This window comes from Ceratotherium simum, chromosome 29 (genome assembly GCF_057802395.1).
Source record: "Ceratotherium simum simum isolate JZ-2026a chromosome 29, ASM5780239v1, whole genome shotgun sequence".
NCBI lineage: Eukaryota > Metazoa > Chordata > Mammalia > Perissodactyla > Rhinocerotidae > Ceratotherium > Ceratotherium simum.
In genome coordinates, this window is record NC_141928.1 from 27,643,402 (window position 1) to 27,715,490 (window position 72,089).

The window sequence follows — 72,089 nt, forward strand, 5'->3', positions numbered from 1 at the left end:
CTGGGGCACAGAAAGCACAAGAGCCTGGAATATATTATTGTGCCAGAAAGTAAGAAAGTAGTTTCAAGAGTGAAACACAGAAGCGAGCTTTAAGAACGCAACCTAATGGGAAAACCTGGGACAACTCAAGCATCAAAATACCCATGGTAATGATCATACACCATTGGGCAAAACAGGAATCTGAGTTCACACAGATGCACACACTAGAATACAGGAGAATGCGAACTAATAAATGTACAAGAGGTTACGTCATTTGAAAATCACCAATTGGCAACCATTATAGTAATAATTAATCCAGGCAAGAAACATCAATAAACTAAAACTAATGGGCAAAATTTTGATGAGAAATTTACAGTCTCAAAATATCTTCCTATAGGGCTGGCCCCGTGGCTTAGCGGTTAAGTGTGCGTGCTCCGCTGCTGGCGGCCCGAGTTCAGATCCCGGGCGCGCACCGACGCACCGCTTCTCCGGCCATGCTGAGGCCACATCCCACATACAGCAACTAGAAGGATGTGCAGCTATGACATACAACTATCTACTGGGGCTTTGGGGGAAAAAAATAAATAAAATTACAAAATAGCTTCCTATAAAATACTTAATTAAATACAAAGGGACAAACAGTAACTGTCCAGTGGAGAAGCCTGCCAGACACGCCTTTCCTTGAATGATCAAAGTGAACGTGACCAGTGACGGGACAAACGGACACCCTGTGCCGCCCACGGGATGCACTGGCAAGAGTACAGCAGCACTTCTACGCTATTTCTTCCAAAAACGCCTAATTTGAGTCATCACGAGGAAACAGCAAACATAAATTGAGGGACATTCTATAAGACTGTCTCGTAATCTTAAAAAAAAAACGTTCAAGTCATAAAGCTCAAGGCAGGATGAGAAAGAGTATGGATTGAAGGAGACCGACTAAATGCAGTGTTATCCTGGACTGGATCCTTTTGCTATGGAGGACATTACTGCCACAACTGCAAAACTTGGGAGCTGGGTGGGGGTGGGGGTGGCAAATGGGAGCTGGGTGGGGGTGGGGGTGGCAAATGGGAGCTGGGTGGGGGTGGGGTGGCAAATGGGAGCTGGGTGGGGGTGGCAAATGGGAGCTGGGTGGGGGTGGGGGTGGCAAATGGGAGCTGGGTGGGGTGGGGGTGGCAAATGGGAGCTGGGTGGGGTGGGGTGGCAAATGGGAGCTGGGTGGGGGTGGGGGTGGTAAATGGGAGCTGGGTGGGGGTGGTAAATGGGAGCTGGGTGGGGTGGGGTGGCAAATGGGAGCTGGGTGGGGGTGGGGTGGCAAATGGGAGCTGGGTGGGGGTGGTAAATGGGAGCTGGGTGGGGGTGGCAAATGGGAGCTGGGTGGGGGTGGGGTGGCAAATGGGAGCTGGGTGGGGTGGGGGTGGCAAATGGGAGCTGGGTGGGGGTGGGGGTGGCAAATGGGAGCTGGGTGGGGTGGGGGTGGCAAATGGGAGCTGGGTGGGGGTGGGGGTGGCAAATGGGAGCTGGGTGGGGGTGGGGTGGCAAATGGGAGCTGGGTGGGGTGGGGGTGGCAAACGGGAGCTGGGTGGGGTGGGGTGGCAAATGGGAGCTGGGTGGGGGTGGGGGTGGCAAACGGGAGCTGGGTGGGGGTGGGGTGGCAAATGGGAGCTGGGTGGGGGGTGGGGTGGCAAATGGGAGCTGGGTGGGGGTGGGGGTGGCAAATGGGAGCTGGGTGGGGGTGGGGTGGTAAACGGGAGCTGGGTGGGGTGGGGGTGGTAAACGGGAGCTGGGTGGGGGTGGGGGTGGTAAATGGGAGCTGGGTGGGGGTGGGGGTGGTAAATGGGAGCTGGGTGGGGGTGGGGTGGCAAATGGGAGCTGGGTGGGGGTGGGGGTGGTAAATGGGAGCTGGGTGGGGTGGGGGTGGCAAATGGGAGCTGGGTGGGGGTGGGGGTGGTAAATGGGAGCTGGGTGGGGGTGGGGGTGGTAAATGGGAGCTGGGTGGGGGTGGGGGTGGCAAATGGGAGCTGGGTGGGGTGGGGGTGGCAAATGGGAGCTGGGTGGGGGTGGGGGTGGCAAATGGGAGCTGGGTGGGGGTGGGGTGGCAAATGGGAGCTGGGTGGGGTGGGGTGGCAAATGGGAGCTGGGTGGGGTGGGGGTGGCAAATGGGAGCTGGGTGGGGGTGGGGTGGCAAATGGGAGCTGGGTGGGGGTGGGGGTGGCAAATGGGAGCTGGGTGGGGGTGGGGTGGCAAATGGGAGCTGGGTGGGGGTGGGGGTGGCAAATGGGAGCTGGGTGGGGTGGGGGTGGTAAATGGGAGCTGGGTGGGGGTGGGGGTGGTAAATGGGAGCTGGGTGGGGTGGGGTGGTAAATGGGAGCTGGGTGGGGTGGGGGTGGTAAATGGGAGCTGGGTGGGGGTGGGGTGGTAAATGGGAGCTGGGTGGGGTGGGGTGGTAAATGGGAGCTGGGTGGGGTGGGGGTGGCAAATGGGAGCTGGGTGGGGGTGGGGGTGGTAAATGGGAGCTGGGTGGGGGTGGGGTGGCAAATGGGAGCTGGGTGGGGGTGGGGGTGGTAAATGGGAGCTGGGTGGGGGTGGGGGTGGTAAATGGGAGCTGGGTGGGGGTGGGGGTGGCAAATGGGAGCTGGGTGGGGTGGGGGTGGCAAATGGGAGCTGGGTGGGGGTGGGGGTGGTAAATGGGAGCTGGGTGGGGGTGGGGGTGGTAAATGGGAGCTGGGTGGGGGTGGGGGGTGGTAAATGGGAGCTGGGTGGGGGTGGGGTGGCAAACAGGAGCTGGGTGGGGTGGGGTGGCAAACAGGGAGCTGGGTGGGGGTGGGGGGTGGTAAACAGGAGCTGGGTGGGGTGGGGGTGGCAAACAGGAGCTGGGTGGGGTGGGGGTGGCAAATGGGAGCTGGGTGGGGGTGGGGGTGGTAAATGGGAGCTGGGTGGGGGTGGGGGTGGTAAATGGGAGCTGGGTGGGGGTGGGGTGGTAAATGGGAGCTGGGTGGGGTGGGGGTGGCAAATGGGAGCTGGGTGGGGGTGGCAAATGGGAGCTGGGTGGGGGTGGGGGTGGTAAACGGGAGCTGGGTGGGGGTGGGGGTGGCAAACAGGGAGCTGGGTGGGGGTGGGGGTGGCAAACGGGAGCTGGGTGGGGTGGGGGTGGCAAACAGGAGCTGGGTGGGGGTGGGGGTGGCAAACAGGGAGCTGGGTGGGGGTGGGGTGGCAAACAGGAGCTGGGTGGGGGTGGGGGTGGCAAACAGGAGCTGGGTGGGGGTGGGGGTGGCAAATGGGAGCTGGGTGGGGGTGGGGGTGGCAAATGGGAGCTCTTTGTGCCGCTCTTGCAACTTTTCTGTAAGTTAGAAACTGTATAAGGATGAAACATTGTTAATGCCCTTTGCAGAAATGCAAACATGGTGTAAAAATTATAACTCCAAAGTTAAAGATATAGAAATATTTTACAATTAAAGTAACAAGTAATAAATTAAATATTTAACTCTTCTTCAGATAATTTCCTTAGAACTGGAGACGATGTGAAAATTAGTCAAAATGCGGTCAGACAGGCAGAAGCAGGCCTAACTGACCAAAAAGAAATGTGAAACCCTAAAACAGACTAAAATGCTAAAGTTGTAAAAATCACTCCAGGGTTCATAAAATCATTCAAAAATAAGAACCCTAACCCCAAGCTATTCTAAAGCATAGCCCCATCAGGCCTTCATTCTCATCCAATTTTTAACCAATCAATTTTGAGGTAATTTACCAAGTGTTCTTCTAATCTGCTATTGCAGGCAAATGAAACCCAGCTTGGCCTCTGTAATTTACAGCTGTACACTTTAACAGCAGTTTTGAGACAATTTTGGACCTTGTTATACAGATGGAAGCTGTCAATAACCAAACCCAGGATCCATATCAAACATCCTTTGGGCCTTAGGTGGCAATCCAACAGGCAGTAACCAGTTCTGGCAGACACACGCTTAAGCACGGAAGCCATTCACGGTAGGAAGCCCATCTAGAGAGCTAGCGTGAGGGTAGGACGGAGCTTCCCAACATTCTCATCACAGCAAATACAACACTTGTACAAAACAATGGGGAGAAAAGATGAGGCTGCTGGGGGCTAGGTTTGAGGCCAGCTTCCCCAGTGCCCTGAAGACCACCTCATGGGCTGGGGAGGATTACTATCTATAATTCATTCTGAGACAGGTGGGAAAGGAGGATAAGGAGGGCCTAGATCAACAAGAATGGAAAATTAAGTTTGAGTGAAACACGAGGCAGAAGTCTGGGATGACTATTTTCTAATTTTTGCTCCTGGAAGACAAGTTATGCCATTATCTGTTAGAGGATCCACTGCTCCTCAAATGGTCTCTTAGTGTTTTAAGCTCAATGGCAGAGAACATGTCTCCATTAATTTTGGAATCCACAGCACCACATGAAGCACATTTGTCACTACTGGTGTTTCTTTGGTCCTCCCAGCCTCCTGTCCACAGTGAAGACCCTACTCGAGGGACCACTGCTTCCTAAATCTAACCATACCATGACAGGGAAGGCCTTTTACAACCAACTTGTCACCATCACTGTCTTGAGGTTCCCTAAACATTATTGCAGTGCCGTGTCTTTTCCCTAGCAAATCCAAACCTTCGCTCCCTGCCTCTTTGCCACCTCCCCTCCCACCCCCAAACTACCCACACAGTTCTGGAAACTAGCTGGCAACCCAAACAGGTCCAACCGCTCTACTCCTACGTCTAGTGTTGCTCCCATGCTCTTCTTCCAGCAGTGGCTAAGATGCTGACGACTCTAATCCCAGGGCCCTAGGAGTCCCAGATCAGTCCCAGATCTGTTTTGTTTTGGTTGATTAATCACTATGTCAGGTGCATTTGACAATGTACTTAGTGCTGAAATTTCATTATCTTACCCTAAGAGCAAGAAACAGTGTAGCAACAGCAAAGAATAATTTCAAAGTGGCACCTTGGACACCACACACGCGCTAAGCCAGCACATCATGCACACAATGCTCCTTCCATGACAGTGGAGATGTGGGGGTGATGCTACTCATCTGAAAAGAGCCCGTGATGGTCACACGCAAACCAAACTGAAGCTAAGACCTGAAGAGGCCAAGAATGCCAAAAAAGGAATAAAAAGCACCATATAATTTAACATATGATGGGCTAGTTGCAGTTGAGAACAAGGGGCACAAACTTTTCCTATAAAGGGCCAGACAGTAATTACTTAGACTTCGCAGGCCAGTCTCTGCTGCAACTATTCAACAGCAAATCTCTGTGGCACAAAAGGAGCCATCAGACAATACGTAAACAGATAAGTATGGTTGTGTTTCAATAAAACTATTTATGGACATTGAAATTTGAATCATAATTTTCACATCATAAAATTCTTCTTAACCATTTAAAAATGTAAAGACCATTCTAGCTCATGGACCATACAATAGGCAGCGAGCCAGATTTGGCTCCTGGAGCTAACGTTTGCCAGCCGCTGGCTTAGAAGAACAAAGTGGAACAAAACGGACACGGGAGGTCAGCTGAGAGGACCTGTTGTACCTGAGCCTCATGGTGAAGGAACTCACCAAACTACAGACTCCGTCAGGAAGTAACTTACTCCCTGAAAGTGCTTCTTTGGGTTGAATATTTTATAGCAGTCTTATGCTGGCTGCTCTAAGACAAGAAGTACAAGAAAAATGGAATTTACTAAAATCTCTAAAAGCCCCCATGAACCCTGATTTACATTCCATGAAGTACCCCACCCCTGTGTTGACGTTTTGGTTGAGAAAACAAACAGGTCCCAATAAAATCCACCTACTGCCTGGCCTCGTATATGCTACATTCACCAATTACTAACGAAACAGAAGCACTGGTGATGGGGTGTTATCAACTTTCAATCTAAGATTCCATACAGCAAAATCACTTAAAAAATGAGAAATGCAATGTTGGATGTATTGAAAATATTTTATAATTAATTCTCTAGAATCCTAGCCATCTAGTACAGGAAAAAATTATATGGTGGAACACTTCAGCATTTTTAAACAATGTAAAGACATATTTGACTAGAGGATGGCAATAAGAATTTAACAAATATAAACTTGAGCCTCCTCACATTTTCCATACAGCAACTTAACAATAAAAATATTTCAAGAAATAGAATACCTCAAATGCAAAATTCCAAAGTCAAATAGCCACTTACATTAAGAAATTTACCAAAACGGTTTGTAAATTATAAGATAACAGCAAAAGGTCACAAAAAGCCTACTTCTTTCATAGTGTCTTGCTGATTCTTTAAGCAGATAAACAAGGTACTGTAAAGAATGGTCAAAACTTGGCCTCAACTGTCTTCCAGTAGTTATTAATCCCACTATTTGTAGTTTTGTTGTCCAAGGACAAAAGCTCCATGCCACCAACTTCTGCTGTCACTTTCCAGAGAAAAGAAGAGGCTGCTGCTGTTTTATTTTTTTCCTTTTTCCAGTTTTCACTATGCTCTGGGCAATCAGGGAGCAGATACAATGTCATAAAATGAATGCGAGTATTCCATGATCCAACCAGAAACGCCACCCCTCTTCCCAACTCATTGCTCTGCCTTGAAAGATAAACGTTATTTACAAATCCTCATTTTATTCTCCTGAGACATTGTGCATGATCCATTATAAAATATACAGGTGATACAAAGTCCAAAGGCCTGCCGTGTTTATGGAATAAACACATGAAGATTAAACTACATGATAACATTGCAGGGAGAAATCATGGTTTCATTTATTTTCATAAGAGACAGGTTATGACTGCATGACATAAAAGCTTAAAAGTCGTCACCAAACTGTGCTGAGGATTATTGCAAGATAATATGCAGGAGAAATCTGTGCAAATTCATCTTTTTAATTCAGTATCAGATGACAGAAAAAAAACAATATTACTTCTTGAAATAGTTTTTGTTTATATTCAGGAAAATAGCTTTGAAAAACTGAACAAGCAGACATCTGCCCCTCTTTATGATCAAATAACTATGCCAGTAAAGGAGATTTCAAAGAAAAAACTGAGATGAAAAAAATCCAAATAAAAGTCAACACTGCTATTACGATTTTTCTTTTAATATGCCATGAGATATCTTGATTGTATATTTTCCAAAGTACTTTTCCAGCCGCATCTCCCAACCCTTCCACAAGATTCTGTCAGTCTTTCCAATGCAATAAAAGATGCTGGATTATACAGTTCTGTCCACTTCTCTTTTTGAAAGCAATATAATCCTAATGACCTTAATGGTCATACACTCTTAACTAATAAGGAAAAACATTTACAAATATCAGAAACCCAGTTTTGAAACATTTGCATTAATTTTGAACTGAATCAGCATTTTGTGGGTTTTTTTTAAAAAAGGCAGCAGTTTGAACTCACGACTTGCTGACAAACACATTTCTGCTGAGGGAAGGAGAAGAGAGGGAGAGTGAATGCTGCGTTTCTCCATTGGCCCCAAAGTGCTAATTTCACAAAGGGATACATCAAAAGCAAACATGCAATGGTGGTTTTAAAACTTTTACTGCAATATAACAATGAAGTAAACAGTAATTAGACACCTACCAATTTTTCCCCAAAACAAACCAAAAAAATGTAAACAGGAAAATAACTGCCTATACTTGTACAGCTTCTCAAATCATGTTCGAAGGGTCTTACCATTCAATGATCAAGAAATTTTAAAATAGCAGTAATTTATTTTCATTTTAAGAAAAGGTTCCCCTTCACCCCTCCCCCACCAAAGTATTTAACATGAAAGAATGGGCTTCCTTACACATTAATTTTATACTTATTTGAAGCAGCAACAAAAACCATCAATAATTTGGCATTTCTGTTTACAGCTGTTCCAAAATTTTTTTCAATTTCACAAAGCCATTTATCCAGTGTTGCCATGAAACAGAGCCTGTAGATTCTAGGTAGCAAAGATTCTTTCTGAAACCAATGTTAAGTCAAAGAAATATAAAGCAGGGCATTACACTAAATTTCTGGATCTAGTACACTATAAAGAGTGAAACCTAGGAAAAGTTACCTACTGTTTTATAGAAGAAATAAAAGACCTGCAAAAGCTGATTTTTGGTTGTATAATATTTTACACACTGTGTGGATTTGCGGCATCTGCTAATTGAAGCAGACATGCACTGTATTTATCCCTGCCCTATAGCCTACGTCCCTCCCTCCCCACCCCCAACAATCTACTACCTTATACCAAGTATTGTGGATATGAGCCCAAATCATCCCAGACAATCCAGTGAACAAAGTTAGTGTAATGCACTGGTGTGAAGTGTGAGATTAAAAAAAAGTCCCTTTCAATCTTCATCAAAGTTTTGCTGTAGAAGAAAATTGGCAGCCAAGTTCTCATTCTTCTCACAAGCAAAATATGCTTGTATCACAAGTCCTTCAGGAAATCCTAAAGCCTTTAACTGGAAGAAAAGAAAGAAAACATGTTATGGATTCCAGCATAGCAATATTGACAGATCATCACTTGAAAACATATAAAAGACATGAAAAAGGTCTTGAGAATTTTATAGGAATTCATCCCTATCTGAATATGGCTTCCCTGTCCAACCCAACGGGCTAGATGGAACCTAGATCCTTTCCTTTAACCACTACCTACAAAAAACTCTTTGCTCCTAGATAAAACTATTAGACTAACAGATACATTATTAACACTCATTGGCATTAACACTAAAAATAAGTTGCTAACTGTGGTGATTTAAAAATAAATGACTCTGGGCTGGCCCCGTGGCTTAGTGGTTAAGTGCACGCGCTCCGCTACTGGCGGCCCGGGTTTGGATCCCGGGCGTGCACCGACGCACCGCTTCTCCGGCCATGCTGAGACCACGTTCCACATACAGCAACTAGAAGGATGTGCAACTATGACATACAACAATCTACTGTGGCTTTGGGGAAAAAAAAAAGGAGGAGGATTGGCAATAGATGTTAGCTCAGAGCCAGTCTTCCTCATTAAAAAGAGGAGGATTAGCATGGATGTTAGCTCAGGGCTGATCTTCCTCACAAAAATAAATAAATAAATAAATAAATGAGCCTAGAGATTTGTAAATCAAATGTCTTTTAGTATATAGGAATGAAGAGATGGAGGAGAGCAACTGGAGATGAGTCTAACTACCTCATCTAATTACTTGTAAAGTCATGTCTTTCGTTAGGGTCAAACATCACTCTCAATCTCCTTGCCGTATTCATACTAGAAAAATAGGTTATCAATTATTAGTTATATTGCATGATCTATTTTGAGATCAAGACATATGTGTTCTATTTTTATCTGCTTAATTTTTATAGGTTTTTTTTTTTGGTGGGGAAGATTAGCCTTGAGCTAACATCTGTTTCCAATCCTCCTCTTTTTGCTGAGGAAGATTGGCCCTGGGCTATAACATCCATGCCCATCTTCCTCTACTTTATATGTAGGATGCCTGCCACAGCATGGCTTGAGAAGCAGTGCGCAGGTCCACACCCGGGATCCAAACCTGCAAACCCCAGACTGCTGAAGCAGAGCGTGCAAACCTAACCACTATGCCACCAGGCCAGCCCCTATGGTATTATAAATGTTGATACCAGCCACTTCATTTCATTTTCCTAGTCTATTAAAAATGATGTCTGACCCAATAATTGCTGCTTTTAAAGACTTTAAACATTCAGGTCAATTATTTAATTCACTAGGTACTAAATATGTGTCAGCCAAATGTTATCTATGAACCTCCTCCTCAACTGTTTCAATTGCCTTGTGTTAGACTCTAGCAAGAAATGACCTAAAAAACTGGGCAAAAGTCCCAATTCAGCATGATTAACTATTCATCCACGAAAGAAGAAACTCAAAAATGATTTTGTTACCTAGGTCTGTCCAGATTATAGCTAGGCTAGCTGAAGTAAAAGGTAGAGAGGGCACGATCCAACTATACGCTTCTACAAGACACATACTTTAGATTCAAAGACACAAATGTGCTGAAAGTAAAAGGATGAAAAAACATATACACCATGCAAACAGTGACAACAAGACAGCTGGAATGGCTTTACTGATATCTGACAAAACAGACTACGATAAAAATTGTTGCTAAAAACAAAGGACATTTTATGATGATAAAACATCATGAAGACTTCATTATAAACACATATAACAACAAACGTGAGCCCCCAAATACATGAAACAAACCCTGACAGAATCGAAGGAAGAAACAGACAATTCAACAATAACAGTTGGAGACCTCAATATCCCCATGTTTACGAAAGGATACAACTAGGCAGAAGACTGACAAGAAAACAGAAGACTCGAGCAACACTATAAACCAACTAGACCTAACAGACATTTGCAGAACACTTAGCAGCAGCACATTACACATCCTTCTCAAGCACACATGGAACATTCTCCATAAAGACCATGTTAGGCCATAAAACAAGCTTCAATAAATTTAAAAGGATTAAAATTATACTAAGTATGTTCTCTGATCACAATGGAATGAACTTAGAAATCAGTAACAGAAGAAAATTTGGGAAATTCATAAATATGTGGCAATTAACACAATTCTAAATAGCCAATAGATCAAAGAAATCACAAAGGAAATCAGAACAATGCAATTTCTATGAATTTTGAGATGAATGAAAACAAAACCACAGCATACTAAAAACTTATGGGATGCTGCTGTAGCAGTGCTCAGAAGGAAGGTTATAGCTGTAAATATCTGTATTAAGAAAGAAAGATCTTAAATCAATAATCTAAGCTTCTATCTTAAGAAACTAAAAAAAGGAGGAGGAAACTAAATCCAAAGCATGCAGAAAAGGGAAATAAAGATGAAAGAGAAAATAAATGAGAGACTAGGAAAACAATAGAGAGAATCAACAAAACCCAAAAATTGGTTCTTTTTTTCTTTACATCAACAACATTGACAAATCTTTAGCTAAACAGACAGGGGAAAAAAAGAAGTCTGAGGATTTAAATTACTTAAAGCAGGAATAAATGTGCAAACATTACTACTTTTTTTAGAAATAAAAACTATTCTAAGAGAACACTATGAACAATTGTACGCCAACAAATTAGATAATTTAGATGACACGGACAAATTCCTAAAAAGACAAAAACCACCAAAACTGACACAAGAAGAAAGAGAAAATCAACTAGTAATCACAAAACTTCCAAAAAGAAAAGCCGGGCCCAGATAACGTCACTGGTGAATTCTACCAACTGTGTAATGAAAAATTAACACTAATTTTTCATAAACTCTTCCAAACAACAGACGAGGAGGGAATACTTCCCAACTTACTCTATAAGGCCAGTATTACTCTGATACCAAAACCAGACAAAGACAAAGACAGCACAAGATATCTACAGACAAATATTCCTTATGCATATAGATGTAGAAATCCTCAACAAAATATTGGCAAACCAAATCCAGCAACACATAAGATTATACAGCATAACCAAGTGGGATGTATCCTAGGATTGTTAGTTGATTCAACATACAAAAATCAATCAACGTAGTAAAGCATGTGAACAGAAAAGGGGACAAAACCAGCTGATCATCTCAATAAACACAGAAAAGGCATGTGGCAAAATTCAAAACCCTTTTGTGATAAAAACAAACAAAAAACAAACTAGGAATAGAAGGGAATTTCATCCACCCGATAAAAGCAATCTAATAAAATCCACAGCTAACATCATACTTAATGGTGAAAAACAATGTTTTTCCCTAAGATCTGGAACAAGACAAGGATGTTGGCTTGCACCACTTCTATTCTATTCAACAATACACAGGAGACTCTAGATAAGGCAATTAGGTCCCCCACCCCCACCACATAAAAAAAAGAAAAAAAGTTCATCCATGTTGGAAAAGTAGTAAAAGTATGTCTACTTGCAAATGCTATCTTGCATATAGAAGATCCTAAGGAACACACACACACAAATTACCAGAATTAATAAATGAATTCAGGAAGGTTGCAAGATATAAGATCAATACACAAAATTAACTTGTATTCCTAGATAACTAGCAATGAACAATCCAAAAATGAAATTAAGAAAACAATTCCATTTATAATAGCATCAAAAAGAAGAAAAATACTTAGGAATAAATTTAACAAAAGAAGTACAAATTGAAAACTATAGAACTTTTCTGAACGAACTTATACAAAATCTAATGAATGGAAAGATATCCCATGTTCATGTCTTGGTAAGACAGTATTGATAACAAGGCAATACTCCCCAAATTGATCTACAGAAAAAACACAGTATCTATCAAAATCCCAGCCAGCTATTTTTGCAGAAATTGGACAAGCTGATCCTAAAATTGACACGAAAATGCAAGGGATCCAGAAAAGCCAAAACAATCTTGAGAAAGAACAAAATTGAAGGGCTCACGCCTCTCGATTTCAAAACATACTACAAAGCCACAGTAATCAAGACAGTGAAGTATAAACACATAGATCAATGGAACAGAACTGAGAGCCCAGCAATAAACCCTCATATTTACAGCCAATTGATTTTCAACAAGGATGCCAAAACAATTTAATGGGGAAAGAGTAGTCTTTTTAATAAATGGTACTCGGGCAACTGCACATCCACGTGTAAAGGAACGAAGCTGGACTCCTACACCTCACACCATAAACAAAAAGTAACTCAAAATGGATCACAGACCTAAATGTACTAAGAGCTATAAACTCTTTGACCTTGGATTAGGCAATGTTCTCTTAGTATGAAACCAAAAGCCAGAGCAACAAAAGAAAAAAATTTCTCCCAACACATAAATCAAGAACTGATAACTCTAACCTCAAAAGAAAAACAGCTGCTCTAGAACAATTGAGGCAAGTGTCATTTACTCACTTTACAATTTAAGGGTGAAAAATATCAGCATGATATATAAAGTATCTTTTAAGAAATGTATAATTATAAATCTTAAACACTTGATGTGTTTCTATCATAAACAAGGACATATTACTGTCCAGATGATTGTCTAAGTATTATGTTAAAATGCGCTTTATCTGATTTCCATCTCCAAACATTCTGTAAGCTAACACAAGGCAAGTACTGATTCCCTATTTACAAATGTTAACAATGGGGCCCAGAGAGAAATGAACGACTAGTCACAGTACCATAAAAACTAAGTTACTGCAATGCCACAACCTGCACTGGTCGACCTGGCAAGGGCGGACAAAGAATCAGGATACCGGGTTCTGATGTTCACTGCACGTATTTTTTATATAATTCATACACATATCTATTTCACATTTTAGTGACTAAGTAGTGAAGTAAAATTTAAAATATAAATTAAAAAATGGATAATCTTCAATGGGGCATACACTTTAGGATCATTTTTTTCTCCTTGAATTTTAAAACATCAATGAAATTTTCAGTTTCTTAATATATTTAACAACTATTTCAGGCTAGACTGGTATTCACTGCTAGTCCCTTGGCTTCACAAAGGTCAAGACGAGAGAGCAGGGCTGAGAAGAGACTGTCTTCACTGCAATCCTTAGGGCAATGGTCCATTTGGCTCTGTCCAACAGAACTATCTCCCGTGATGGAAATACTCTGCATCTGTGCTATCCAGTGCAGCAGCCACATGCCCCATGTGACCACTGAGCATCTGAAACGTGGTCAGTGTGACTAACTGAATTTTTACTCTCCTTTAAACTCACCCTTTCTATAGCTTCTTTTTCCTGAGGCGTTACTTGAATGTAGTTCATATGACCGCTTCCAGCTTCTGCAATTCCTCCACTGCCACCTCCACCCCCTCCTCCTTGACCACCAGCTTCTTGAACTGGTTCATTTAACATCTGAATAAAATGCTCCTGGTGTTGGCTAATTTGCTGCAGAGATTTGAAGGACAGAGAAAAAAATACATTGATATAAAGTTAGCTTCAGAAAATAAGAATTCTAAATACAAAGAAGAGAGAAAAAGCTGTAACTTTGCAACTGCAATATTTCAGAATGATTCTGGATTATATAGTCTTTGGAAGGATGTGATTTCTTGTAAATTATTAAAGAAACTTCAGTACTTTTGAGCTAGGTAGACAGTGGAGAATTAAGAGAATTCAAATTCTCTTTCATAAACGTTCCACTCCAAAAAAAAATCAATGTTAAAAAACTACTTGGGGACTATAAGAAGACACAGAAGTTATATATTATCTTCCACACTAGTAGGCAGTAGAACGCTGTACAAAACTCCAATATTTTGTGACCTGAGCATTAAATAAGCCCATGGGTATGTTTTCTAAGAGGCAGTGCTCCATTAGTAATAAGCTTGGGAAAACAGATTTAAAAAGTTAAACAGTTTCTCTGCTAAAGAGTTTCTCAGATTCTTTAGTGTTTCCCAAACTTATTATTTGACCAACTTAACCCAACCTCCAACCCCAACTCTTTTTTAGTACATCTATCTAAAGCATGTTGTACTGAATGTAGTTTAGAAGAACACTTTCATAGAGTTGGTGGAGCGGAAGGAGGTGCTCATGGACTTGTTCAAAATGTGATACACTCTAAACCCGCTTTTGAGGTTAACACTGATTAAAGAGTCACCTGAAGTAACTGAGGATTTTCCCGACCTATCTGTTGTAGCAACGCTGGAAGCAGGGAAGGATTCTGCTGAATAATTTGTCTCATCTGTTGAAACTGAGGCTGATTCCGTAAAAATTCAAGGGGATGTCCTAAAATACACACAAACATTTTTAAACAAAAGTAGCAATTAAATTTACAAATAGGGGGTTCAATCATAATTTAGACAGCAAATACTGGCAAGTAAAACATATGATTTGAGTTCTTAGATGTATCTAAAATGAAGTAAAGTGACAAAATCTTCAAACCGCACCAACTAGACAGTCTTACACCGCAGAAAGTATTCCTATTAGCAAAGGTAGAGAGTGCAGAAGACTAAGAATGTTTCCCTACAATTGCTCTGTGTACTCAATATTGTCAAATAATACTAAGAACTTGTGTCCTAATGCACTCCATCAAAATAAAAGGTTTTAGAAGTTGCTCCTGTTGCTCCAAAGTTTCTAAGCAAAATACAGACCAGGACTAACAAAAATAAAAACCCACTTACTTTATAATACAACCACAACCCTCAGAGAAAACAATCTGAGCTTGAATTCCTAGGAAATTCTAAACCAAGTAAGTGAAAGATATTTAATACTTAAAAGGTAAGAGTTCAGGTTTGTAAATCAGACGGAGTTTTATTAGTACAAATTGAATTACAATTAGAAGACTTCTGGTTATTACCATTAAGTTTCAAAAATTTGTAATCTATAAACTTGAGATAAACAAGCTGCAAGACAGTGTAGCACTAATATACTTACAGCTCTTTACTCCACGATCTCTTTACAATATTAAATATTAATAACGGCAAACAAGGTGTAAGACAGAGAACTTGGGTCTTTTTAGGGTGGTGGTACTTGTCTGGTTATGCTACAGAAAACCAAAAATTGCATATAAAAGAATTGTTTTTGAGGTTACTAATGAGTAATGAGAATTTTTTAGATGTATGTTGTCACTTCCTAAATTATTCAAGACAATCATTCAAATTAAAATGACCATATAACACAGGTATTTATCCTTCTTTGTGTAACACCAGTTTTACAGACAAAGAAAATAAGACTTATAAAACTTCTACCCAGTAAGTGCTGCTGCAGGAGACAGCACCCCAAATCTGAAACAAAGCTGTGGCCTCCTCTTTCCATTCCCATGATCAATCTCAAGAAATGAAAAGCCTGTCCTCTGGGAGACTGTCCACAAAGCACTTAGGGATTGTTACCAACCAGAGCTGGCTGCTATAATTAGAGCTAGGAAATGCATCAAAGAATGGCCTCTTCAAAATTAACAGTTCGAATTACTTTATCAATATACAGAAGAATGAAGGAGAACACTAAATAATTCCTGGGCCTACCACAGGCTCCAGGCTTTGCTCTGTAGTCAAACCTTAGGCAATGGAAATGTGGGCTCTGGCCAGTAAAGACACCTGAATTCAAGCTTTGATTTCATCTCTAGACACAAGATTTTAAACCTCTCCGCGTTTTATTTCCTCAGTTGTATAATAACCACCAAGATCCTACAGGCTTTGAAATTATAGACAGTTTATGACATTTAGAGAGAGAGAAAGAGACAAGGTGAGCTAACCATTCTGAATGGCTTCAGAAGGTAACACTAAATGCAAACTGGGAAGCATCTCTTTCTTAGAATAAGCTGAACTGAATACATCCTTGGCCAAAACTGCAGCAATGACGTTTAATATAGGCAAGGATATCTTTTATATCTACTTAGAATTTCTTTTGGGCCCTTCTCTAACATTAATAAACAGATAACTTGTTTTAAGAGTTATCCAAATGCTTAGGGAATAAATCTTACCTCAAAAGTATTTCAGAATAAATTATTTTACACTAAAAGTTCAAGGCGACTTCCTCCCCATCCCAAGATTCCACTTTACCTCCAGAACTTGTTGTTGTGGTCGTTGCTGTCGTGGTTGCTGCAGCTGCAGCCACTGAAGACTGAGGAGCCCCAGTACTAGCTGCTGGAGGGGGGTCAACCACAGCCTGACTTTCTCTATCTCCGGGGATTCCCTATAACACAATTTCCAAGCTTTAAAATATCCTATATTTTAAAATATAATAAGTATTATACACAGCAAAAGATGTATTCATCTACTTAATACCCTTGTCTAATTTCCAAAAGCATCAAACATATGTCTGCTTCAATTAAAAGTAAAGGAACAGGACACATCTAAAAGCTGCATATATTCAAATTAGACTAGAAATGGCCTGAGCGTGGTGTAGAAGAACCCGTACTGCTATAAGGCAGTACTGTCCAACAGAACTTCCCATGATGATGGAAATGTTCTATATCTACACTGTCCAATAAATGACCCATTAGAGCCACAGGTAGCTACTGAGAACTTGAAATGTGGCTAACATTACTAAGAAACTAAAATTTTAATTCACTTTTAATTTTATTACATTTAAATAGCTAGAGCAGGTGAAGACAGCAGCCAAGAAAAGGAGCATCTCCTCTACTGCTCCATGGTCCTGAGAAGGTGTCATCCAGAAAGGATCACATAAAAAAAATTAAAACTGATTATTCAAAATCTACTAAAGTAAATAGGTATAAAAGAACCTTAAATAATTAAATATTTAGGTGATGCTTTTTCTAAGTTTGTAGTGTTTTATCTTCTGAAGTTACTATAACTTAAAACTGCACTAAGACTTTCAACACTCTACTTTGATGCAAATGATTTATAAGACTTCTATACAACTTTTACTAAAGTCTTATGAAATCCTCATAGGTTTGGAAGGAGGAGAATGAAAAAGGAAATATTACATTTGAATAAGAGATGGTATATGCTTCCATTTCCCAATAAATCAGAAGCCAAAGTCATAAACATATAAAAAATGAAGGGTAAGGAATAGCAGGTAATGGCTGCCTACAGGAACTGTCACTACAGGCACTGGAAACAAATGTTTTTGAGTGAGTCCACCAATTCAAACCCTTAGATGAGGCTCTGTTAAGTGCTGACAAATTATATACAAATTGAGGGTCCAAAGCCTCCATCAAATTCTCAAACAGGTTTGTTAAACTAAAAAGTTCATCATCACTGCTACAGATCTACCTCGAATTCTTACACAATTTAGATTTTTTTTAGATCAATATTTCTCCTTTCCATTCATTCACCCTCACTTACATAGAGGTCTCAAAAACTAGTAACACTTAAAGGTAACCGCCCCCTTTTTCTCAGTCTATGAAACAAACAGTAAATATATTAAAAAACACTTTAAACTGTTTTATGAACTTATCTCTCATCTATTCTTTTGTATTTGAGGCTAAACAAGAGTTAGCAACTTTGAAAACAGTGGTTCATTTTTTTATACCTCAAAATTTCAAATCTATTAGAATATCTGATACCATTAAATTTATGCAGAATTCCAAATCAGGTATAAATTAAAGCCATTCTATACAAGAAAAGGCAGTACTTTTATAGAATATGGGTTGTTTTTTTGGGGAAGGGGGATGAAGAGGTAACCACAAATAGATCCACGACAATTATCAATCCAATGATTCCTCGACTCCAAACAAACTGATAAATAAATGAAAGGCCAGCATTTGAAGACTCTTCTCAAGAGGATAACGGAAAAGAGAATTCACAAGATAAAATGATATGCTAAAAAAAGATTTTGTGAATCTCGCATGCAAATGAGTAGGCGAATAACTGGCAAAGGCAGAACACAGTTATTGAAATTACTATGTGAAAAGGAGTTTCTAACAGAGGTACAAGCTGGAAACAAAGCAACGGGTTAAACTGGACTGTATTCCCCACAGTTAGGATCGTGGATTCCTAAGATGATGTTTAGGGCAATTCAGACTTTGATAATACTCCAAAACACCAAAGACAATTACAGAACAAAACGTTAAGATTAAAAAAAAGTTAATCCAACGTCACTCCAAAATTCTAGGCTATTACTTTAGCCTATGCCATATCTGTAAAATGAACATTCTTTGGCATAAAATATCAAGGGTTTCAGTCCATGCCCACAACATCCTATTTCTGAAAAACCTTTATACTAGTAAAAAACGATAACATTCAAAATTCCCTCGACTGCTAATGACTGACTATAAACAAGCTAACAATTCAAATGCCAATGGAACCAGGCAAGTAACAACGCACATTAAATTAAATGCATGCTACTATGTCAGGTAACAGGAAATGGATGGGAAGATAGTAAATTCAAGAGTCTATGATCTAAAATTTTTCCTAAACTCTTGGGAAAATCTGGTATTCAAGTTGTCCAGATCAACCAGATATTGGAATTTTTAAGTGAAATCTCCCAATTTTTAAAAGTTAGCAACTAATTATAAAAATTTACACAGTACAAGCCAAATTTTATTTGGCTTCCAACTTGAAACTTTTGCTCTAAATAGTACATTCAGGATTATGGTGGCAGTCAAAAAAGCTACTAAAATGTTGGATTAGATTAGATTAAAAATCGATCCCCCCCTCCAACACACGTCTGTCATACCTTGAAGATGACATAACTGGGATAGAAGGTACTACTACAAGTGGGAAGCCAATTTTACAACTCATTTAGCCATGCTGTTTTCTAACTAAAACTCATGTATCAAAAATCTTTTAGAAGAGGTTACATTTTATCAACACAAAATGTTAACATACTAAGAAATATAAATCTAGCATATATTATTTTCCTGTGAATTGTTACTGTTCCTTTAAAAATCTTTGTTTCCTTGAGATTTTGGTCTTAAACAACTAGAATGAAGAAAGTAAAATATGCTTCTCACCATTAAAAGATACTCCACTGCTCTGTCAGGGTTGTTGAAACTGGCTCTCAGGGCTGCAATTACTTGCTCTCGTTCATAGCCCATTGACATGATCTCTGTTACCATATTCTCATAAGACTGACCTGTCACTAAAAAAAGGTGTATGGGGGCAGGAAGAGGGGAAAGAAAGGAAACCTTTAATGAACAAACATTCTCCACACATTTCTTGAGTGTATATATGTAGACAATGCTTCAGGCGCCACAGTTCTAGGAATAAAACGATAAATAGGGCCGGCCCGGTGGCTTAGCGGTTAAGTGCACGCGCTCCGCTACTGGCGGCCCAGGTTCGGATCCCGGGCACGCACCGATGTATCGCTTCTCCGGCCATGCTGAGGCCGCATCCCACATATGGTAACTAGAAGGATGTGCAACTATGACATACAACTATCTACTGGGGCTTTGGGGGGAAAAAAAAAGGAGGAGGATTGGCAATAGATGTTAGCTCAGAACCGGTCTTCCTCATCAAAAAGAGGAGGATTAGCATGGATGTTAGCTCAGGGCTGATCTTCCTCACAAAAAACAAACAAACAAAAAAACCCGATAAATAACAGTATAAACTACAATATATATGTGGTAGGTAGAATAATGCCTGCCTCCAATCCCTGGAACCTATAAATATTTTAGGTTACAAGGCAAAAGGAAATTAAGGTTGCTAATCAGCTGACTACAAGGGTCCTCAAAAGTAGGAGGGAAATAGATGAGGGTCAGAGAAACAGATGTAAGGAAAAGAATACGAAAGCAGGGTCAGAGACTCCATGCTGGTGCCTCTGACCACGGAGGAAGGGGCTATGAGCCAAGGAATGCGAACAGCCTCTATAAGCTGGAAAGGCCAAGGAAACAAATTCTCTCCTAGAGCCTAGAGAAAGGAACACAGCCCTGATGTTAGCCCAATGATTTAGTTCCCTGATTTTAGTTCAGTGAGCCTTATGTCAGACTTCTAACCTACAGTACTTTAAGATAATAAATTTATATTATTTTATACCACTAAGTTTGTGGTAACTTATGACAGTGGCAATAGAAAACTAATAGAGTATGTTTAATTAAGTTCAACAGAAATATCATGTACAAATGTAGCACACAAATACAGGACAGAATTAGCAGGTCAAGGAAGGCAACTTGGAAGAAGAGACAGATGAACTGATTTTTGAAAATAAGTAGGAGCAACATTTCAAGCAATCAACTTTCCTGTAACAAGTTCAATTTTCCTTTGACAACTTCTATTATCAAAACAGTGGGGGAAAGGAGGTTAGAAGCTAGAAAAGTTAGAATTTCACATACCATACAAAGCTGGAACAATGTGCCAAGCACTATTATCCCAGGAAGTTACTTCCCACACACTCTCTCCAACTCTCTCTCTCAGCTGAAGACCTAACTTGCTCTTCATAGAAATAAATGTCAGACAAGAAACATACTAATTGAAAGAAAGCCAAACTCTCTCCCACTAAACTTATCTCTACTCTAGTAAAGCCATTTTTTCTTCCACTTATCTTCTGGGTACCATTCCCTTTCTTGTCTCCTCAAAGAATTGGACTCTTTGGTGCTCCTCTCTGGTGTCCATCTCCCACCCTTCCCTCTCCATTTAATTATCCCGATCAGCAGTTAAGTACGTCCTGGTATGTCATCCTAACAACAAAAACATGCCTCCCTTGACTGCATCACAATTCTTCTTTCACAAACTGGTCCATCTGCTCTCTTTCCTTCACAGCCATAGTTGTAGGCACATGCTGTGTCCACTTCCTCACATTCCACTCACTCTTCAACCAATATCATTATGTGACTTTGGATATCTAAAGATTTTCCCCTCAAATGTGTCCCATCATTATCTGCCTTCTCCATTTCAATAAACCTCTATCCATCCAAGTGCTTGAATCAGAAACCTCAGTGATTTCAATTCCCTCTCCTCTCCTTCCACAACTAATCTACCAGCATATCTAGTAGGCCCTGTCTCCCAAACCTATCTAGTTCCTTCTTTCTCTCCCACCTTCAATCAAGACCAGCCCACAATAATTTCTGATCTGGAGCACATTCTGCTTCCTCTTCTGCCCCCAAGCCTACAATCCATTCTTCAGCCAGTTGCAAAGGCTTTTAAAAAAGAAAACCTCATCTTATTTCAGGATCCCAACCCTCAACAATCCTCTACACACCACACTCCAACCACACTGATATTCTCCAGTTTACTTCACAAGCGATACCGTCTCCTGCCCTGGAACCTTTAGACCCCAGGCTTTTTTGATGGTCAATTTGTTTACATGCTCCAGTTCTCAATTGAAACGTTACAGTCTCAAGAGAGCTACTGCCTAACCATCCTAAGTATAAGAAGGCTTCTGTTTTTCTTTATGGAAGCCATTAGTTTTCTCAACATAATTTATTATGACTTGCAATTTATTTTGTTTCACCCTTTTTTCTTTCCCCCACTTGAATGCAAGGTTCAACCGTGCAAAGAACCATGTCATTCTGCTTCACCATTTCTCTGACACATAGGTGACAATATCACTTGAATGATTTTTTTCTGTAGAATTTTCAATAAAGGTACTTAATAGCTATGAAAGTATAGCTTTAAAAACTAAATACCACTGAGCAAATCTGGCATTTGATCTCATTTAAAGTAATGTCTTTTTCTTACCTGTTAATATAATTTTATTTTCTTAATTACCCACTGATATAATTCTAGCATAAAGCCATTCAAGTAGCAATACACTTTCAGTAATCTAGTTCCCAGATACAGAAATTAGCATCAATATAAACAAAATTAAGAGCTGTGGAGTATCAGAACCACACTATTTTAATGTGGTGTCTCTCATTTAATTCCCACAATAATTCTATGAAAAATGTTTATATTCCTCTCCCTTTAAAATGATGAGGCTGAGGCTTAGAGAGATTAACAATTTGATCACAGTATCAATGTCTGGTGAGTCATGGTGCAGAGACACAAACACAGGCTGTCAGACTCCAGAGCCCCCACACCTAATCATTATGCTATGCCTCCTAAAATCATGCTTCCTAATTAATCCAGTTATAGAAACTCAAAAAGAAATGTCTATAAGTAGCCTGATACTTTTTAGAGCTTAAAAGTACAAGAGCAAATGACTTACAGGAAAACTAGAGACAATGGATAACGTGAGACAGAGCTAATGAGGCTAAAAAAGTAGTGATGAGAAACCTTATATATATCTTAAGAGTGACTTTGGACTTATCTTCCAGGTCACAAGGAGCTATGAAAGGAACTAACAATGACCTCATCAGATTTTCCTTTTAGAAATTCCACTCTGGCAGGGAACAGACCAGTTAGAAGAGAATAATGCAAGAGCACCAGTGAGGTAAGCACATGAACTAAGGCAATTAAGTGGCAGTGGAAAGAAATATTCCACAGACTTCACGAAGGAGGACCAATAGGACTCCTGGGCTCACTGGGTCAAGAATGATGCCAATATTTTGGCAGAAGGTAGATGATGATGCAAACAAGGAAGGGAACAAAGGAGAAGTATCAGATGGGGGAATAAAAGATGAATCAATCTGGAACCTAAGGAGTTCATGGAGGTTGTAGATTTTACAGTTGGCAGTTTTGAAGAAGTTATAATTTTGGGAATCCTTATAGTATATGGGTGGTATCTGCCATTCGTATAGTTTGAACTTTGAACTACAGCCTTGAGAAGAACCACAGAAAACTCATATATTTAAGGGCAAGGTAAAATAGAAAGAATTAACACGAAAGCCTGAGAAGGAATAGTCAGAGGTACAGATCAAGAAAAGAGCAGTGTCACAGAGCCAAGAAAGGAAAGTTTAAAGAAGCAGGGTCTCAACATCAAGGCTGGGGAAATTAAAGAGTAAAGAGTAAATGGATCTTGAGATCATAAGGTTGAGAATGGCTGTTCTAGGAGATACAAGATGTAAAGGTTAAGATAGCAGTATCTGAGGCTTCGGTGTCACCGCAGCAGCTAGAGCTGTGGTCTCCCGGGCTCCTGCGTGGCAGCGGCAATGCACTCCAACTGAATGAAGCAGCACTGGCGACAGCCAGAGCCTTCGGTGGCATCAGGGGCAAGTGTCAGCTGGAACCATATTGGCCCTAAATGCTATAGGCAACCAGTATTCCATTTCCCATGGCAATGAGGGCATCATGGAGTTCAAGTCCAACTAGGGCAGAGGGCTGACCTCAGATCTTAATGAGGTGCTACTGCTGCAGCTGCTAAGCAGGAATCCAGACGCCTGTACTCCACTGAAGCTGCTCTTCCCAGTCTTCTACCTACCTACCTACCATTTCCAATAATATAGAAGAGTACCAAAGGGCAGGAATGGGGTTGCCAGCCAAAAGACCTATTAATTAGCAGGCACAGCAGAAACCATACTACAGGTGTTTTTTTTGGGTGAGGAAGATCGGCCCTGAGCTAACATCTGCAAATCTTCCTCTTTTTTTTTGTTGGCCCTGGGCTAACATCCATGCCCATCTTCCTCCACTTTATATGGGAGCCGCCACAGCATAGCTTGACAAGTGGTGCGTCGGTGCGTGCCCGGGATCCAAACCGGCGAACCCCAGGCCACCGCAGCGGAGCGCGTGCACTTCACCGCCTGCGCCACCGGGCCAGCCCCCATAGGTGTTATAATGGGAAAACGGGGAAAGAAACAAAATGATTTTGACAGATTAGCTGTGAAGGGGAGATGGAAAGACATAATTCAATAGGTAAATTAAAGAGTTGGGATAAAAAGGCATCTTCACTACAAGTACTTTCATAGAAGCGACAAGATGTGAAGATGTAGATGGGAACCTATAGGGCTATAAGTTGGAATAAAAGCTGGAGGTGAATAAAGATCAAGTGTGAGACAGATTTAGTAACATTTTATACTCATTTTAAAGACACTTCGTAATAAATCTGTAAACAGATCAAACTTTGTTAAGACCTTATTTAAAATTCACATTTGGATAATGGAAAATTATTTGCTTTAAGGAAAGGAGTATGCTTAATTCTAACAGCACAATTTAAAGGAGTCAATATATAAACATTAATTTACAAAGTCTTTAGCAACATTATTAATTGAATAATTAATCGAATAATTAAATCATTAGCAGCCTGATTATAAGCAATCATGAAATGAACACATTTTGGTGATCCAGAAAAACGAAGTTTAAACCTCTCCCCTATCATATAAGGTTATTTACAACGTAGATACTTACCAAGTGCACTTGTTGCATCTTCAAAAAGGTTTGACCGAGAAGCATCTCCTGATGTACTGTAAAAGGTTTTTAGAAAATCATATATCAGAAAGTATGTAAAATTTACATTAAAGTTGAGTTAACTGTCCCAATTTGTAAAGAGTCTTTGATTTTAATTAAATGTAAGTTTGGCTACAGTGTTTAAACAGTCTTCTAGACTAAACCCCAAAAGCTTTATCCATAAGCTTGGGAAGTATGGCTTGGGAAGAAATTTCAATCTTAATACTCATTCTATTCTGAAAATCCATCATTTTAAACGTCCAAAGATATAAAATAACATCCTTACAGAGAGCTTACTACTTAAGGAATACAAAAAGGACAATACACAACTATTTCGAGGAAAGAATTCACAGGAGAATTTAAATAATCTCCAAGTCACGTCACAGTAGAAGAAATATCAAAAGCAGACATGATAGATGGTACATGCAGAAACCGCATGAGGCTGGAAAGGCCCAGGAAGTCTTTACATAGTGGAATTTCAATTAGATCTTATAGGTAAGTTTTCAACACAGAAGCTGAAAGAAGGTGGCATTCAAGTCAAGGAACACATAGCATAAGCAAAAAACGCAGAGGTGGTATAAATCCAAGTTGTAACCCAAAGTAAACCAGTTTAAAAGGAGTAAGTTTCTGTTGGGGAATTGCAGAAGATGAGTCTGGAAAACAAAGTAGACAAAAACAAGATTATGAAAGACCATGAAGAGTACGCCAAAGAAAAATAAAACGAAGTTTACAAAAGTGGTAAAGGTAGCAGTTAGTAGTTGAGATTAAAACACACACACAACACGCACTTATACTCCTGCCCCAAATTAAAAACAAAACACAGCAGACCAGTTCTGAGAAAACCCTGTAGCACAGAAAGAGCAAGGGAACTATCTAAGTTTGGATTCATAAATTACTTTCTCAGCCTCAGTTCCTTCATCAGTACAATGAGGTCAACAATAATATCCACATATCCCAAAGAGTTGTGGGTAGGGTTACTGCTGGTGGTGCAGTGCCTGGCATCGTGACACCCACTATGACTATGATTAAAACAATCTGTTGGTATATTTTTTAAAGTAACATCATTAACTTCATAGTGAAACTAACGTGTAGATGACAAAACATACAAAAAAAGCCACTATATATAGGAAAACTAAGTCTCCTGCCCAAAACCCCTAGCCAGAGACATCACTACTGCCGGTTTCTATATAACAACTTGTGTCTTGCTTTAGTGTGTGTTCTATTTAACAATTATTCCACGTCAGCACAGCCACAACCGCCTCAATTTTTTCCCATAGATGCACAGTGTTCCATTTAATTGACCAAATCAAGCTCTTATTAAGGAATATTTAGTTTGGTTTCCAACCTTAAAAAATTCTTTCCACAGTCAAATTTATCAATTGTTTCCTTTTATGACTTTTTTGGTTAAGATTATTTTTATTTTCCCACATTCTCCTCTGGTTTATAGCTTCACTTTTACATTAAATCTTTATCTATTTAGAATTTATTTTCATGAGCCTAAGTAAGTGATCCCTCTTTTTTCCCTCCAGATTGATAGGCATTCATCCCAACAGGATTTTTCCCACAGCGGTCTGAAATTACATCTTTATCTTATATTAAGTCCCTGTATGCATTCTGGTCTGTTTCTAGACTATTGTCTATTTCACTGAGCAATCTTTCTAGTAAGAGTTATATTAAATTGTTGTAATCATTACCATGTATAATATATTTTACTATCCAGTAGGACCAGTCTCCTTCGTTACTGTTCTTTTACAGAACAATTTGTGCTATTTTTGCACATTGTTTTAAAATTTCTTTTTAAACATTACAGATAAGACTGAGGTATCGTTTAACCACCATTCTCCAATCTTGATTCTGCCTCACCACTTCTCCCCTCCCCATCTGCAGAGGAAACCACTTATCAGTGTGTTGTCCTTCTGCTACTGGTTTTCTACACATTAACATATACCGAGAGAAAATATACCATGTTGTTTTGTGGCTTTTGTTTAGTTTATGGTTCTTGCCTATATTGTTTTGTCATTTGCTTTTTTCACTCAATAACAAAGCCTTGAAACCACATTAGTTTAATATGCATATATCTGCATACTTTAACTGGCCTGCATACTTTAACTGGCCTGCAGTATTGGTTATCAGGGCTTCTCAAACTTTAGGAAGCCCAAGAATTCACCAGGAGAGCTTGTTAAAATACAGATTTCTGGGATCCACCCCCAGATAATTCTGATTTAGAGGTCTAGGGTGGAGCCTAAGAATTCATTTCAAACTAACTTCCAGTGATGCTGGTACTGCCTGCTGACTACTACACTCTGAGCAGCATTGTTCTCTTATATGAATAAACCACAGGTCAAGTCATTCCCCCACTAATGGATATTTAGGTTGATTCCAATTCGTCCTCAATTACAAACAATACAGTCCTTGTGCACAAGTGCAGTTTCTCTAAGGTAGATATCAATAAGTAGAATTTGCATTTTAATAAGTGGTTTTTAAAAAACAATAATGTCCTAAAGAAACAAATCCCTAATAATGAAATATCAGGCCAGTGGTGATGGACAAAGTTTCTGCCACTCCTCAAATTCATACCAGCACATCTCCTGATAATTATCTCACTGTTTTATGCTTTACAGGACACTAAATGTTTTAAAGCACAGATGAAGGGACTAAGGCATACTTAAGTAGTTTGTTTTCTGAGATTCTCACATCCTTCCTTTCCTGTGTTACCCTTCTTTGAGGTATATAATTTTGGGAAATAAGAGTATATAGTTGGCATACAAAGCCCAACTAAGTAAGCGACTCTGGCGTCTGCTCTTCTGGATCACTGACCATCAACTCATTTACGCAAACTCTATAGGTCTGAAAAGGTAATCTGGACTCTTGAGAATAGGTAAATAACACTGTACCCCCAGGAAGAAATAAAAACAGATAATAAATAAATCTGAATTGATATTAGCACATTAAAATATATCGATCAATTCTGAAATTCTCACTATGAGCTTTTTAAGAAGCTTAAAGCATTTAAGAAAATAAGATATACTGCACTGACTCAAGATTTATTTAATTAACTTTACAACGTTTAAATGCTTTGGGAAACCAATTTGTTAAATTTGTAAGTTCCCCTCTATACAAAGGATTGACCAACAGCCTTCTGATGTAATAGCTTAACCTGACTCTGGGTTGTCTGCTACTAGGTAACAGTGTTGAAGGCATTTCTAGCTATACATGGGAGAAGGATCAAGTTAGGCAATGGTGTCTCAGAATGCCTAAAGTAAAGTGTAGCAGGCAGGCATGGGGAAAATATTTTATTAACTGAGCCTATGCTCTCTTCTTAGGGCATCAATTCCTTGGGAAGACGCCCCGAGTGAGCCATGAACCAGGTGACTCAAATCCTTCCAAACACGGCTGACTGGGTCAGACACAGAAACCGCACTTAAAGGCAAAATACTAAAATGAAGGATGATCATGACGACATTCTTTCTGATCCATGTTGTATTTATCACAAACATCCTTCCATGTCAGTAAGCAGCATCAATTGCTGCGTAGGTTTCCATGTGTCTGATTCCACTGATTCCAAGGACTCTTAACTACTCCCACTGAGGTCTGGAGTTGCAACTGAAGTCACAAAATACAAACAGCTCCAGTGGCAGTGCCCACTGGACATAATATAACTTGTGCTCTCAGATAAAAGAGAAATTACCTTGTACGATTTCCAGCCAAGAGAATTGAAGCATTTGCTTTGGTTATTTTATTTATCATCGGGGAAAGAAATCTTTGAAGATCTACACAGGCAAAAGCTTAAATTTCTATGCAAGTTCACAAAGATATAGATAAAACAGTGAAAAACTGAAACAATTCACATGTTCAACAAAAGGTGGTAGGTGAAATATCCGTAATAGCTGATACTTACTCTGCACTTATTGTGTGCCACGTGCTATTTCACATCTTTTACACTCATTATTTCATTTAAGCCTTATAACAACTCTATGACATAGGAGGTCCTATTGTCATCCACATTTTACAGATGAGGAAAAAACCCAAAGATGTTAATTACTTTTCTAAGGTTAAGAGCTAACAAATGACAGACCCAAACACAATGCTATGCAGCAAATGAAAATATTTACTGACATGGAAGGATGTTTACGATATATATGACAATGATCAGAAAGAATACAGATCAAATATAAATAATGATTTGGAGCAATGTCACATTATTTATATGTCAAGTTATTTTACAATTCTTTTTATTTTTGGTCATTTGTATTTCATGACTTTTGTACGCAAAATGAATAACAACTTTGACTTTCTTTCCTTTCCCTCTGGGGGAAAAAAAATGCAGAGTCTACAAATCTGGATTATGGAAACTGAAACAGACACAAGCCAGAGTTCAAAGTTTAGAAAAAATTTAACATAGTAGATAAAAAGTTAGTTTGATCAAAACAATAATCAAAATAAATACATGCATGAAGTTCTTGTTATAAACATATTTTGAGATACAATTTCCTAGAATTCAGTTCTTACCTGTCAGTTGATGTTGGGCTAGTAGCCACTGGTGTTTCTGCTGGCTTTTCTGCAGGTTTCTCTTGTTTTGTTGCACTAGGAGGTGCAGGTTCAGAAGATGCTGTCGTGGATACTGGAGTGATGGACGCAGGTGTGGGAGTGGGAGCCAAAGCAGGGGCGGGGGTTGGGGCCTGAGCCACAGCTGGTGCTGTAGAGGAACTAACTGTGGTAGTGGTGGCAGGATTTGATTGCTGAGTTGTAGCTGGTGCTGGTGTTGTCACTGCTTTGGGCTGAACACATTAAAAAGCAAAATAATGAATTATGATAAAATACTACATTATTACCCGATCTCTAATTGGACTGTATTATTACATGATGCTACAAAGAAACATAACATACAAACCTGTAGCTTGAAAACAATTTTGTAAAGTGACAAATGATCAATATTAGCAATCTGAATCACTGTAACTCTTTCAAAGCTGACGAAAGCAGACATATTATCTTAACTATCAACCTCTATTAGCTTTACGCAACAGTTTCAGTCTTCACATCGAGTTAATATGAAAAAAAAACCAAAAGAAGCCAATATTTAAAAATATACAGAATGCGTATCCAGAAAAAGAACCACATAAGCCCCCCCCCATAATTTATAATTTAAACTCTTTGGCTATAATTTTATTCATTGTCATTTAAAAGTATTACCAAAATAACTTTCTTATAATGGAAATATAAATAGAAGTATGATTAATGAGTATGCCAGATATTCTGTAGTATTTTAGAGATGGGAGGAAAATCCCAATATTGAATACAAACTAATAGGTATAAGAACAAAGAGGTTGACTTAACATTTTGAGATGTATATGTAGTTAAACATATAGTTACAAATAAAGGCAAAATAAAGTTATGACTACACGCTTAGCATTTTCTGAACTAGAAGCAGAGCCGAAGAGGTTCCCACAGAGCAAAAAGCAATTACATACCTGTAAAATTCATATTATATGAGTTTTATTCTTCTCATAAGGCTTATCAATACTCACTACCTGTTTAGCTCATAACTTTCCTAAGAACAAAAGGTAACTTTTGATGGAAGATGGGATTAAAATTCAACATAATTTGCCCCGAGTATATATCAACAAACTGTAAAAGCAGTGAGCCAACTTCTGTCTTGTTTGATTTGAGCTAGTACAGAGTGCAGTGGAAAAGAAGTGGCTAGTGCAAGGTAAGGGGAGGGGCTTTAAAAATACTAGCAGCATTCTCTCTCTTCTCTATTTCAAGTCTTATATTTAGCTCTATAACTTTCTTAACTGCCAATATGATACTCCGCAAATTATTAATGTTCTAAAATTCCAATCTGGATAAAAATGTAATTTAGATGCATTGTACACCTTTAATATTTCCCTTAAGATTATCTGTGATCAATATAATATCCCAACAACCATGCCCTCAAGGTCTCTGTTGCCACAAAAAGCTAGTTAAGCCTCATTCTAAATGGTACCAAACCCATCTGCTTCTTGAAGTTTTTCTGCTTACTTGTGATCTTAGCAGCTTTTTCTTGTCTCTTCTTTATAATAAGGTAATTTCTCATTGCTTCCCTAATGCCTAATTGTAGCAGTTTTCTTCCCCTTCTAACAGCTGGCCTCTACTACCCACTTAAAAATAAAACCACGAATATTATTAGGATCCTATGTAAAATAAGAATAGGCTTAGCTCCAAGTAGCTATTCTTCAAATGCATGCACCTATTCTGAGACCTATCCTGCTTAATTCTTAGTTATGTTCTAAACAGTCAAAGTTACTATAATACTAAAGGAAATAAGACCAAAAACAAATGCATATCCAAATGTATGGCTACCATATTTTCCACTGTGTACTATGTATGATAAAATTAGATGAGATAATGGAATATTATTCAGCCCTGAAAAGGACAAAAATTCTGGCACATGCTACAACATGGATGACCCTTGAAGACAGTACGCTAAAGGAAATATGCCAGTCACAAAAGGACAAATACTGTTTGATTCCACTGATATGAGGTACCCTGAGTGGTCAAATTCATAGACAGAAAGTAGAATGGTGGTTGCCAGGGGCTAGGGAGAAGGGAAAATGGGGAGTTACTGTTTAATGGGTACGGAGTTTCAGTCTGAGAAGATTAAAAAAGTTCTGGAGATTAATGGTGGTGATGGTTGCATTACGTGAATGTACTTAATGCCACTCAACAGTATACTTAAAAATGGTTGAACTGGTAAATTTTGTGTTACGTATATTTTATCACAATTTAAAAAAAACTAGATGAAAAAAAAACTAGATGAGACAAAGTTTCCTTATATGATGCTGTTCCTCTGTATTTAAAGCTTAACATTTAATAAGTGCTTAAATATAGCAAAATCAATATGGCTTTTAATGGATTAAAATTTTTTAAGTCCAACACATGTCAACTGTTTAGCTGCTTTTTATTTCTCAGAACAAAAGTACACAGTAGTTAAAATTTATTTGTTTCACTATTTTCTACTGCATATATCAATTATTTTGCAACTTAAAAAAAAACCCCACATTTATTCTACTTTTGGTCTCTGATACACTGGTTTCAATTAACTATTTAAACTTATTTCTAGGGCCGGTCCGGTGGCGCAAGCGGTTAAGTGTGCGCGCTCTACTGCGGCGGCCCGGGGTTCGCTGCTTTGGATCCCAGGTGTGCACTGATGCACTGCTTGGCAAGCCATGCTGTGGTGGTGTCCCATATAAAGTGGAGGAAGATAGGCACGGATGTTAGCCCAGGGCCAGTCTTCCTCAGCAAAAAAAATAAAAAAATAAAAAAAATAAAGGAGGAGGATTGGCAGATGTTAGCACAGGGCTGATCTCCTCACAAAAAAAAAAAACTTATTTCTAGAGCTACAAGTAACACTGTTCTTCTCAGATTATAACAATTCAATCCTAAAAATTTATGTTGAGTACCACCACTTCTCTATTTGTCTTAACTCTTCACTGCTTATATATCTTTAAACAAGTATATAAATAAAACGAAATCTCTGAAAGAACCCATATTCATTCTCTGCTTTAGAGAAAAACTTTGACTTTTATAAATTGTTCCAAATATTACTTCTGTTAAAAACTTCTTCACAATAATCATTCCATCATTTCTTTAGCTGTCTTTTCCTGTTCTTAGTTTCTGAAAAATCTATCACATTAACTAAGGAATAGCACTGAAATTATGAATCTACATGCCTTTTCTGCCTTAAGGAGTTTGTCAGGTCTTGTACATAATTCAGCAAGTCCCTTTAAGGCAGCCTTATTAAAAACTACAAAATAAGAAACATTTATTCAATTTCTAAGAATCACATTTTCTAATAATTCCATAATTAGTGATTTTACTACTCCAGCAAAACCTAACACAATTTTCAACATTTATATAAAATTGTTTTAATTTTTATGTTCAAACTACAAATGTATAAAACTATTAACTTTATGGTTGACCCAAGGAAAACTGTTAAAACCTTTAATAACAGTTAAGTGCATGCCATTATGGATCTGCGAAAACTGTGTTCACTGAAAAGCGTAAAGGCTGCACTTTGGGTCATTATTTTTTAAAAGACTTGCAGACATCAAAATATACAGAACGAGGCTGAAACTTACTTTTGTCACCATAACCACCACAAAGTTTTTCTCATCAATTTTATATTCTTTTAGAGCAGTATCATCATTGAGGATTTTGCCTAATTCATTAAGAGAAAAAACACGTTATTTAAGGCAGAGTAACCTTTGCCTAATACATAACTGAAGTTAAAACAATCACCAATGGCAATTCTATCAATCAATACTTTCCCCAAAGAAAAACATTAACCAATCAGCCAAGATAAAGACAAATGTAAATGGAAACATGATTAGTTAAAAAAGCATAAGCATTTGACTAAGATATCAAACATATATATTGTATATAGATATCACAAGTAATTCTTAAAAATTATTACTACTAATAAAAAGACTTGCTGGGTAAGGAAACATTAACTAGGTCTTGAGAAAGGGGAGATCGTGAAGACAAATTTCAATATTGCAACTGCCCAGGGATCCCCCTGGGGAATAATCCATAATCTTTCTGATGAGAAGAAGGAGAAAATAACAAACTTTCTGCTCCCACAAATACTGAATATCTGGCAAAACAGATATTTCTGGAACAGGATTATTCCAATGCTATGAAAGTGAGACACTCATAATCAAAAGTCCTTCAGAAAACGACTTGGTACACAACAAAAGGCAAGATGGTACAGAACGGAGTAAGTACAAAGGAGTACACAAGGTTTTGATCATGCTGAAGGTCAAGTGTTAGGTCAGGATTCCTTCAGGTTTCCTTTCCCTTGAATTTAGTTTTCCATTTTTAAAAAGTTATTGAATCAAAAGCTGCAAGCATTAAGCCAGGAATAGAGTAGCCACTCTGCATAGAAATGAGTAAACAGGCCAAGACTAGGAACCAGAAATTCTAGTTTTATGTCTGCCTCCTTAGGCTTCTGATTCCTGATCATGGGGCTAGCGTTGCCTCTAAACCATCTCACTTTAGAAAATACTACAAAATCTCTATCTAGGAAGTCACAAGAAACCACGGGCAATCCAAGACCCACCTTACTGTCATCTACAATGACAGCATTGAGTGTTTCTTTTGAAGAACAAAGAAAAGAATTTTCCCCACAAAATTCGCAAATCACGTCTATTTTAACATACATTTTGCTGGTTACTAGCAAAGCTAGCTAAATTCGCAATTTCCTATTCATATCCTTAGTTGGTTTTTTAATTGGGTCATTCTTCCTTACTAATTTCTAAGAGCTTTTTATATAATCTGAATATTAATCTTTTCCTGTCACTTATTTATAGTGTCTTTTGACATATAAGGTTTTCTATATTCTTCAGTCAATTTTGGTATTTTATTTAAAGAGAAGATTGAATATTAATATATTCAAATAACTGCTTATTCACTGCTTTTATCTGTACAACCATGTTTCTGACAGCATCAATTTGTATACACTACAATTTGTAAGATGGTAATTTCTAAAACTAAAAGAATGTCACTGCAAGCAAGAAAATGGCATACTAATTTCAGTATTTAATTCATACCTGCATAAATTAATTTTTGACCTGCTACAGGAAAGGCATCTTTCCCCTTTTCAGACTCAATCTTCTCCTTCAGTGCTTTCACCTATAGGAAAAATACAGATTTTTTTTGAAAAAGTGTAAACAACAAATGACAATCCAGAATCTAAATAAATGATGCAAGATAAAATTTTATATATTTTAATTATTGATGCTTCCAAAAACTTAAAGATCATGTCTTTCCAACATTATTATCAAAAGACTCATTATTTAACCTATATTATTAGGTATGATAGGTATAAACTTTGTTTTACCACCATATGTTAAATATACATAGATTAAAAAAAACTTTACCAACTGACTTGGTAAATCTATTCAAAATAAAGGCTTCACATCAAAAAGTTCTCATTCTCATTATAAAGTTTATGGGCTTCTTTCTTTCTTTCTTTCTTTTTCCCCCAAAGCCCCAGTAGATAGTTGTATGTCATAGCTGCACAACCTTCTAGTTGCTGTATGTGGGACGTGGCCTCAGCATGGCCGGAGAAGCAGTGTGTCGGTGCGCGCCCGGGATCCAAACCCGGGCCGCCAGCAGCAGAGTGCGCGCACTTAACTGCTAAGCCACGGGGCCGGCCCTATGGGCTTATTTCCCACAAAGAAAGTAAACCTCTTTAATCTAAAAGGTCTAAGAAATAAAACGGTCTCATCTACAATAATGAAAGTTAAATGTGAATGTTAAATGTGAATGTTAAAATGATTCACTTTAAAAGTGTGTCTAATGTTTCATTATAATCATCGGGGGGGGGCTTTATAAAGACCAATTAAAACATAATTTCTGAAGGTGGGGCCTGGACACCACTATTTTTTAAAAGCTTTACAGGTGGTTCCAAAGTTCAGCCAAGGCTGAGAGCCACTGTACTACTTAAATGATCTTAAAGAAGTGGCTCGGCTTATCTTTAGCATCAGTCTCATCTGTAAAGTAAGAGGGACTGAAATAGATGATCTCTATGGTCTCTTCAATTACTAAAATTATGTGACAATGGGCTCATCATGAAGTTAGAAACGAAGTCTAATCAATTTCTGAAACTGATCAGAAAGTAGGGTGGCATATGAGTAAAAAAGGCAAGCAGACATAATGGAACTAGTTTCATTACTTTAAAGGTACAAGAATCAAGGGGGAAAATTCCATTTCCCAGGATACTTCTGAAAATTGTCTAAGTAGTTCGGAGTTTTATGAAAAGCTCCGTGAAAATCTGTCTGACAGAAAGGCATACAAAGAGAGGGTTCCTTTGCACAATTAAAAAGTGATGGCATATTCTTCCAAATAAAAAGAGATAGTAACGTTTATACAGCTTCAAGTACATTAACATACACAATTTCACATAGTCCTCAAAACTCGGGGACAAATGAGAGTACCATCTACTCAATTTTGTAGATGAGGCAACAGAAATAAAGAGGTTAAATTTCTTCCCCACATCCCATTGCTACTAAGTAGTAGCTGAAACCTAAAACCAGCTCTTGTGACTCCAAGCTTTAGAACAGGGTATTTTGCAAATACCATCCACATAAATCACCCTTTCTACACTGAACTTCCTGAAATAGGTCAGTAGCATCACTGCTATTTTGATGTTCCTCCAAGTGGAAAGCCATTACAAAAATCTTAACCCACTATTTTCTGCTGCTCTGAATTTCAAAAGTAAGACTAACAAGTGACAACTTTTTAAAAAAGCACTCAGAAAATCTGATCTCAACGTCAGTAAACTGAGGATATGAATTCCATGCCTTTATCCAATTTAGTATACTGCTGCTTCATCAGATGGTAAACTATGTTAGTGTGGTTCAAAACAAAATAGTACAAGAAGTCCACAACTTCTCTAACAACTCTACGGTTCGTCCCTGCTTTAAACAACATTTATGACAGTTCTGATTTTACCTATACATTCAGTTAGTACCTTATAAGAGTGGGAAATAAAAGATACTACCTAAATTTCTGAGCTAAAGTAACCTTTAAAGACCATCTAGTTAAACCCGTATATAGCTATTAGCACAGAGATTCTCAAGGTGTGTGTGGTCCAGGGAGCCCTACCAGGTTGTCTGCAAGATCAAAACACATTATTTGTCTTTTTCCACTCTCATTTTCTCACAACTATACAGTTGAGTTTTCCAAAGGATACAGAGCACGTGAAATCACAAAAGGCTGAATGCAGAAGCAGATGAGAATCCAGGTGTTTTCTATTAAGCCAAATATTAAAGAGATTTGAAAAACAAGTAAAACAATGTCGATCTTCTCACTGCTTTTTGTTGTTGTTGTTTTGGAAAATAATTTTTCACACCAAAATATATTGATTATAACATTTAATGGGTTTATTATTTTAAATGAACATTTAAAAAATTTCTGAGTTTTAATTTCTAGTATGGTAAATATCAATAAATACAAGCACAGAGACAAAAGTTATTTTGGAGTCCTCAATAATTTTTAGCCTTGAGAACAAAGTTTGAGAACTGCTATCTTACATGCTAAATGACTTGCCCGAAGTCGACTGAGTGGTAGCAGAGCGCGGTTAGAGACCTCTGTGGTGAATGACAAATTTCCTTTTGCACTTTTTTGTTTAGAGATGGCGAAGAGATGCAATATTTGCAACTGTGATTACTTGGCGAAAAAATCACAAATGAATTACAGACCGCATGTGTCACTCTGAGTGAATTCAGTTCTCAGAACAGTACATAGTGGTTTAGCACAGAGGGGTACTCAATTATCACTTGCTGAATGAGTAAATTAATATAGCACAGAAATATGTGAAGAGAAAAAGAATTAAACAAAATAAATATATGAACCAAAAGGTAAAAGAAACAAGCAGGAATCTCATTCCTTGACAGGTCAGAATGAGCAAGGCAATTAAGACAGATTTAATTGACATATATATAGTTTCTGTCTAATAGAAACCATATTTTTAATTCCAGCACAAAATATATATATTTAAAAGTTTAGGCCAGTTTATTTCCATTCACACAAACAGGCCCAATTCTCTATCATCTTAAAACAAAAAACTTCACAATCCCTTGTCTCCTGCTAGCTACATTCTCTTCTCCTTAGTCTCAAGCATTTTTCCAAAAATTAACTACACATTGTCTTTACTTACTTGTAACCTCACATCTATTTTCTCAAGAGTGCAATACAGCGCTTATAAATGGAAGCATGGACTTTATTCACATTTTGCTGCTTATTTTCTCCAGTAGTGCCAACTCCCACAATTCCAGTAAGATGGCTCTTACCAGTATCATTGAATTCAGCAATATCATATCAGACACTTCTTAGTCCTTCCCTATCTTATTTGACCTCTCTCTGTCACATTTGACAGTACTGACTGTCTCTCCTTTTCACACTGTCTTCCTTTGGCTTCCATATGGCCACACTTTTCTGGCTTTCCTCCTATTTCTCTGCTCACACCTTTGTGAAATCCTCTTCCTTGGCCAGCCCTTTAAATGTTAGTCAGAGTTATGCCCAAGGCTGCCTTTTCTTCTACATAAACTTCCAGGATAATCCATCTCATCTACTCGTAGTTTTAATAACCATCCAGATGTCATCTGTACCTCTACCCCAGCTCTCTCCTGACCTTCAGTAATGCATACCCAACTCTCTACTGGACACCTTCACTGGATGTCCCATAGGTACTTCAACCATAATGTATTTGCTAAAGGATCCCTTCTAGACTAGTTTGTCTAAATCTTCCCTTCTCCAATCAAATTGAACATACTTTAAAACAGCTTATAAAGAAAGGCCTTCTTTCTGGATACTGCAAAGAAACAAGAGGCAGCAACCCTGCAGATGGTTTCTTTTGGGAAGGTCATGACTGGCAATGGATGTAGTCACGACTCCTCTAACTGTTGAGCCTCGTGCCAGCGTTCCCGTTCCAATAAGTCATCTCAACAGGACGGATCTAAACTGAGCACTACAGTCCTGGTAAATAACCAGGGCTATCATATCCAAGGCTAATAAACAAGAAGCAGGGACTAAACTTTCCTTTTGTTGCTTATTTCCCCCTAGATAAAGAACAGGAGTTCAACATCCAACTCAACTCAAGATAAAGTACAGTAACACTCAAGAAATCAAATTTTTTCCAAGCCTAATACTTCTTTCTTATGAAATTGTGAACTCTAAAAAAAAAAAAATACTCAATATCTAATATTAAACACAGTTGACATGGCTGGTTTATAAGGCCATTGCTTCTGTCTTGCTCTCTTGGATCACTCACATTGGGAGAATCCAGCTGCCATGTCATAGGACATTCAAGCAGCCTGGCAAGAGGAATATATGTGGAGGAACTGAGGCCTCCAGTCAACAACCAGTACCAAGTTGCTAGCCATGCGATGAAGTCACTTTTGTAGAGAATTCTCCAGCCACAGTCAAGCCTTCAGATAACTGGAGCCCTGAATGCAACCTCATGAGAAACCCTGATTAAGAACCACAGAGCTAAGCCATCCATGAATTCCTGACTCACAGAAACTATGAAATAATATATGTTTATCATTGGTTTTTTTTGGTGAGGAAGATTAGCCCTGAGCTAACATCTATTCCAATCCTCCTCGTTTTGCTGAGGAAGACTGGCCCTAAGCTAATACCTGTGCCCATCTTCCTCTATTTTGTATATGTCATGCTGCCACAGCATGGCTTGATAAGCAGTGTGTAGGTCTGCACTCGGGATCCCAACCTGAGACCCCCGGGCAGCCGAAGCACAGTGCGTGACCTTAACCACTACGCCACCAGGCCAGCCCCTGTTTATCACTGTTTTAAGCCACTAAGTTTCAGGCACTTTGTTACGCAGTAATAGGTAACTAGTACATAGGTAGATATTATTATTACCATCATTTTCTGATGGAGACACAAAAGCATAGAAATAGAAAAGTTAAGTACACAGGCTCTGGAGGCCAACTGCCCAAATTTGAATCCAGGTTAGTTACTCATACACAAGTTGATATCTGAGAACAAACACCATTGATATTTGTGAGCACTGATGCAAGTGTTTTTGAGGCAATCTGCCAGCCTTTGATCCAATAATTCCACATCTAGAAATCAATGCTAGAGAGAAACTCTCACAAATACTTCAAAGATATATGTACAAAGTATGTGCACCACACTACTCTTTGTCATACTAAAAACCCTAAACATCCAGCAATGGTGAAATGGTAAAATACATTACTGCACATGCACTCATTTGACTACCATGCAATACAACAAGAATGATGACTATATATGCAAGGTATTCACTAAATGCATGCATATGAATGAATGAATGAAATATTTACAATTCTCTTTAAGGGAGAAAGCTAGCTGCTAAGCAATTGATTTTTTAAAAAACATACATAGTGTAGTTGTGTTTCTGTATTAAACAAAGACTAGGAGCATACACAGAGACCACAGTGGTAACTTACATCAGGGGCCTAACATTTTTTACTTTGCATACTTTATTTAGTATAATAAGCCTGGATTTATTTTAGTAATTTAAGGGAAAACAATAGTTTAAAAGAAAAAAAATCTCATTGCGCACCCCCTCAACTACCGCTTACTAATATTACACAAGAATACACCACAATTTTGAGAGCAGATTTTATTTAAAAAAAAAAAAAAAAAGTCTAAGGCAGCAGTTCTAATACTACATAGCCTAGCAAATTAAAAAATAAGAGCAACTAAATTTTGGCAATTAACTATTAGCAAAAGGAAAGAGAGTCTCAAAGCCAAATATGTTGACAGAAGGATTTCATAGACTTTCACTATGGGCAAAGCTTTTCCCTCTTTGGTTCCTTGGGTGAGATCCCTCCATCTGAGAAACTGGCACAGGTATTAAGGAGTATTTCCTGGGCCAGCCCCGTGGCTTAGCGGTTAAGTGCGTGCGCTCCGATGCAGGCGGCCAGGGTTCGGATCCCGGACGTGCACAGACGCACTGCTTCTCCAGCCACGCTGAGGCCGCGTCCCACATACAGCAACTAGAAGAATGTGCAACTATGACATACCACTATCTACTGGGGCTTTGGGGGAAAAATAAATAAATAAATAAAATTAAAAAAAAAAAAAGAGTATTTCCTGAATTTCTCCCCCAAAGTAGGTTCCTGCTAATTCTAAAAATAGAATTGACTATAAAGATGCCAGCTGACTTCAGTACAAACAGAAAAAATACTGTCACTGCACCCAAGGAATGAAAAAATGTAGCACAAGAAATGAGATATTTTTTGCTGAAAAACAAATGAGTACAGTATTAATAATGTGTGAATACAGTAAACAAAGGCAATCAATCCTCAAATTAAGGTTCCGATCCAAAAGGCTACTACCTTCAATATAACTTGAAATCCAGAATCCATTTTTCCCACATAAATTGTCATCTTTAGGCTCCTAAGCCAACCTATGCATGCCAATTTAATCTATTCCATTCTAAAATATATTCCTAACAGTATGATTTCAACAAGACCAAAAAACACATAGGACTTTGAAGATTGAGTAAGTAGAAAAGTAGAAACTCCCAAGATACCTGTAACTTTTAAAGTTTCTATATTGAGAAAATGGATCTTTCTAATGCACTACAAAAAAAAAAAAAAAAAAAGTCACCTACCTAATTCAATCAGAAGTGTGTGGAGGAGAGGGGAAAGGGAGTGACAAATAATTTTTATCCATCTGTTTGAAGCATCTAGGACCTGTTCATATATATTAGTCATCTGTAGCCGGTCTACTTCCTCTGCTGGAATAGGTTTACATAATGTTTCAAGAGTTTATAAAGTTCATTCAGTTATAAAATTAGTTCTTTGAGACACTACACAAGGAATTTATTTATCCAGACTTATAGGGAACAGATGCTGTGGTGTCCTTCAGCAGGAGTCACAGTGCTACAGCAAGCTTAAATTTAACACATTTCTTTCAAAAAGTAACAAATTTTATACATTATCTATCAAATAATCTCACAATTTCCAAGCTAAAAAAAGGCAGGACATTGCTCTTACAAACTGTTTGAAACTGCTGATTACGTCCAGTTGAGAGAAGAATGATATCTCATTCACACAAACCTTTTTTAGAAAGGATAATAAAAACACCGATCAAAATAACAGAAAACTGATGAAAGCAGGATTTGTTTAAAAAATTGCATAAATTTATTTCTAATTTCATAATTCACTAGAAATTTTCAGATCCATCATCTCACCTGATTTTCACATCAACTTTATAAGGAAGGCAGGTAAATTATTATTACTCCCTTTTTACTAACGAGAAAGGAGATTTTTTTAAGTACTGTGCTCAAGGACAGAGGACAAGAACAAAGGGGGAGAAAACTTTCCTTTAGTTTAGGAATAGTACAATGTATTTGAAAAACAGCAAGACATGGAAAAAAGTAAACAGAATCAAGAGCTACTCTTAAGTTTTGCTGCAAGGAGGAGCAGGGAAATGGGGCAGCAGGCAAACACGGATGTGAAGACAAGGAAGGGTCTTATTAAGATGGGGAAAATGTTTGTACTATACTCTAGAAATGGAAAAATGAACAATGCAGAGGAGAATAGGTGAACCGATGGACTGATGTCCTTCATAGGCGACACAGTATAGGCTATAGCGGAAAAGTGGAGGGACAGGCCTTAGATAGCACCATCCACAGCAGATAGCTATGCGCAATAAAAGGAGGCTGGCAGGCAGGCAGCTCTGGTAGGACCCGGTATAAATTCCGTCCTGACTGTTTCTATAATCTCAATATACTCTAAAATCTAGGGTCATGAGCTGAAAATAAGGAGGAAACGATATGAAATCTGCCTATGGAGGTGGAAGAGTGAATGGTCTAGTGAGTGACATGTGTGACTGTCAGGCAGTATGAAGGACCTAGTTAAGGTTAATGTTCAGGAACTTAAGTGAGACAAGTCAATGTGGCTGTCTGTCTTCTAGCTGCATAGGTGCAAGCACAGAGAGCTGAATTTAATCACATTTGGAGTTTTCTAAGCAAGAACAATGGAGTGAGTGTGGGACCATGTTGCCAAGCACCATCACAGTTCTAAGCACTCTATATGTAGTATCTCAAACTTACATAACCTTCAAAACAACCTTATGAGGTTAGTGCTTCCAGTGGTAGTATCCACATTTTATAGATGAGGAAACAGGCACATAATTGAGTAACTTGTCCAAGGTCACATAGCAAGTGGTACAGCCAGGACTGAAACCCAGGCAGTCTGGTTCAAGAGTCATGCTATGTTGACCCTTGCAAGGGAGTGATTATAATCACTGACCTTATTTTAGACCTTTCACCCTGGACAAGGGTGAAAGTGGTAACATGAGGGGAGGGCCAGTGAAAAGAAGTATGGATCAAAAGGATTATAGATCTCATTAGAATTGGAATCAGAGAGAAGGTAAAGTGAGATACTAAAAACATATTACTAGGGCTGGGGGAAGAGCTACAATTACTGGTAATGATAAGAGCTAGTTACTAACCATGGGACTAAATACTTGAGGTAGAGTAGAAGGAAAGATCACTGCACGAGAGACTAAGGAACAGAAGGCCAGGGTTTGGACAAGACCATCTTTCATAGACACCGAAACTATCAAGGCCACTGACTGTGTGACCCCAGGCAAGTTGCTAATCAGGTCCATTTTCATTTCTTCTTTTTAAAAGATACACTATTACATATTTTTCACAATTCTAGTGTGGGTTTCTTTTTTAAACAATGCCTACCACATGCTGCGAAGCTCAGAACTACTGCAATCATTTTCACATGTTTTTAACCCACACACAAAGGCAGCCACATCAGGAAAAAGGACCATGTCAAGGATAATTAACAATATACAGTCACGCGTCGCTTAACAACCGGGACATGATCTGAGAAATGCGTCATTAGGCGATCTCGTTGTTGGGTGAACATCGTTGAGTGTACTTACACAAACCTATATGGCATAGTCTACTATACACCTAGGCTATACGATACTAATCTTATGGGGCCACGGTCGTATATGTGGTCCATCGTTGACTGAAACGTCATTATGTGGCACATGACTGTACGTCCATAGCTATTATCTCCACTTTCTCATCTCCCATTCTTTCCTCAATCCACTCAAATCTAGCTTCCAGCCCCCTACTCCATGGAGACTACTCATCAGGGTCACTAATTACCCCCAAGTTGCCAAAACCAAAGGTCATGTCTGTTTTTATCTCACTTTTGATTTCTCAAGCATTACATACATTTGACCCTCTCCTTCTTGAAACGTTTTCTTTTCTTGGTTTCTTCCTACCTCAAGGATTGCTCCTTGACTGACCAATGTCCACCTGTTAGAGCATCCCAGGATTCTGCTCTAGGCCCCATCCTATTACCTAGCAACATTCTCACCAAGGTTCTTCAATTCTAGTAGCATAGAAGTTAATTAACTACATACAATGGATAAGTTAGGCATTAGGGCCCAATTTTCTCAAGAAATGGCCAAAGACTGCTAGATGATCTCATCCAGTCCCATGGATTGAAGTCAACCATATGTGCTGGCTATTTTCATGTCTCTATCTCCAGCCCAAACTTCTCTCTGGAATCAACCTTCATAACAAATCTTCTCATCATCTCCATTTGAATGTTTAAAAGGCACCTTAAACTGAAGTCCTGAATTCCCACCCCAATCTCCAAACCTGCTCCTCTCCCATCCTCCACATCTCAGGAAAGAACAGAAGTATACAATTTATACAACCAAAATCTAGGTTTCTCAATTTTCCCCACTCCAACCCATCAAAAAATTCTGTCAACTCTACCCTCCTGAACACATCTCAAATCCATCCACTTCTTTCCATATCTCTACTCCTACTTCCCTGGTCAAGGCCTTGACTGCTTAAGACTACCGCACAAGCCTCCCAGCTGGTCTCCCAGCTTTCACTCTTGCTCATTCCACTCTATCCTCCATACAGCAGGCAAAGTAACCTTTCAAAATCACAAAAGATATCATTTCTCCTTCTGCTTAAAATCCCCCCCAGCATCCTATTTTACCTTGACAACCCTCAGCTTATTAGAAAGCTCTACAGGCTCTAGCCCCTTGCCTAACTCTCTAATCTCTTACTCCTCTTCCCCTTACCCACTAGATCAGCAATCCAGGCTTTTCTTGGGATTCCCAAAACATACTCTCCAAGGTCTTTCCCTACAGAAAATACTCTCCCCATCTCTGAGTGCTTATTATTATTCAGATCTCAATTTAAATGTCACCTTATTCAAAAAGGCCTTTTAATTTAAAATTAAATTAAAATTTTAAAAGTAGCCACCCAGTCACGCAATATCACACTACCTCACCCTATTTCAATTCCCTACATAGCATTTCCCATTATCTGATTTTTTAAATTTGTTTTTTGACTGATTTATTCGACTAGAATGTACGCACCATGACAGCAGGACCTGACATTTAGTAAGTACTCAATAAATATTAAATAAATGAATCAACATGCAAACTTTGAGGGGTTACTGACTTGACAATTCATCAAAAGAATGTATTCAATTCATTCGAAAGATCTTTATTAAATGTCTACTGTGTGCCAGGCATAGAAAGAGCAAAAGATTTCCCAGGTACTTCCCATATTTTGTTCTACCAATATCAATATGTCAAGAAACCTTAATTTCACCTACGTGATATAGTATTTTAATACATTTATCGCTTGATGTTTCAATGATGTTATTAAACTTCTATAATAAGGCACTATCTCCAGCACAACCATACTAAAATACAATAAACCACAATGAGAACAACTCGCTAATAAATGACAGCTAGCAAATATCGTATACAGAACAAGCACTAAAGCAGTATTTTATAGTACAATCACCAATATTATACAGATAAAACCAAAAAGCTAGGTAATTCTTTGCAGATCACTGTATACCACACTAAATATGTTAATAGTAATTAAAACTACTGTATTGTCACAATTCTCTTACCAAAAACTTCCCATGTATTTACACAGCTATTTGATGTCACTTACATAGTTATATAATCACATTTCAGCTTGTGCATTTAAACTCTTATCTCAAACTTATTGTTGGGTTTTTTTTTCAGTTATAAAAGCACATAACAGAAGCAAAGATTAGCAGATTGAAGGATTAAATCTGTATACCACATACTCTTTCTTGTCATCACTTCCAGTGGCACAATACAATCTGCACTATATTACAATTATCTCAATTTTTGTTCTTTAATTCACTTCTTTCTTAATGAGTTTAACAGCAAAACGAAAAACTAAATGACTGGATCTGAGCTTAAAAATTGTGTCTTCTATTTGCCACTAAATGTTCATCACACCACTAAACTTTAGAATTTTTAAGAATTTTATAGGAGTAGTAGTCTGTTAGACACCTCCAAATGCTTTATTTGATGTACAGATTACGTAAATTTCTCCTATAGTGTTTTACAGTAAACCATCTATTTAAAACAGAAGCCCACACAATGAAGAATATTCTTTTAGCAATGGTCTCCCCATCCCACACATACCACCATCTCATTTTATTTCTCTACTGTTTGAATAGAAGAGGAGATGCATTACTGTTCTAATAATAAAAAGACTGCTTTCCAATAGTTAACACTAAAGGCAGGGCATGGTAATGGTCAAGTAAATGGTACAAAATGGCTAATAAGTGTTAAGAAAGTTTTGCTAGTTTAAAAAAAGCGGGGGAGGACTTTGAACATTCAAAAACTAAAGGAATACAAACACTTTAAAAACAAATGGGCTTGCTTTTTCCACTCTGTACATGTACTCTATAGCCAGCGAGCTCCAGCTAGGTCAACAACGCTCCCAGAAGACCCAGACCACGTCCCACATGTCTCCGAACTCCTCCAGTCCTGCCAGTCGAAGCTCACTAAACATTTATTTGTTCAACAAATGAATCACTCCCCCGATTCCTCTTATCTCTCAGTCCTTGTGTTCACTCATTTTTCCTCCTGCTCATCTCAAGCTCACAAGTTTCTATATTGGCCACCTCAAGTTAAATTTCCTTAGTTCCTTCTAGGTAAAAATCAAACAAGGACAAACCTTTGAGCAGCCAAAATAAGAGGTCTAAGAGACCAAACTCTGTTAATTTTATGCAGATCTTCCTAAAGGCCTCACTAAAATGCTATTTTTTCCCTGCATTTTAGATCTGTTTCTAATATCTTTGGTTATCTAGTTTTCACAACAATTAGAGTCTCCCTATATTAATATAACTTTTATTATTTCTTACTGGAATCCTACTCTCAAGTACTGTATCAAAAATAAATATTAATTGAAAAACCACTATAAAAATGAAATTAAAATAGTTCTAGCTGGAGAAGCACTTCTGAAATTTAAATCCATTAGAATAAAAGCCTACATGTCATTTTAATGTAAATATTCCATATATCATAAATTAAATATTTTCATTTCTTGCCCCAGATTAACAATGTTAGTGGTCATATTTATATAAATGGCAACAAAATTACATTTATAGAAATAGCAACAAAAAGCCGAAGAAGCCACTCTCTGTAACCTTGAGGCTTCCGAAAATATTCTTCTGGAAATATATTTATAATTCATACAACTTAATACATTCCCTTGGAAATAAATTGGAAAACAGCAAATACAGTTAAGAATCTATACAAATATAATATTGGCTCTACGATAACGTATGCATAAAGTGCCTAAAGAGCTATACAAATCTTGTAGAACATATATATTTCAGCGGAGCTGTGGAAAGTCATTGCATAACTTCAATAAACCCACAGATACCTACAAAAAATTCAGGTTTCAATAATTCTGGAACTAATTCTGAATATTATAAGCTGGTAAAGTTCCTGTTGCACTAACATTTATTACTACAAAGAACCAGACTCAAATAGACATTTTATGTAAAATTTTGTCTGAAAATGTTAAACAGCTGGATTTTAACTTTGAAATCCTTTAACTTAGTACACACTAAGCAGAAAAGGAATATTCAAGAAGAATTTGATATTTGTAAGTAATATCAATCCACAGCGTGTTGTCAATTACTTCTGAGGACTCTGAAAAGTTTCTCATATGTAATTGTTACCTCGTGCACCTTTAAGAATTTACCACCCAGAATACTTCTACATACAATATCTTGAAATCAAATCATTTTGTGCCACAATTCCAAAAAGGTTGGGAATACGTTTCTTAAATAATTAAAGATGTAGAGAACTTTAGATTAAACGAGATAGGTAAAATAACACTATATCCTCACTCCGCTGATTAATAATCGATACCATTTATTGACCACCAATTAAATACCATTTAATCTTCACACCTATGCAAGGCAGTTATTATTCCCATTGTGCAGAGGGTGCAACTAAGAGATTTATTTGCCCAAGGTCATATCAAATAAATTAGAGCCACAAATGGAACTCAGGTCTCTTCAATTAACACCGAGGCCCCTGATCTCCACCAAAAATAGAATCAAAAATATTTTTTTAAATATAGATGGGCAGAAAGTTGCTGGCTTAAACTTAGCATTATGACAATCTTAACGGGGTACAGAATCACAACTCCAGAACATAAGCAGTAAATTTACACTCATGGCATTTTTAGATTCTTGGCATGAAGTTGTATTGATTTCGACAACGGCTCTTTTTGCAGTCACAAATACAAAGACGGCATGAGAATTTACCAGTGGACTTCTGAAGGGTTCAAGGGTTTAAGTGCAGAAGAGATTCAAAGTAATTTTCTTTTTTCTCCCCTGAAACGCTATTAGGTGGGGGTTGCGGGGAGGGTGCAGTGTTTCCAACTCCTACAATTCCAAGACGTCTAACACAGAGGCCTCGTTTATCTGGAGTTGAGTTTGAGCCTATACTGGAAGGGCTCTAATACAAAAATCTTCACCACCAAACAGGCCTCAAAGTGCCATCTACGTGTGGGTGTGGGTTCGATGGCGGGAGAATTGCAGCTACATGATTCAACATATACTAATAAAAGGATCACCAATTCTGGGAGGAAGGGGGCCAAGAATTCATTTCACCACCCCTTACCGCTCATCTCTCACTCTGCTGCAGACCGAACCTGATACTTATCTTTTTCAGGCTCATTATCTCCGGTTACCGCCTCCTAGACCTTAGCGCCTAACCCGTCCACGCAGGAGTAGTGGCGACGCCTACCTCTCCCCACCAACCTATGCACCGACACCGGAGCCGGCTCCACCGCCCAGGCAGCCCTGCCCCCCCCCGCCCCGCCCCAGCCCGGGCCCCGCTACCGAGAGCTCCCAGGCTGAGGCCTCCCGTGCCCCGCCGACGTGTGCTCCACGCCATCTGCCACCAGGCCTGCGGCGTCCGGCCACCGCTTCCCCTCACTCCCGCCACAAAGCCCGCGGCCGACTCCGATGGGCCGGGACCCCGGGCCCTGCCCGCGCCCGGAGCCCGAACTCCACGCTTGCCGCGCCCCCCCGGGTGCGCCCGGGGGGCCCCCCCCGCTCGGGCCCGCCGCCGGCCCTGCTCGGAGCTGAGGCCGGGGCCCCGCACGCAGCCCCGCCGCGCAGACCAGGCCCGGGGGCCCCCTCGCGCTCCCCGCGCCCCGCTCCGGGCCCACGCTCCCCGCCGCTCGCACCGTCTCCTCGGGGTCGATGTCGATCTTGAAGGTCTGCTGCTGGAGGGTCTTCAGGGTGACCCGCATGGTGCCGCCGCGCAGCTCGGCTGCCGGGCCTGCTCCGGGTGCTGGCCGCTGGGCGGGGTCTGTGGCCTGGCGGGGCCCCGGGGTCGCCCGCGCGCCTCGCGCACTCAGGAGGAAGGCGGTGGGGGTGGGGGCTTGTCACATTCGCCTTGTGGAGCGGCCTCTCCCCCAGGCCTGGCCCCGGGCCACGCCGCTGCCTCCGCGACTGCGGCCTTCCCCGCGAGGTCGGGCCGCTGTGCTTCCTCACGCGCCCGGCACCAGCCCCGGAGTCTGCAGGAGGCGCGAGGGGCTCTGCGAGACCAGCAGAGAATCCGCTAGCTCACCACAGACTGGTGGCCGCCATCATCGTGACTCGCCGAGACGCGCCCCCTCCCCCACCCGAAGAACCTGGGGATGGTGCCGGGCTAGCGAAGAGCGCAGGCGTAGGGTGCGGCGAGGCTGTGCGCAGGCGCGGCGGGGAACTCCGCCCCGGAATTGGGGCGGGGCGGATTACGGCTCTGGAATGTCGGCGGCCTGGATCGGGCGTGCGCAGGCGCAGTCAGTGGGCGTTTCGGGGGCTCGCGGGGTTTCCTCGTCGCGTCTGCCAGCCGGGGCGTTCTCCCGCCCGCAGCTGCTCCGCCTACGTGCAGGCTCCGCCCGGCTGCCCGAGTTGCGCAATCCGTAGCCGGGGAAGCTCTACGTGCAGACCGGACTAAGTGGCTGCCCAGCCCTGGAGCTGGGGAACTAGAGGGCGGTAGGTCAGGGCGGTAGGTCGGGGTGGGGTTTCAGCGAAAGGGTCGTGGAAATGACAGTGATAGGCCGGCGCTCACTGGGCATTTGCTGTGTGGCTGAGCCTTTGTGGTGGCGGCTGATTCTTTAGTCCTGAGAGCACAGACTCCAGCGTCAGACTGCATGGGTGGAGCTTGGGCCTAAATAGAACCACCCATGTAGGGGGTCAAGTTATATCACTTCTCTGGGCAGAAGTGTCCAATGGTTCCTCATCTCACCCAGAGTAAAAGTCGAAGTTATTGGAACTGGACACATAGCCCCTGCCTCTCAGCACATCTTAGGAATCTCCCGGCGTGCTCTTGGTGTTGTTGATGGGTACCAGGCATGCTCCCGCCTGAGGGCCTGCCTCTGGGCTTGCTGTTCCAACTCCGAGTCCTCTTTCCCCAGATACCTAGGTAGCTCGCTGTCTCACTTCCTTCAAACCTTTGCTCAAATGTCACCTTCTCAGTGAGGTCCACCCTGGATACCCGACTTAAAACCGCAACTTCTCTAGCTCCCTTATCCTGCTCTGTTTTTTTCTATAGCATTTATCATCTTCTAATTACCATATAATGTACATATTTATTTTATAGTTTATCATCTTTATCCCCAGACTGAAGCTGCACAGAGGCAAGATTTTTGTTGTGTTAACCGATATACCCTCAACACGTCTGGCACATAGCAGGCACATAATAAATGTTTGTGAAATGGGTGAAGATGCTTCCGGTGCCTCATCAGTAAGATGGGGATAATAATAGCACTCAATTCCATTGATTATTGGAGGGCAGTGTTGAATAATTTATGTAAAATCTTAGTACAAGGAACATAGTAAGCAGACCATAAGTAGTTAGCTATTTGTACTATGCCCATTTACAGATCAGAAAACTGAAGTAGAGAGATGTTGAGTAAGGTGCCTGGAGTCACCCACCTAGTAAATGGCAGATCTGGAGTTTGAACCTAAGCAGAATGACTCCAGAGCCTGTGCCCCTAGGTGCCCAGCTATTCTGCCTCTTAATAGGGTACGCTGTGGCGCATTTGACTTAAAGTGGTTCAAATATAAAAGAAAGTTACAGTTAGACCACTAGCTATGTGACCAATTGCAAAGTACCTCTCTGGGCCAGTGTCCTCACTGATAGAATGTCACTGCTTGGTTTTCCATGGATTCTAGGAGATCAGATATAATTCTTCCATGGAACTTGCCCTGACCAACCTCTCTCTCCACTCACCTGGTATTTCATCTTTCACAGCACATATCTCCCTGTATTGTAATTCAATATCTAACCCTCTGCCCTCTGTCTTCCTGTATATCTACTGTTAGTCACCATGTGATCTTGTCTTGTCCCTTGTTTTGAAATACCTCCAGCCTGGACTTCTCTCCTTAGCCATAGATGGAGTTAGCCAACTGCCTATACAATATCTTCACTTCAAATATAACCAGCCTCTGAAACTTAACATGGGCAAACAGAACCATTGATTTCTTTTTGGACCTCCCTTCCCCCTGAAACCTGCTCTCAGTTTTCCTCCATCTTAGTTCATTGCACCACCACCCACCCAGGTACTCAGACCAAAAATTTAATCATCCCTGATAAATCTCTTGCCTCCTTTCCTCCCCACCAACTACCAGATCTAATGCATTAGCAAGTCCTGTCAACTTTATTCTCCAAATTATATCCCAAATTCAGCCATTTCTCCCCATTTCTACTTCTACAACCCTAGGCTAATCCATCATTATCCTTCCCCTGCCTCCCAGCTGGTCTCTCCACTTCCACTCTTTTCCCTCAACAGCCTCCCCAGTAGTCAGAGTGGTCTTTTTCATGAAACCATAAATCAAATCGTGTCACATCTATTCTTAGTGCTTAATTACACTTTAGAATAAAGTTCAGACTCTTTACCGGGCCTCAGAGAGCTCACATGATCTGACTCCTGCCACGTTCTCCAGCCTCATCTCTTTCCTCTCTCTCTGTCTCAGTCACTGTCATCCCTCCGCACCGCCTTTCTTTCATCCCTCCGACAGGCTAAGCTGGTTCTAGCTTCTGGGCCGTTGCAGTTGAGGTGACTTCAGCTTGAAACTCTGTCTTCCCACATCTTTGAATGGCTACCTCTTTTTCATCATTCAGGTTCCAAGTCATGTTTTACTTCCTTAGAGAGGACTTCTCCAACAACTTTAATAATATATAATAAACATATATTAACCCTTTACTCTAGACAAGACACTATTCAAGACACTTTACATGGATAATCTCATTTAAGACCCACAAAACTCCATAAGATAGGTACAACATTACCCTGGTTTAAATTTTTTCATGGATCTACCTGAAATTATTATTTTTTAACTTGTTTATTGTCTCTCTCACATTAACACCCACTCCCGGTCTCTGCTTCTTGGGGAGAGGAACTCACTGTCTTTTTCACGTCTCTTTCCCCACCACCTAGAACAGTGTCTGGAACAAGTAGGTGCTCAATAGTGTGTGTTGACTGACTCCCACTCAGTTGTAAGCCTCATGAGGCCGGGTGTTGTGTCAGCCTTGCTCATCATGGTATCTTCAGAGTCTAGCACAATATGGATTCTTGATATATGTTGGTTGAAAAAATGGTGAAGTCACTTTAGTTATAATTGACTACAGTTGTAAGAAAACGTGAAAATATTTTAGAAACCAGAATATGCTGTACAGAGTTATAATGTTAAAACTTTTCCTGCTGCATCTACTATTGTCTCTTTGCAGAAAAAGAGGAGAGGTAAGAGATGCCTCTCCATATATCAGGGTATATCTTTTAAAAAATAATCTTTTGCTCATGGCGAAAAAAACACACAAAACTGTAGAAAGAGATTGATTGAAAATAAAAATTCCCCTCCCCATTCCTAGAAATAACCATTGTTTTGAGTGTCTTAAAAATTTTCTACGGGGCCAGCCCGGTGGCGCAAGCGGTTAAGTGCATGTGCTCCGCTGCAGCGGCCTGGGGTTCGCCGGTTCAGATCCCGGGAGCACACCCAGGCGTCACTTGGCAAGCCATGCTGTGGCGGCGTCCCATATAAAGTGGAGGAAGATGGGCACGGATGTTAGCCCAGGGCCAGTCTTCCTCAGCAAAAAAAGAGGAGGATTGGCAGATGTTAGCACAGGGCTGATCTTCCTCACACACACAAAAGAAAAATTTCTAGATATATACAAGAATATATTCCCCCAAATAGTTGTGACAATAGTAGATTTGCAATGTCAATTAATTGAAAGATTCACCCAATGATATTCTCTAAAGTACAGTGTTAAAATAGCATGTTGTTTTTGTTTTCAATTTCTAGAAAAACTGTGTGCCAGATATACCCACTCTTGGCGCAGTAGCACAGCCTGGACAGGCTATATACCTCCTTGTAAGATGTAGTTGCCTGAGCCCAGAGTCCCACAGTTCACATGACACGTGATGGGAAACCTCACCACCACCCCCGAAATGCAGAGGCCACCAAGGTGAGGGTGCTTGTGAGCAAGGCCTTGTGGGATAGGCATGGGCTTCCTCAAGAGCTATGGGGCCAAGATAAAAAGATGGGAGGGAGTCATTGATTCCAAACATTTGGTAACAAGCCTGGGAATTTTGCTTGCATTTTTGGAAATCGGTTAAATGATCTCAGGGAAGAGGATGAGCAAGCAGAGATGCAGCGGCTACTGACTTAGAAAATACCAGGGTAAAGATGTGACTTCAAACCGTTCATTCACTCAGCAAATAGTTATTGAGATTCTCTCCATGCCAGGGACTATTCTGGGTGCTGGGGATACAGTAGGGAACAAGAGGGCCCTCATGAGGTTTATATTCAAGTGGGATAATAGATAAACAGATAATAAGCTAAAAATCAAAAAATATAACGTATCAGGTGATGATAAGTGAAAAACAAATGAAGAGAATCAGTAGTGCTCAGAAAAAATAGAGTTGCTACAGAGAATGTGCCAGCTATCTTTCCTTCCCCTCCTCCATGATTCTTTCTCCCAGCTTCTTTACCCAGCAGTTGACCCCAAGAAGGCTAGCCTACATGGACTACCTCAGTTGGCTTCCTGAGGAGTCCCAGCAAGAGATAGGAGTGAGGGAGTAGAGTGAAGTGAGGGGACTTATTTCTCTTTATGGTTGGCAGTGCCGCTGATACAAAGTAGTTGCTTTTGTAGGGTGGCCCCTCTCCAGGGTACTCTCCCAGGTTTTGATAACTGCTCCCCACCTTGCCCCTTCAGGCCTGGAGGGCCCTTATTTCTTGCCCCAGGGTACTGCACTCTCCCTGTAGTTTTCCCGTACTCTCCCCTCCATCATTGTAACAAGTCCCTTTACTGAATCTTTGTGGAATACACCTGTATTAGTTTCATAGGGCTGCCATAACAAAATAGCACAAACTGAGTGGCTTAAAACAATTGAAATTTATTGTCTCACAGTTTTGGAGGCTACAAATCCAAAATTAAGGTATTGGCAGGGCTATGCTCCCTCTGAAACCTGTCAGGGAGCCTCTTCCTAGCTTCTGGAGGTTTGCTGGCAGTCGTTGGCGTTCTTTGGCTTGTAGCTGCACCACCTCCGTCTCTGCCTCCATCATCACATGATGTTCTCCCCTGTACGTCTGTGTCTCTGTGTCTCTTCTCATAAGCACGTCAGTAGAAGAGGAAAAACTCTATTGTTTCTCCTCTACTCCCCACTCTGTCACTACTCTCAACACTTTACTTCTGGTCACCAAATGTGTGTGGGATTTTCCCACGCCAAGCAATTCTCCAGTTCTCTGCAGACACCAGCTGGGGGTCCTACCATTCAGTTCAGTTCTGATACTACCTGGAGTTAGCATCAGATCCCCCAAGTTAAGGGCTCAGTTCCACAAGACTCCCCCCACTTCAGATGCCAGTTGCAAGTCCCAGCTTGTCACCTGTACTTTAGACCAACCAGCTATAAACTGGGGTTCCCACGACCCCTCCTTGTGTTTGATGATTTGCTAGAAGAGTTCACAGAACTCAGGGAAACACTTATGTTTACCAGCTCGTTATATAATAAAGAATATGGTAAAGGATACAGATGAACAGCTGAATGAAGAGATACATAGGGCTAGGTCTAGGAGGGTCCTGAGTGCAGGAGCTGCTGTCCCCCTGCAGTTGGAGTGCATCACCCTCCTGGCACATGGATGTGTTCACCAACCCGGAAGCTTTCTGAACCCCATACTTTTGGGATTTTCATGGAGGCTTCCTCACCTAGACATGATCGATGATTAACTCAATATCCAGCCCCTCTCCCCTCCCTGGAGAATGTAGGGGTGGGCTGAGAGTTCCAAGCTTCTAATCCAGGCTTAGTCTTTCTGGTGATCAGCCTTCATCCAGGAGTCCACCAAGAGTCACCTCATTAGAACAAAAGACACTCCTATCACTCAGGAAATTCCAAGGGATTTGGGATCCCTGTGTCAGGAACTAGGGTCAAAGACCAAATATTAGCAAGAAGTAGGGGCAGAAGCCAATTTATGTATTTCTTATTAGTTCACACCAGTCATTGGATTAAGGGCCCACCCTAATCTAGTATGACTTAATCTAACTAATTACATCTGCAATGACCCCATTTCCAAATAATGTCACATTCTGAGGTGTTGGGGGTTAGGTCCTCAACATATCTTTTGGGTGGATATATTTCAACCCATATCAATACATAATTTGAATGTGGCATGTTTTTCTACTGAGACCCTGACTGATTTGCGGGTTAATCAAGGAAAGTCTCTGCGATAAGGTGATATTAGAGTAGAGAGAAATGAGGAAGCCAGCCATGCAGATACCAGGGAGAGTTAGAGGAGACCAAATAGAGGAACAATATTAGTCATAAATGTTCATACTCATGTAGCATTTAGCCATGAGGTAGAAGCATCCTTGGCATATTGGAGGAATACCCAGCACATCAGAGTAAGGAGCCAAGGAAGCTATGGGGAGAGAGTAGCCCATGACATTAGAGATGTAAAGGAAGTCAGGCAATGGGTGGAAAGCCATTGTAAAGACTTTGGCTTTTATTCAGAGTAACATGGAACGTCATTGGAAGGTTTAAGGTAGAGGAATGACAGGATCTGACTTATGTATTGAAAAGATTACTCTGATTGCTGTGTGGAGAACTCCTGGGGGAGGGCGAGGGTGGATGCAAAGAGACCAGTTAGGAGGTTATTGCGATAATCCAGAAGAGAGTGGTGACTTGTATCAGGGTGGAAGCCATACAAATGGAAAGAAGTGGTTGGATTCTGGATTTACTGTAAGAGCTTACAGGCTTTGCTGATGCAGTGGATGTGGAGTGTGAGAGAAAGAGACTCTGTTATATTCTAGAATCTATTGGTGATTTATGGCATAAATTTTATGTTAATAGAACCTCTTTCCGAGTTGTAGATGTTTGTAGAGTGGTACAAGTATCTCCTTACTGTAATAAAAGTTTGCAACTCTTTATTAAAAGTATTTCTACATACCAGAAGTAAATACACTTTTTAAAACAATTTTAGCCCATAACAATTGAGCTTTAAAAATATCTCCTGTTGGGGCCGGCCCGGTGGCATAGTGGTTAGGTTCGTGTGCTCCCCTTCGGCAGCCCAGGGTTTGCAGGTTCGGATTCCAGGCACGGGCCTACACACCACGTATCAAGCTGTGCTGTGATGGCGTCCTGTATATAAAATAGAGGAGGATTGGCAACGGATGTTAGCTCAGGGTTAATCTTCCTCACCAAAAAAAAAACCCCAAAAAAACCTTTGTCTTCCAGCTTAGACTTCTGGCTTCCTCAACCTCCGTCCTGCTCCCCCCTCCCAGTTTCCTACCCTGTGAAACTCGTTTATTGTTCAGTCACTATGTCAATTCAGGTTTGTGGGAAGAAGCAGACACTGAAATGGAGTTAGGAATACAAGAGGTTTGGTGGTGGGTATCAGCTGTGAGAAATAAAGGAGAGGAAGCGGGATTTACCAAGGAAAGCCTTCAAACCATGGTGCTGATGTCTGCTGTGAAAGAAAAGAGAAGGAAGCAGATTGGATAGAGAAAGACTCAGACTGTGCTGCAAATCTGACAAGGCTTAGCCAACCCCATGGGAGTAAATGGAGCAAAGATTACCCATTAGAGCAGTCACGCTTTGGGCAAAATTGCCAGACTCTGGTATCCCTGGCATGTTCACGGGCTGCCCAGGAAGGGCTGTCGGCTAACGGTACTTCTCCCAAGCAAGTTCTCACAGATAGGTTTTTTGCTTGGAGGGCAGTCTGAGCAGTGTGCTTCCTTGACTGCCACAGGCCTCTGCTTGCACCGTGTAAACCCACTCACCCATACACATTCAGGAAGCAGCTGCTCCAGGGGCCTGTCGAGCCTCTCTTCTTGAAGGGAAATTTAGAAGAGGTAGGATAGTGGGAGAGACCACACCCTCCACACCAGCAGTTGGTCTTGGGGCCGCTGCTGGTACTCATCATTTCCCTCCTCCATTATCCTTACTAAACTCCCCTTGTTCTTGTCCGTCACCTCTACTGGTCTTGGTGCATTACCTAATGGTGTGACCCAAACTTTTTGTCCTGAGAGGGATGAGCCTTTGGTGTTTCTACTCTTCTCAGGCCTGGGTTGGTGCACTTGTCTGTTCATGGTCACAGCTGGGCAAGGGAGTAGCAAGAGGCACCCGAGTCAATTCCACATATATTCCTTCTTGTCCCTGATGTGTAACAGTGGCCCTACCTCCTCTTGCTAGTAAGGATCAGTTGCCCCTACCAAGTTGATAACTCTTGCATATTGGTCCCTTAATATAAGCAGTGACAGCTATAGCTTGTAGTTCAATGGGACCATTGCTATGTCCCCTTGCAAAGTGCTCCCCCTTTGAGGACTAGGACTTCTAACACCACACAGCCCAGAGTTATGGGGACAGACAGGTCCCCAGTGGGTCACTGGGAGTGGTAAGTGGGACCACTCCTCCTTCCCTGCCTTGGTTCCTAGACTCAACTAGTCTTCCTGCTAGGGACACAGCACCTATAGGGTTCTATGATTCAGTGTGTATTGCATCCTGGAGAATGAGACCCTGTTCTTGCACAATATGGCCTCTGAGATGGAGCTTCAACTGCACCATCAGCAGGTCATTCCATTGCTCTCTCAGGCAGGCTCTTCTGGAGAGGGTGGTATATGATAAGACCAATGGGTCTCATGATCATGGGATCATTCCCAAACCTCCTTCACTGTGAAGTGGGTCCCCTGGTTGGATGCTGTGATGGGCAGGATTCCGTGCCTATGGATCAGGCATTCTGTAAACTCCTGTATGGTGGTACAGGCTGAAGCTCTGCTGGCAGGAACTATAAACCTATACCCAGAATAAATGTCTGTTCTTGCGAGAACAAGTTGTTTGGCCTTCCAGCATGCGAAAGGCCCAATGCAGTCAACTTGCCACCGAGTGGCCAGTTGATCCCTCGAAGAATAGTACCATATTGGGAATTCAGTACTGGTCTGTCTGGCAGGTTGGACATTCAGAGGTGATGGTAGCTAGATCAGCCTTACTGAGAGTTCACGCCAAGAGACCATGCATAGTCTCCACCTCTGCCAATGGTCACTCTGTTCACGTGCCCATCATGTTTCTACTCTTGCCTATTCTGAATGATAATAGTCAGATCCTTTTAAAACATAGATCAGATCAGTTCACTCATGCTCAAAACCCTGTAATGGCTCCCCACTTCAATCAGTGACCCCCCCAAGTCTTGACAATACCTGCCTTCTCCCTCCTCCTCGTTACTTCTCTGACTGCATCAGCTACACGTCTCCCCGAGTTCACTCTGCTCCGGCTGCACCGGCCTGCTTGCTGTCCCTTGAACTGGCTGGGTCCACTCCCACCTGAGACTTTTGTTTTCTTTCCCTGGAACACTCTTCTGTAGATAGCTGCCCTCTCCTTCACCTCCTCCAATCTTTGCTCACATCTCACCTTCTCAATGAAACCTACCCTGATCTCTTGATCACCATAGTTAATGTAACAAAATACCCTACACTTCCCAGTCCAGCATTCCCAATGCCTCTTACCCTGCTTTCCTTTTTTTTCCCTCTCATTAAACTTACTGTCTTCTGAGACACTACATTGTTTATTTATTTATTATGTTTTCTTGTTTAGTATCTGTCTCTCCTGCTAGAAGACAGGGATCTTTATCTGTTTTGCTCACTCACATTCTTTAAGCCAGGAAGAGTGCCTGGAACAGACAAAGAACTCAATTAATAATGAAAGGAAAACTGAGCCACCCATCAAAAAAAGCCAATTAAAGCAAGGTGATATTGTTATGTGTTAAAATTAACAATTAGGACTTAATAACCTCCAATAACATCAAAAGTGTATGAGAAAGATGTTTTTATAGTTTACTGTTGAGTTTACAATTTGTTACAACCTTTTGGAAAGTCATTTAGCCATATAGGTGGTTCTTAACTTCTAGAATTTCAAGTCTTATACACACTACATGAATACTCCTAAAACTACTTTTCTCAGCTTAGCTATCTAACTATGATTTGAAAAGCTGATTTAATGGTGCAGTCAGCCAGCCACTGGGGCAAAGGCCTGGCGTTCACATGTTTTATGTTTAAATAGCACCATTTACGTAACCCAACATTTCTTTTTCTCATTTCAATTGATTTTTCTCATTAGTTTTGCAAGAGAGAGAAGAAAAATTGTTAGCAATAAATTGTGAAATAGCTCTTTTGCTCAAATTCAATATGTTTAAACAGTTTTTGTTTTTTGTTTTTTCCCAACTCAACATTCTTTTTGTCATTCAACAGATTTTTTTCATTTCCAGCTAAAGCTGATTTTAATACATGATTTGTTTCAAGTATACCTGGCTTGTCTTTTGAGTTAAAAATCATAGCTGGATTTTTGTTGAAATCGGGTTTATTTGTTAGTTAATTTATTATCATTTGTTCTCCCATATTTATTGGGAATTGATTATATGCCAGGCCGTAACTACTTGGATGAGTCTCTGAATCTCGCTCTCGGAGGTTACTAGGAGAAATAAACAAGTTTAAGATCTGTGTTAGATACTAGGATGGAGGCAGGTTCCAGGAAGGCAGTGGGGCTTGATTGGCTCTGGCAAGGGGTGGGAATGGACACGGGACTCAGTATCTTTTCATCTCTCTCTCTATCTCTCTTTCACAGCTGGTTATCTAATCTATGTACTGGCCAGTGTTCTGAAAATTGTATTAGAATTAGAATATTATCTTGTCATAAAGGATATTATGAATAAATTAATATGATTCTGTGGGATTCTCTGAAGAAACTTTACAGTCATGTGTCACTTAATGATGGGGATATGTTCTGGGAAATGCGTTATAAGGCGATTTCATTATTTTGCAAACATCACAGAGTGTACTGAAGGGGAACAAAATTTGCCACCCTAAAATGTGTCTCTTTAACATGAGGATTATTTTAGGCTAATCATTTTTAAGAAACAAAAGAGTCAGAAAGTTTTTCTTGTTACCTCCCACCTAACTGCCTAAAAGAATTCAAATAAAAACACCCGTCTCAGGAAGCGAGCTAACACCTTGGCATAATATGAACTAGGTGGTAGACAGGGAGGAACCTAGAAAAGCCTGTTGAACTCCCCTCTGTGTTCTTCTGTTTCTGCGTGGCTGAACAAACACTTGTTTTCCCAGCGTTTGCTTTTTTCACCTACCTGTGAATTGCCTTCCTTCCCTTTGAAGTCCATGACTCTCCCCACCCTAACATATTCTTTCGTCTTTAACTGAGGTTGTTCTTTAAGATGAGGGCTTTGCCATTTTGGCAAATTACTTGGTTTTCCTGGGTTTCTCCTATGTATACATGTTATTAAACTTCTGTTTGTTTTTCTACTGTTAATCTGTCTCATGTCAATTTAATTCTTAGACCAACCAGAAGAACCTAGAAGGGTAGAGGAGAATTTCTTCCTTCCTGACAGTACATATAGTACTAACCTAGATGATATAGGCTACTACACACCTAGGCTATATGATACTAATCTTATGGGACCACCGTCATATACGCAGTCCATTGTTGACCAAAATGTTGTTATGGGGTGCATGACTATATTTAGAGCATTTAAAAAAAAAATTTTTTTTTTTGTGAGGAAGATCAGCCCTGAGCTAACATCTGCCAATCCTCCTCTTTTTTCTGAGGAAGACTGGCCCTGAGCTAACATCTGTGCCCATCTTCCTTCACTTTATATGGGACGCCGCCACAGCATGGCCTGACAAGTGGTGCATGGGTACGTGTCCAGGATCCAAACCGGCGAACCCCGGGCCACCGCAGCAGAGCGCATGCACTTAACCGCTTGCGCCACCAGGCCAGCCCCTAAAAAAATTTTTTTTCAACTTTAAATGGAAAGTGGGGTTCCTTTTTCACAGACGCATGTTTATTATTTATGGTTTTGCAATACAGGCCTGCGTGCGTTTTGCAGAGCTGTTATAGGATAAATTAAGAAGAGCCCCAAGACCCTGAGTGTTTGAAGTTTAGGTAGTAGTTGTCCCACTGATCCATCTTTCCTTGCATATTCATTGTTCAGTGAAATTGGTTTTATAGTTTCTAGCTCCCAGTGGTATTCCCAATCTGTCTCATTCCTTCTTGGGTTTCCTCACTGCCAGCTCCCAATTATTATAAAGTAGATGTAGCTCACATTGTAGTTAAGTTAAAAATAAAATAAAACCAAAAAACAAAGGGGGCTGTGAATGGGTTGTGCTCCTAAACACAACAAAAACTGTACCTCTTAGGTTTCATGACAAGCAGTTGCCCTGAGAAAGCTAGAAATGAAGAGGACTCTGCTGATCAGAGTATAGATTTTTGGCAGAGGGAATAATATGGTTGTATTGTTGTATTATGTGACATTTTAAAAAGTCATTATATTCAACTACAGATCTTCCCTGACTTACGATGGGCTTACGTAAGTTACAAGGGGGTTATGATGATAGACCCATTGTAAGTGGAAAATATCGTTAAGTCAAAAATGCATTTAATACACCTAACCTACTGAACGTCAGAGCTTAGCGTAGCCCACCTTAAACGTGCTCAGAACACTTACATTAGCCTACAGTTGGGCAAAATCACCTAATACAAAGCCTATTTGATAATAAAGTTCTGAATATCTCATGCAATTTATGGAACACTATAAAGTGTTCAAACTGGAAAGTGACAAACAGAATGGCTGTATGGTTACAGAATGGTTGTGAGTGTATTGGTTGTTTACCCTTGTGCTCGTGTGGCTGACTGAGAGCTGGGCTGACCGCCGCTGCCCAGCACCATGAGAGACTATCATACCACATATGTAGCCCAGGAAAAGATCAAAATTCAAAATTCGAAGTATGGTTTCCACTGAATGTGTGTTGCTTTTGCACCATCATAAAGTCAAAAAAATCATAAGTTGAAGCATCGTAAGTCTCTGGGACCAAATGTACTTGTCAAAAATGACTATATGCTACTTAAAGATATATTGCCTCTCGTGTTGGTTTAAGAATAGACAGATAGAACAGAGTAAAAAATGACAGCCTATGAGAGACTCTAGTGTATATCCATTTAATTTAGGATCTGATGGCACAATAAAACATAATTTAATAATCTTTAATAGAGAAAAGTGTTAGTGGTAGAATAATTGGATAGCTATTTAGAAACTATTGTGGGTTGCATTGTGTCCTGCAAAAGGTATGTTTAAGTCCTAACCCCCAGTACCTGTGAATGTGACCTTATTGGAAATATAGTCTTTGTAGATATGATCAAGTTAATGTGAGGTCATGCTGGATTAGAGTGGACCCTAATCCAATGACTGGGGTCCTTATAAAAAGAGGGAAATTTGGACACAGACCCAGACACAGGGAAGAATGCCATGTGACAATAGAGGCAGAGATTGGAGTGATGCTGCCACAGCCTGAGGTACGCCAAGAATTGTTAGCAACCACCAGACGTTAGGAAGAGACAAAGAAGGATCCTCCCCTAGAACCTTCAGAGAAAGCATAGCCCTGCTAACACCTTGATTTCAGATTTTTAGCCTCTGGAATCGTGAGACAGTATATTTCTGTTGTTTTGGCCACCCAGTTTGTGGTAATTTATTACGGCAGCCCTAGGAAACCAATACAAAAACTTCAGTGTACACTGACATAAATTCCAGATGGGTTGATTAGTAAATATAAAAAGTCAGACTACAGAAACAGAAGAAATAAGAAGCAAATATTTGTCAAATTTCTTAATGGCAGCAAATATCCAAGCTTAAAAAATACCCATAATGGAATTGACTACATAAAGATTTCATTATCTCACCATGTAATAACAACATAAACGGAATAAAAAGTGTGCAACAAACTGAAAAATATTTCCAACGTGACAAATTTAGTATCCTTAATATATAAATTACTCATACAAATTGAAAAGGAAAGCATTATGATCCAATTAGGCAAAAGCACAAAAGGTTTATACAGAAAATTTGTGGAAAAGGTACAATTAGGTAAGAAATAATAATGTGGGCCAATGTTTATATATGCTTATTATGTGCCCAGGTCCTTTTCTAAATGCCTAATATATCAACTTTTAACCCTCACATCAATTATGGGATAACTCTGGTCAGGGTACTTAATCTTTCTGTGCCTCAGTTTCCCTATGCTGTGCACATGTCTAAGGATTACTCCACGAAAGATGCAAAGAAGTGAAATTGCTGAGTCATAGAGAATGTGTATTTTATTTTTATTTATTTATTTTTTTAAAAAAGATTTTATTTATTTATTTATTTTCCCCCCAAAGCCCCAGTAGATAGTTGTATGTCATAGCTGCACATCCTTCTAGTTGCTGTATGTGGGACGCGGCCTCAGCATGGCCGGAGAAGGGGTGCGTCGGGGTGCGCCCGGGATCCGAACCCGGGCTGCCAGCAGCGGAGCGCGTGCACTTAACCACTAAGCCGCGGGGCCGGCCCAAGAATGTGTATTTTAAATTTAATAGATCCTACCAAAATTCTATCCAAATTGCCGTGTCAGTGTATATTCTTATCAACACTGTTTGAGAGTACCAGTTTCCCCTGCCCCCCAACCAACACTTAATATGTTCTATAATTTTCCTTTTTGCCAATGATGGGCAAATCATGCTTGCCTCTCAAGAATTCAAATCCTATTCATCCTTAAGGGTACATTTAATTTCTATGTTCTCTTTGAAGATTTCCTTCAACTTCTCAGTAAATCATTTTTCCTTCCTTTCAATTCCCTCAACATTTTTCTACTCATTCAACAAATATTTATTGAGCATTTACTGTGTGTTCTAGTCCCTGCAGATAAAGCAATGAATAAATTTGGCAAAAATTTCTACCTTTATGGAGCTTATATTCTAAGGGAGAAAGCAGACAATAAAAAAGTAAAGTTAGGGGTCCGGCCCAGTGGCATAGCAGTTAAGTGCACGTGCTCCGCTGTGGTGGCCTGAGGGTTCACAGGTTTGGATCATCGGCACGCACTGACGCACCGTTTGTCAAGCTATGCTGTGGCGGCATCCATGTAAAATAGAGGAAGATGGGCAGGGATGTCAGCCCAGGGCCAGTCTTCCTCGGCAAAAAGAGGAGGATTGTCATCAGATGTTAGCTCAGGGCTGATCTTCTTCACAAAAAAAATAAATAAATAAAGTTAAATTTATAGAACGTTAGATAGCAATAAGAACAAATAAAACAAGTGTGGGGAGTAAGTATCAGCGTGGAAATAGAGTTGAAATTTTAGATATGATATCTGAGGGAAACCCTAGAGAAAGGTTATTTGTGCCTTTTTTGTAGCATTTATCACTTTTTATTCTGTGTGTTTATTTTATTTTTTATTATGGTAAAATATATATAACCTAAACTTTACCATGTTAACCTTTTTTTTTTGCTGAGGAAGATTTGCCCGGAGCTAACATTTGCTGCCAATCTTCCTCTCTTTTTTTTTTTTGCTTGAGGAAGCATCACTCTGAGCTAACATTTGTGCCAATCTTCCTCTATTTTGTGTGTGGGTCACCGCCACAGCATGGCTGACAAGTGGTGTAGGTCTGCGCCCGGGATCTGAACCCACGAACCTGGGCCACTGAAGTGGAGCGCAGCCAACTTAACCACTACACCACAGGGCTGGCCCCCCATTTTAACCATTTTTAAATGTACAGTTCAGTGACGTTAAGTACGGTCACACTGTTGTGCAACCATCACACTATACATCTCTAGAACTTTTTCATAATCCCAAACTGAAACTCTGTACCTATTAAACAATTACTCCCTCCTTCTTCCCCCTAGTCCCTGGCAACCACCTTTCTACCTTCTGTCTCTGATTTTAACTGCTCTAGGTACTTCATATAAACAGAATCATACAATATTTGTCCTTTTGTGTCTGGTTTATTTCACTTAGCATAGTTTCTTCAAGGTTCATCCATGTCGTAGCATGTATCAGAATTCCCTTCCTTTTTGAGGCTGAATAATATTCCATTGTATGTATATACCATATTTTGTTTATCCATTCATCTGCCGATGGACATTTGGGTTGTTTCCACCTTTTGGCTATTGTGAATAATGCTGCTGTGAACATAGGTGTATCTGTTCAAATCTCTGCTTTGAATACTTTTGGGTATATAACCAGAAGTGGAATTGCTGGATCAAATGATAATTTCATGTTTAATCTTTTGAAGGACTGCCATACTGTTTTCCATAGTGGCTTTACTATTTTACATTACTACTAGCCATGCACGAGGGTTCCAGTTTCTCTGCATCCTCGCTGACACTTATTTCTTTCTGTTTTTTTTTTTTTTTTGATAATAGCCATCCTAATAGGTGTGCAGTGGTATCACATTGTGTATTTGATTTGTACTTCCTTAATGATTAGTGATGCCGAGCATCTTTGCATGTGCTTTTTGGCCTTTTGTGTGTCTTCTTTGGAGCAGTGTCTCCTCAAGCCCTTTGCTCATTTTTGAATTGGGTTGTTTTGTTGTTGTTGTTGTTGTTGTTGAGTTCTAGGAGTTCTCTATATATTCTGAATGTTAATCCCATATCAGATAGGTCATCTGCAAATATTTTCTCCTATTCTGTGAGTTGCCTTTTTATTATATTAATAGTGTCTATCTTAGTTGATTCAGGTTACTGTAACAAAATACCATAAACTGGGTAGTTTGTAAACAAAAGAAGTTTATTCTCACAGTTCTGGAGGCTGGGAAGTCCAAGATCAAGGTGCCAGCAGATTCAGCGTCTGATGAAGGCCCACTTCCTGGTCCAAAATGGCAGTCTTCTTGCTGAGCCCTCACGTGGAGCCAGAGAGGAGGGATGTCCCTGGAGTCCCCTTTATAAGGGAACTAATCCCTAATACCATCATGTTGGGGGTTAGGATATCAACATATAAATTTTGAAGGGCCGCAAACATTCAGACCATAGCAGTGTCCTTTGGTGCACAAAAATTCTTTAATTTTCATGAAGTCCAATTTGTCTATTTGTTCTGTTGTAGCCTGTGCTTTTGGTGTCATAACCAAGAAATCATTGTCAAATCCAATGTCATGAAGCTTTCTCCTATGATTTTCTCGAATAGTTTTATACTTTTAGATCTTATGTTTAGGCGTCTGATCCATTTTGAGTAAATTTTGTATATGGTGTTAGGTAAAGGTCCAATTTCCTTCTTTTGCATGTAGCTACTAGATGTTCATTTTTATTACATTTGCTAATTCTCCATATTGCAAGACCCCTTGAGGACAGCACTATGTCTTATAATCCTTTATATTCCTTATAGGACCATGCATTTAACAAGAGCTCAATATACTTTCAAAAAATAAATGCTTTCTGGTTATTGACTGTTGAATTGAATTGAAAATATGAGTCTGTCAGCACCTTAATTGTAGGACCCAGCATATAATAGGCATTTTAAAAATGTATATTGAATTAAGGAATTGAATATATTCTTATTCTGAGGGATTTCATTGTCAAAGAAAAAATTATTTTTTCAATTAAGTGATGTTGAGAGGATTGGACAACAAAGAGATTATTGTAAATGTTGTATTACACCATACACATATGTAAAAGGAGAATGACATAAATACCCAAAAATAATTTACATAGCTATTTTCAAAACAAATACTTGACTTTCACTTTGAAGATGGTGAATTAGAACTAGAAGTTCACCATTTTTCTCTCCTTGAAATCTTTTTGAAATAATTCAGTTAAAAAAAAAAAAAGAGCTCTGGAAAACCAAAGAGGGTGATGTAATATTTACACAAAAATGTTCCCTATGAGCCAGGCTTGTTGGTAGTCATGTCCTTGTGTAGTCCCCTCCCATACTGAAGCTGGACTCTAACCACTAGAATACAGTGAGAGTAGTGCTGTGCGATTTTGTAGATAAGTCTTTAAAAGTCCAGGCAGCTTCCTCTTTTACGTTTGTAGGGGAGGAAAAAAGCTTTTTTCCTCTATCCATCTTAGGTTCATTGGCTGGGGCCCTGCAAATTAGACAGACTAAACACAGATTAACAAGAGAAGAAAGAAGAATTCTATAAACACATGCATTTTGCATATACATGGGAGAATTCAGTGATGAGTAACTCAAAGAGGTGGTTAGAACTTGGGCTTATATAGCATCTTAGCAAAGAACAATAAATTTGTAGAAAAGTGACAAGACAAAGGAAAAGGGCTTTAGGCTTCCAATGGCAGCAAACAATAGGAAGGTAAATATATGGGGGAAACGAATGGAGTAAGGTCTGTTTGTGCAGGTCCATCTCATTGTTGACTCTGTTTTTTTCATGGCCATAAAACTGCCCTGGAAGATGGCAGTTATGGCAGTCCTCATTTCTCAGAAGCTTCTGCTTTTAGGCAGATAAGGGAAGCTCTGGGTAGGCTTCTTTTCTGCATCTGTTGATTCTCATTTGCCTCCAGCTCAAAATAAACTTTATGCCAAAGTGGCATATTTTGGGGTGGCATATTCTGGTCCCCTACACACTCTTGGAAGCTGGCAACCATGTATCAAGTCCAGCTACCGTGCTCTAAAGAGAGGCCATATGGAAAGACCCTGGAAGATGAGCTTCCCCTCAGGATGGGGAGAATGGGCATTTGGAGAAGCACCAACACGCCAGATAGGTGAGAGCAGAAGTCATCTCGGATGTCACCATGCAGCAGAGCTGTCTGACTGTAACTGCATGAGAGACCTCAAGGGAGACCAGAAGAAGAACCGCTCATCTGAACCCAGTCAACACATAGCATCCTGAGTGATCATAATAAATTGGTGTTTTAAGCCATGAAGTTTTTGGTGGAGTGATACTCAGCTCTTGTTCTGGAAGCTATAAAGCATCTGGAAATGGACTGACAGGAAAAAAAGAACAGGTAGATTTTCCTATATGAGTTCAAGGAAGAAAATTCCAAGCTCAGAGCAGAGGCACTGCTAAGAGGAGCCAGCCCTGAGATGCAAAGAGGTGGGTAGGGCTGTGAACTGAAGGCGCTCAGGAGTGGTGAGCCTTCACTTTGCTAGGCGTGCTGGCTAAGTCAGGGGTTTGGCACAGACAGAACCTAAATTGGGCGGTAAGGAGTTTGGTGGCAGGAGTGCCCCTTCAGGTTGCCATGGTAAACTGAGCATGTCATGATAAATTCAGCATGTCACCTCCACAGTAACTTCCTAAAGTATCCTTAGTATCCCAAGGACAGAGGCTGAAATGTTTAGCAGTTTTTTTTAAGGGTTGGGGAGGGGCGCACCAAAGCAAAGAATTTGGAGAACTCCGTTTATCTTACTTGAGGGATTTTCCAAATTGCCTTTAGGGAGGTGAGTAGCTGAAAATATTCAAAGAGCAAAGGTCAAGACTTACTGAGCTTGATCTCACCAAATGAACCAAGACGTGAAGACAAAACACACCAGGAGAGATGTTTAGCCAGTGCAGTACTGACAGCGGTCACTTATACGCCACTGACCGTGTGCCGAAGGCCACTGCTCCAGGTCACTCACAGGCTTATAGAAACCGGCAGAGAGAATGGCAGCAGTCTGATCCCGGGGTTTTCACTGTTAACCACCAGATCAGATAAACAGAACGTGACCAAAGCGACATTGTAAATCAGTGGGAAAAGAATGGCTGTTTCCATAGTAGTAAGCTTCTCCTGCAGAAATTAGGTCAGTTATAGAAGGTGGCCCGTGCCCACCTAACTTCATTCGTGAAAAAGATAAAGAAGAATGAAAATGAAGACAAAAATAAACCATGTTATATTAATATCTCTAGTTGATAGAGCACACTTACAAATCAATAAGGAAAAATTAGATAGTCTAATAGAAAACTTGCCAAATGATATGGACAGGCAATAAACAAACAAAAAACACAAGTGGTCAATATCATACATTTAAAAAAACAGTCCTCTTTGCTAGTATTCAACTGAACACAAGTGAGAAGAACATGAGATGTTAGTTATCACGTATGGCACTTCCCAAACAGAGGAAGAATTTGAGGTGACATGCCTTATTAAATATTTAAACTGAATAAGTTGGAAGATGTTCAACAAAGTGATACAGGAACTAAAATAGACGAATCAATGGAATGGATTTGAATGCCTCACAACAGACCCTTCCATGTCAAAAGAAAATTGTGTGATAAAAGTGATAACCCAAATAAGAGACGAAAAAGAAGATGACTCATTTAAATTCTATTGGGATCATTAATAAACTAAATGGAAAAAAAGTTAGATTTATACTTCATACCATAGACTAAAGTATATTCCAAATGGATGAATGGATTATATGTGAAAAAGGAACCCTTTAAGCAATTAGCAAGAAGTGGAGGTGCATATTTATCTTATCTCTAAATGGGGAAAGGCCTTCCAAGCACAAAAATAATGGAATAAAATGCAAAGGAATAGATGGACTTAATAGCGTCAAAGTCAATAATGTGTCTATTTGAAAAAACCATAAATGAAATAAAAAAGCAAATGATAAACTGGGAAAAAGTGTTGCAATAATCTTTGGTATATAATAAGACAATATCCTTTATTATTATTTTTTTAATCAGTTCAAACATCAAAGAAATATAATTTTTAAATGACCTTTTTTTATTTTTTTTTTGGTGAGGGAGATTGTCACTGAGCTAACATCTGTGCCAGTCTTCCTCTACTTTATATATGGGATGCTGCCACAGCATGGCTTGATGAGTGCTGCACAGGTCAGCGCCTGGGATCCGAACCCACAAACCCTGGGCCGCCAAAGCAGAGTGTGTGAACCTAACCACTACGCCACCAGGCCTGCCCCAAGAAATATAGTTTTTGACTTATTGACTTGGCCAGGATTTTTTTAATAGAATGGCAGTACTCAGTGTTAGCAAAGATGCAGAGATGGACATTTTCCTACACTGCTTGTAGACATATAAATTGCTGTATTCCTGGAAAGTTATAGGAAAGTGTGAAAAGGTGTTTAAGATTTTTATAATTTTTGACATAACTCTACTTCTAGCTGTTAGTCCTAAGGAAATATTCAGAAATATGAGCTCCCTTTTATAAACAAGATTTATATATCATCATTAATTATAATAGTAAAAATTGGAAGGTGGAAATAGCCCAACAGTTGAATGCTAGAAGAATGGTTCAACAAGTTACGTTGTATACATTTGATAGAATTGCTTAATCAGCGTAAATCATGATTTTGAAGCATATTTACTGACACAGTAAAATGCCGTTCATTCATTTATTCATTCATTCTGCAAATATGTATTGAATAACTAACGTGTCAGCCACTGTTATATGTGTTGGGTTTTCAGAGTGAAGAGAGCTCTCTTCTGGAACAACTGCTCTCCTGGAACAATCAGGAGAGGACAGAAAATAAATAAACAAACATGTCCGGTGGTGGTACATGCTGAAAAGAAAAATAAAATCAGATCAGAGGAGAGTTAATACTATTAAAATATGATACAGTGTTAGGAGATGTTTATATAGTATAATTCCAGTTTTGTAAAGAAATAAATGACCATCGTTACCACCACCACAGTAAATACATGTACATAAACACAGAATAATGACTTGAAGAAAAAAAAATCGGAATGTTCACAACGGTTAACCCAGGGTGATTTTTTTTTTTATGTTCTATTTTTCCAAAATGTCAATAATGAACATTATTTAGAATCAGAAAAATAAACCACAACACAAATTATTTAAAAATTCATTAAATTAAGTTTAAAATAAAAATGTATTTACACATGTTTATTGTTAAGTTCGATTGCTTAAAAGAACAATATTTGTCAAAACCATAGAATGTACAACATGAAGTGAACCCTAATTTATACTATGGACTTGGAATGATAATGATGTGTCAGTGTAGTTTCGTTGATCATAACAAATGTACCACTGTGGTACAGAATGTCCATAATGGGAGAGGTTGTATGTGGGGAAGGACAGGGCAGATATGGGAACTCTCTGTACTTTTCACTCAATTTTGCCGTGAACCTAAAACTACTCTAAAAAAATTGTTTATTAATTAAAAAAAAAAGAGAGAACATAGCCATAATGATGTCAGGCATAGGATTTCTTTAAAGAGGAAATTTTAGAAATACCCTTTATCTTGGTAAATTTGGCACAAATCACGTTTCTATCCCTCACAATCCCAGAAGCATGATTTTTTAGTATCACAGTAAGCACGTTCATTTATAAGGGGCAAACCATTATTTATCAAGGTCATCAAAAGAGGTACAAAACCAATGTGTATTTGTTATTTAGAATGAGAAAGAGTGCTGTCACATGGGCTGGAATACATGTGTTGATATAAACAACATATTTTCTCTGTGAGGGCATGGGAAAAGGCTTTATTATCAGAATGTTGCCTGGAGAACCTGAAATTAGAGGAAGTAGGAGCTAGTTTTATGATTTGACTATCTAATGAAGGGTTTCTTAAAGTGTAGGTCCATGGACTACCTACATCAGCCTCACCAAGGATGGTCATTAAAATGCAAATTACTAGACACTAGCCTAGATTTACTGTATCAGAATCTCCAGGTATGGACCCCAAGTCTGCATTTTTAACAAGCACTCAAGGTGATATTTATGTGCATGGAAGTTTGAGAACCACTGGTATTTGGTTCCAATGGAACGAGGATAAAGGGTAGTGATGCCCCTTCTCTGCAGTATGGAGGACTTGGCAATAGGAAATTAACAACTCGAGGGTGTTGGTGAGACTTAGCGTTTCCCTAAATCTACTTGGAGAGCACGGCTAAGTTCAAACTCTGCGACTCGTTTTCTCTGATTCCTTGACTATTTACGTTAACTTCATTTGATTACTGTCAAGTCATGGGAGAAAATCATTGTTTTTTCTCTTTATCTCACTGCCTAGATTTATTATATACTTTTTGTGTATTTTTATAGACATGTAATTACATACAGTGATAGTGACAGTTTGATGAGTTTTGGCAAATGCATATGTCCATGTAACCAACATTCCAGTTGAAAACTAGAGTATGCCATCCTCCTAGGAAGTTCACTAGGATCCCTTTCCATTCTGTCCCTGCCTTTATCTATCCCCACAACCATTATTATGATTTCTATCCCCAAAGGTCAGTTTTGCTTGTCCTTGAACTTCGTAAAATGGTATATTGATTATGGGCTAACTCCATAATTGTTATGAAAGACATTGACACTCATTTTTCCAAGTTCTTTCAAGGGAAACCACTCTAGACAACTCTTATGAAACTCCAACACATTTCAGTTTGCGTTGGTAAAGGTGGAATACCTTAATTAAGGAAGCATTCTCTGCCTAGAGGTATAAACAGGATCCTCCTGAGGACTTTAGAAATTATCCTTTTGTAGCTAGTTAGCTAGTT

At 39.9% G+C, this 72,089-nt stretch overlaps 1 protein-coding gene across 1 annotated transcript; it reads right to left on the reverse strand.

Annotated features, from left to right (window-relative positions):
- Nucleotides 1-5,904: 5,904 nt before the first annotated feature.
- On the reverse strand, nt 5,905-49,018 carry RAD23B (RAD23 nucleotide excision repair protein B). Its single transcript, XM_004423298.3, has 10 exons — nt 48,582-49,018; nt 34,075-34,156; nt 32,605-32,684; nt 28,997-29,265; nt 24,449-24,504; nt 19,243-19,370; nt 16,385-16,517; nt 14,485-14,612; nt 13,608-13,778; nt 5,905-8,389 (listed from the first exon to the last, which is right to left on the reverse strand). Exons 1-10 carry the CDS (start codon nt 48,645-48,647, stop codon nt 8,276-8,278), a joined length of 1,227 nt encoding a protein of 408 aa, XP_004423355.1. The 5' UTR covers nt 48,648-49,018; the 3' UTR covers nt 5,905-8,275.
- Between the last annotated feature and the right edge of the window lie 23,071 nt (nt 49,019-72,089).

What these genes read in the sequence shown, in the direction of transcription:
- RAD23B (XM_004423298.3), bottom strand. Translation starts at nt 48,647, where the DNA reads ATGCGGGTCACCCTGAAGACCCTCCAGCAGCAGACCTTCAAGATCGAC. An exon ending in TCAAAAATTAATTTATGCAG is followed by an intron (nt 32,685 to 34,074) that starts GTATGAATTAAA and finishes TTAATGAATTAG; the next exon opens with GCAAAATCCTCAATGATGAT. An exon ending in CACAACAACAAGTTCTGGAG is followed by an intron (nt 14,613 to 16,384) that starts GTAAAGTGGAAT and finishes TGTGTATTTTAG; the next exon opens with GACATCCCCTTGAATTTTTA.